Raw genomic sequence first — 70,469 nt, 5'->3', positions numbered from 1 at the left:
ATAATCAACAATCAAAGCCTCGTTTTCATTTTGTCTCAGCACAAAAAACAAGAGTGTTGCAGATTGTGTTGAAATAAAAACTGTGGTCATGTTGAAGGTCCAGTGTTGTGTTGCTGCGCTCCGACTTCCTCCCTCACTCAACACTCATGATCCAGTGATACACTTTCATTTCCTCACTTGAATGTAAACAAGTCATTTTTGGATATTTTATCATTCAACCACGTGACGCCCCCGAGGGCTTCATGCTCCGCCTCCTTCAGGCCTCCGACCTTTGGTCCTGGTTCGACCCCCATCAAAGCAGATCAGTCCCACAGAGCTTAAACAGAACTTCCTCTCAGACACAAGGAGAGACGTTTACACCACAAACTCCCCAGCGAGCGGGAGGTCGCTCCGTCGGTCGTCCAGATGTGACGTGAACTCGGTGTTTGATGTGTGGAGCTCTGGATCGACGCTCTGCATCATGTGGATCTGCTCACAGGGCTCCTCCTCTTGAGGACTCCTCGGGATCGTAATGTCGACGTCAGTTCGTTTCTGAGAAAAGATGAATAAACAATATTCAAACATGTCTTCAACACAGTAAAATTTTGATTTATAAAATATTAAAAGTCTTTTTAGATTGCCAAACAGATCCTACAAGACCTTACACCCTCCAACGTTAAGTAGATCTTTCGACTACTTATTATTATGAGTTGTTTAAATCAGCTTTTGGCAAACATCATTCCGGTGTATTGATCAGAGATGGAACTGACCAGAGCGTCGGGCAGCGGCTCCTTGGAGAAATATCTCCCACAGGCACCGGGACGTCGGTGAGACATGGACCAGAACACGGTAGACAGCACGGCGGCCATGATGAGGACGGTGACGGTTACTGTGGTCGGCTTCTTCCACCTCACATCTGGAGCTGCAACAGAGAAACACCGTCTCACTCAACCTGCTCACACAACCGCAACTCCGTCATCAGAATATTCACTGCCTGGATCAGTAAAACATTCAACTGTATCACTGGTGTCTGTTTCTCTGTTTCTTTGTGTTGAGTGTGAGAGTCTGGAAGGGTCCAGATGCTGTAACAGGAATAAGACAACACTTCTTTCCCCTTTCAAGACCAGAACAAGGATCGGGTCTGGGACCCGAACAGAACTTGAACTGGACCAGAACCAGAGTGGTGCGTTCCAGACAACCTGTAACTCGTGTTTTTCCGAACTGTTTCTATGGTTACCCGTTGGAATGTACAGTCAAACTCGTAACTTCCCACCTGTGAACTCGTACTAGATCGATCTACTCCCAGTTTCCAGGTGTAACTCGTAACTGGTGACTTGAAATCGTGATTTACAGGTTCAAAAGCCTGCCTGGAACGGACCATGATACTAGTGTCTGGACCAGAATCCACTGTAACCAAGACCAGAACCGGGACTTGGATCAGGTGAGTACTAGAACTGGTACCGGAACTGAAACCAAGACCAGAACCTGGACCAGGTCCTGTCCAGAGCCAGAAACAGGACTGGGACAAGGACTGGTAACATTATCGGAACCAGGACCAAACCCGGACAAGAACCCGAACTGGGCCCAGAACTGGAATCAGGACCGGGACCGGAGCCAAACTGGGCCCAGAATCAGAACGGATTGTAGGACCAGAACCAGAATCGGTGCCGGGACCAGGACTTGAATCGTGTTCATCGTGTTAAACCACAGTTTAGGCCATTCCTGTGTAATTACTGTTATGTAACAAACTCCGGTCCCCATGGAGGTCTGGGCCGGCAGCTCCAAGTCAGTGCGTCTGTGAGGGACCGGACCGGAGTCGGAGCTCTGTACCTGTGAAGGAGACACACTGGGTGTTGGTGCTGTCGCTCTGCAGCGCCGGTCGCAGGACGGTCTGAGCTCGGACGCAGTAAACTCCTTCTTCCTGCAGACTGAAGACACACGTTCTCTCCTCAGCTGGGATCATGTGGACAGCAGACTGAAGAGAGAGGGAGGGAGAGAGATGAGCGGTGAGGAGAGGAAAACAGGACAGACACAGGATTAAAGACAGAAATAATCGACGTAGAAACGGGAGCTGAAGAGGCGAGGTGACCTCTGACCTTCAGCTCGTGGCCTCTCCTCCACATCGTCACGTTGATGAAGGATGTGTGAGGAAGTCTGTCAAACGACACATGCAGGACGTCGCCCACCGCCGACACCGACATCTCCGGCACCGTCAGCAACGCTGTGCACGAGAGTCACATTCTGTCATTTTTACAAAATCTAAAGCACTTGGAGAGACAAAGTTACCGCCGATCACTGTCTAGTCTCACACTTTTGCAGGACACTTAATGCATCATGTTTAAGTTTCATCAGGAGCGTGAAACCAACACCAGATCAAGCTGTTCCTAAATACTGAAATTGTCTTTGGGCATCTCAACTTTTTAAATGTTAAAATCTCTGAAGGTGGAAGAGGGAAGTGAAGTGAACACAACAAAGATTGTAACTCTGATTTCTGACGTTTTAAGCTCTTTAGGAGAAACTGGTGGATCAGTTTTAGGCCTCAACGTCCATAAAGGTGCAGTACCAGATTTGTCCTGCAGGTGTCACCACTGTCCCACAGTTAATTCCTTCACAGCACTTTGACACTTCCCTGAGCCTCATTTATCCTGTCAGTGTTGTAGTTGTGATAATTTGGTGTGATACAAACACGTATGATTATATCTATTTCTAATTATGATGATCTTATCTCATTTTTTCTTACTAGTTTGGTTCAGGGAGGAAACTTCAGTCAGATAGAATAATGAGAATGAGGCAGCAGCTCATGTCATTTAATCACAGGGTGAATTAACTCTGGTGCTGCAGGTTTCATACCATTGACAAACCAAGAGATGGCGCCACTGACTCTGAGAATAACGATGTTGTGACTCTGACATGGCACAGACAGAAAAAACTGTCAAAATGTTATGTAATAATTTCCATAATGGGTCTTATCTTCCATTTCTAAAATTATATTTATATTTACATTTTTACTTATTTCACAATCTAATATTTGATGGATCCAGTCTTATCTGATCTTGCTTAGGATATTTGTTTTATCTGAAATTAATCAAACTATACTTTAATTTATCTAATATCTGATTTAACAAATTTAGCTTTGATTAATCTAATCTTGATTGATCTGTTTTTTTTTTCATGAGTTAGTGAAATCAGTTGCTGTGTTGAACCTTTAGCATCAGCCTCTTACTGTTTCTGCGGTTGAAGGATGAGTGCAGTTCGGTCCAGGCCGACAGCTCCGAGCCGCACCGCGCTCTGACGTGGACGTTGTAGTCCGCGTCGGAGCCGAGGTCAGAGGTCAGGTCGCAGTGCGTGTGACGGATCTGCTGGCACTCGTGGGCGTCCACCCACCTGCCGTTCAGGACCGTCAGCTCGAACTCTCTGAGGGAGACACAACATCAGTCTGGATGAGCCACAGTCGGTCTGTGATTGACAGCTGGCATCTCTCAGACTGCAGTATCGATGTCATCATCACAACAGCAGCACAGACACGCCTGCAGACTGATTACTGCAACAGGTGTGTTTATAATTACAGTAGGTCAGAATTAATCTGTGCACAATAATCAAGTGGAACCACTCCGCATGTTTCTCATATTTGACCCGGTTGGACCTGTCGACTTATTGTTGCTACTGCTGCCAAAATAATGAGTCGATCAATTGGTTTGTGCTGAATCAGGCTGTTTAATAGTTCACACAACTCTTTGTACTGTGAGTTATTCGTTGTAGTTTGTTTCATTTTCAAAACAAATGACAAAAGCAATGAGTTTAGCAATCGAAAGACAGGAAACTATGTTGTTGAATTCCTTTCTCTGTCTCTAGGTAAACATTTTAACTAAACTTTGTTGTTGGGGACTATTTTCAGTTTAATTAATCCAGATCCGGTGCCTATATCTTACTTACCCCTGGAACTGGACTGAGTAGAGGATCGTAGTGTTGCATGGCGCCAGCAGGGGGGGCCACATCAGCGTGTGTCTCATGTTGACCGACCTCATGGTGACTGTGCCGGGGGCCGGCAGCGTCCAGAGCCCTGCACACACAATGAGCTCAATGAGACGGTCTGGTCTGTAGGAAGGTTTGCTTTGAATCTGTACCATAGCATTCATTGATTTATCAACCTCAAAGCAACACTGTGTAGTATAAAGGTCCAGTGTGTAATAATTGTCATGGTTTATTGGCAAAATCTAAATATATATTCCTATAAGTGTATAATCACTATAAAATAAAATCCATTTGGGTTTCGTAGCCTTATAATTATGTCTTTGTTCTGTACATATATCAAGGGTCTTGCTTTAGAGAGTGTCGCCATGTTTGTACGGCAGCCTGAAGGGAAAATCCAGCCAGTCAGAGAGCACGATTTAAGAGTTTTACGCTCATACCAACCAAACAACCAATGAAGAAGAAGGGGGAGGAAACAGCAGACATATGGTAAAATGGTTTAGATCTTCACCTCATCGCTCCTGAAATACTCCCAGTCGTCACAGTCCTGGTAAACATGTTGTTTTAAGGCCACCGTCACTTTGCTGAGTGCGAGCGAACACTGCAAACTATAATTTGAACGCTGGATGTCACGGTTTTCCCCCCCATTTTACACACTGCACCTTTAAAATAATGTTTCCAATCTCATTTAAGTGGTAGAAAAACAGTGAATAGAATGAATCTGGGCTGCCTCCCCTCCAGAGCTCCAGCCACAAAACAAAACCTTCATCGCAAGGGCAATAACGGATATTCAACAAAGCAATATCTAAGAAAACAACACTTTTTCTGCTTGTCCTGACATTTGGAATTTGGCGCATCGACATTGGCATCCTCACTTCCGTCAGTCTGCCCCTGTGCAGCTGTGGCTGTGAATGTGGTATGGATGTAATGTTCTCTGTAAATAGCTTTACTATAAGTATCTAGAAACGTGCTATATCCAATATATTATTATAATCATTATTATTATTATGAAAATATTAGAGACATGTATCCCTATCATCTGCACCCGTTGCCTTCTTGTGATTTGAAGCTTAGTGTTTCATCATCATTTTTCATCAGGTCTAGAGGTATAGTTGTGATCGTGGTGTTTGACTCCAGGTCATGCCCTACACCAGTGAGGATACAGAGTAAACACTGTTGTGTTTGACCTCAATGCTTGTTGGATAACTACTAAATCACCAATAGTTTAGCCAAACACACAAGTGTTTGGTTAAATCCTTTCAGTCCTGTAGAGTGTTTACTGAGCACATGTCACCCCCAGCACCTTCTAAAAACCATGACCTGAACGAGAAAATGACCTCACCGTCCATCAGCATCATCATCGACAGGAGACTCACGGTCCATCTCAATCTCATGGCCAGTGCCTCATTTCAGGTCCACTATGTCCCAAACGCAGACTCGTCCACATTTAAAACACAAATCCCTCAGCAAAGAAAACCCGGTTCCTTCTTTTTCCTCCGTCCTTCAGTTCATCCAAGAGTAAAAAAAAAAACCTAAAGTCCATAGTGAAGTTGACAAAAAGAAGCAGATTAATCCTTCAGGTTAAGATCCATATTGTCCAGAGTCTGAGGTGCAGACACATGAAGAGCTGAAGCCGAGTGAGAGTAAAGCTGGTGTATCCGGATGCTGTGGATGGATGTGGGGTGGCGGAGCCGGTCCGACCTGTCCTCAGCTCCCCCGGGGCAACTTCTGTCAGCTCCACTTTGCAAGGATGAACTTATGACATGCTTGAAGAGGCAAAGAAGACGGTATGGGGCCCATAGAGCTGCTGGTACAGTATGTGCAGCTCTGCTGAGGGTTTCTGTGTCAACTGTTTTCAAATGGCAAACACCCTCTGCATTAATGAGACATAAAACCAGATGGAGGATGATGCTGCTCTCAACTCAGTAACAGTGCTGACTGGTCTCCTCAGAGTCTGGGGTTCATTATCAGAAAGTCGGAATCAGTGAAGAGAAAAAGACTTGGACCACTGAAAAATGTTGTTGGTCTTGTAGGAACAAGTTTGGGTTGTTTGTATAACTCTGGTCTGTGTTTACGTAAGCTGCTGTTTACAGTATAAAGGTAGATGTTTGTGTTAAAGCTCCATACAGTATAAAGGTAGATGTTTGTGTTAAAGCTCCATACAGTATAAAGGTAGATGGAGATACATTTGTGTCTTTATTCATTCAATCAAATTGATTTAAACAAAAAAGATATTTTCAATCAAAACAAATTTCACTTCAATCGAAAAAAAAAAAAAAAAAAAAACATTTCAATCAAAGAAAAAAGGGTTTGAATGCCAAAAAATATTTTATACCAAAAAAATTGCATTCAGGCACTTTTTTTCTTTGATTGAAAAGGTTTCTTTTTGATTGAGGTGAGTTATTATTTGACTGAAAATATTTTTTTTGGATTGAAGTCATCGTTTTTTTATTTGGGATATATTATGGGTAGGATATTTGTGTCTTTATTATTCAATCAAAAAAAAGTTGATTCAAACAAAACAGACATTTTCAATCAAATAATAACTCACCTTTCAATTAAAGAAAAAAATGGTTCAAATGCAATTTCTTGGTCTAAAATATATTATTTGCATTCAAACACTTTTTTTTATTGAAAAGTTTTTTTGGATTGAAGTGAAGCTCCATACAGTAGGTTATACAGTTTCTTTTCTACAAGACAATGATTGGATAATTTCTCTGTGCTTCTGTAGGACTGATTCTTTGTATGAAGTGTGAAGCGTCAGACTTTGGACTCCATGATAAAACATTAACTGTCACCAGCTGTAAAACTATAAAACAGACCCAATCAATCAACCAGTGAAACAACTGTCTGTTTTTTTTTTTCTGCTTCTGTCTCAGGACGACGCCAATCACCTGAGTGACACAGATATAGTATCTGTTTATTCACTGTCTAACATCCGCTGCGTCTATAAAAGGTTAGAAACACAAGAAGACACTAAGTTGTGTTCTCATCATGGCCGCTGTGTTTGTAGCAGCAGGTTCAGACTCCGTGTTACAGGAAGAGACGTATTTGTTGACCCATCAATGAAAGCTGCATTTCTTTATTTGGACAGAGAAATGTTTATTGTCCTGTAACTTCCTTCATCACATCGTCGTCAGCATCAGTTTGTTGTTCAGACAAACAGAACTGAGTCATGTGTTTTACTTTGGTTCAGCTCAGAGAAATCAATGAAGAGAAACTGACGCTGTGGGAAACGTCATGGCAATAAAACAGTTTATCTGAGTTTCATGGTAATAACTGCAGTCCAATCTCTGATGTACTTAATATTTTTTCTCTTTTTTCAATTATTCTTCCTCCTTTTTCCCTCACTTTATAGCTTCAGGTTGATTCTCTCCTGTATCTATTCTGAACATTGTTGTTTTTGTGTCCAGCCACAACAAAGAAAAGATTGGGGCTGAGACCTGTTCATCTGTTTCCACTGTCACCAAGACAGCAATGGTTTATGATGTTTACACAGCGTTAATATTTGCTAAAAAAAAAACTCCAAAACCCAGACCCCAATTTTTCCCCTAATTTTGTTTTAATCTAATCTTCCATAAACAACCCAGAGCTTCTTCTTTCTACTCTTGTTCTTCTTCCTCTGGACATTTCTTCCTTCCTCCTACAGCAACAAACAAGCCAATCAACTAGTTTTTATTTCCAACATGTTCTGTGTCAGCACACAAAGTTCTCGTTATCAAATCCTACCGCACAGCTGGAAAGCATCTGAGCAACAACCTCATAACAACATGATGTCACTGACTGTGCAACAGGTGGGAGGCTGCTCAGCCATTGGCCACTAACTCCTCTTGTCTTTTATTTATAACTGGACACAGTTGTTCAAATGGTCCAAAGAAAATCTAAGATCGTTCATTTAGAGTCAGTTTGTTTTTGTGGGTTTTGGCCGATTGAGCTTTTTCCTGCAACAAACTATTATGTTGTTATTGTTTCGGCCTTTCAAAATCCACCATCAGGCGACCTCTACCCTGTACCACTCCTCTAGACTCACTCCTGCCATCAACAAACTAGAAATCTCCATTAGCAACTAGGCCTCTATTGACATCTACTGATATTAAAGGGACAATGAGGAGTTTTGGAAAAGTGAAGCGTCTTCACACTACATTTATGAGCCTCCGCGCACCGTGAAATTCTTTGACCGGCACAAGACAGACTCATGATTTCATTCATCAAGAATTAAAGTCAGAGGTTCGAAGACGATCACATACCGTCGTAGTTCCGACCATAAACGACGATTCGGCGGCGTTATTCTCATGACTCCCCACGAAACCGAAAGTAAGGAAACACTGGTCGGCTCGACCAGCATTTCCACCACCACTAATAATAACAAAAAAACGGTAGAGACAAAACAATATATTTATCGAAAATGGGCCCATTAACAAGTGTGGGTAACGGAGATTCATCCACATTAATATGAGACTTTGTTATTGTCGCAGAATTTTTCGTTCTGCCGATGGAGAAACTCCTCGTTGTCCCTTTAAATTGGCAAAAACAACAAAACACCTTTATACCCACACCATAGCAGCACCGTAGAAACACCCCAGTGACTAATCTAAGCATTTTACAGAAATCCCAATTGAAATTCTACTACCATAATCATCTTTAACACCTTCAACCAGAAACACTCCCCCAACAACGGCAGCCAGACTCAGCGGACAGACAGATACTGCTCTTCTCGGTCAATACATCAGGTGCTTTTAGCCTTTTCCTGCTGTTTATGGGTTGAGGTGTATACGCAGCAGTGAACGCAGACCTGTGGATGGGTTTCAATGAGATCTGAGGTGTGGCTGAAGATTCATCGTCACCCTGATCAGAGCTGGTGGGTGGTGAGGGGGGAAAACCAGGGAGTGCCTCTGAGCAGTTTATGACCCCGGCAGAGAGTAAAGTCCTGTTGGAGCCATCGACGTCAGATTATCTAGAAATAACCGAAGGACAGAGACCAGAGCCTCCAGCAACTCCCTTGGATTGCCTCGTCGTTATCTCAGAGGACTGAAGACCAGGCCCTGTGACCATTTCATTCCTGTCCTTTTGGCATTTTGAAGGCTTCATTCGACAGTTTACACAATTTTTAGCAGTTGGATTTCCTCCGAGGGTCTTTGCTTTTTCATCGCGAGAGTTTTCTGGAAGAGTTGCCATCATGTCGACGGCTTTGGAAGCAACCGGATTCGTCATGTGCATACTCAGCTGGCTGATCACCGGAGCAGCGCTGGCCAACGACTACTGGAAGATCTCCACCGTGTCCGGCAGCGTCATCATCTCCCAGAGGCAGTTTGAAAACTTGTGGCACTCCTGTGCCGAAAACAGCGCCGGCATCGCAGAGTGTCGAGACTTTGAGTCGCTGCTCGCCCTCCCCGGTAAGACGAGATCAATGACCTGATGATGAGTTTTAAACATTTTTCTAGAGTTCTTTCAAAGCCGTTTTCTGTGGCAAGGTACAAACAAGTGTAAATGTTGAATATTTGGTCTGCAAAAAGATACTTCTGGTAAAAGTCAAGAAGAATATATAGGAATCCACACATTCAGTGTCAGACCTAGCTATACACAAGGTGGAAGTTGTCACACCCAAGAGAAAAAACAGGACATAGGCTATATGAGAACTGCATACAGATAGACATGGAATAAATGTAATGCTGCCCTTTTTACTTTATTAGATCGTATTTAAATTTTTGTTTTCAACATCATATAAGATTTATTGTAGAGAAATTAGGCCAACGGGCCATGTGGCGCCATCACTGAGTCACTTGTCCAAAGGTTGTTGCTGTTGGATGTTACAAGCAGTTTCCCGCCTTTACTACCGATGAAGATCAGTTAGGATCAGTTAGTCGAAGAGTTTGCTACATGGAAAATTTGACTATCCTCATTTTCTTTTTTAATTTGATATAGTGAAGTTGGTTCATCAGTAGGTCACTTTCTCTCCCATAATCTGTGATGTATGATTATCTGTTAGGCGCCATTTTGCGTTTCATCCTCCACTGACAGCAAAATGGAGGGAAACGCGCGTCAAGTTGAAACAGAAAGTAGCAGCTACTGTTGGTTCATCTTCACTCAGTTAAATGATGAATTAGTTTCTTGTCTCCTGTTTTCTGGTCAGACAGTAGAAGGTAGCCAGGTTAATCCTCTTTTTACACTATAATAACTCCATATTTTCAAACAAAAATGTCCACCACCAACATTGTAAAACTGGAGTCACAGGGTGAAAATACCAGCCTGTGATTGGTCAGACAGCTTGATTTAATTGAAAAGTCAAATTTTTCCTGATGACGTTGAGGTCTATAGTCACTATGGTCATGACACACTGGATGATTCGACTCCACTCAAGTTTGTCTCTGCTGAAACTCACTGAGACTCATAAAGAGGCGCGGCAGCTTTTTATGATCGTTAGAGGTCATTTTGTTAATAAATGACTGCATACTACATCTGGGGACTGTAAAGCACACACACACACACACACACACACACACATACATTTACTTCCTGTTCCTTCTCTTTTAACACTTTGGTTGAAGATGTTAAGTGTTAGTCTGTGGATTTTGTTTGACTGTCTTTCAGTCTTTATGCTACGTGCTTTAATGCCAAACTCTTCAATTCTACACGCTTTAAAAGTCTGAACCACTACTAACCACAATATACAGTTATGATGTGCATATCAAACTCTGATGTATCTTCTTCCTCTAAGACTTCTTCCAGAATCCTGTATCATCTGATTCACACAAATATTGACTAGAGCACCAAATGTGGATTAATTCGCCACTGAAAGTAGTCCCTACCAAATACATTTTATCCTACATCCTTTTTCTGTCTAAAAGCTAAATCAGATCAGATTTCCATTCTGTCACTTCAACATGGCAAAAAGCTCTCTGGTTGTTTACAGGTGAATGAAAGTGAGTTCTCAGGATGATTGTAGTGATAACTAATCCGTGTGAATATCTGTCTCTCTGTGCAGACTACGTGCAGGCGTGTCGCGCTCTGATGATCATCGCTCTGCTGCTTGGCCTCGGCTGCATGATCGTATCTCTGCTGGGACTGAAGTGCATCAAGATCGGTACGACCACCGACCAATCCAAGGCCAAGATCGCCATCACCGGAGGAATCCTGAGCATCCTTGCTGGTGAGTCGACCTTGTGCGCACCAAAGCGCAACGGCCTCCAGAATCATATCTGGTTAACACAGAACTACACTGCAAAAACTCAAAATCTTTCCAAGAATATTTGTCTTATTTCTTGTCAAAATGTCTCATTTCTAGCCAAAACTAATCTCTTTCCACTTAAAATAAGACTCATCACCTAAAAATTAACTTGTTTTTAGATAATTTTCACTTGAAATAAGTACAAAAATCTGCCAGTGAAAGCAAGTTGTTTGTGCTTGTAATAAGAAAGAAAAACTTGCTCCACTATCAGATTTTTCTTCTTATTTCAAGTGAAAATAGACTTGAAAGAAGTAAAAAGTGTCTAAAAACAAGCTAGTTTTTAATGTGATGAGTCTTATTTTCAGTATAATGAGATTTGTTTTGACTAGAAATGAGACAAATATTCTTGGTGAGATTTTTTGTTTTTGCAGTGTAGTTTAGTCGGTGGTTGAACAGTTTCAGACGCCTCCAGGTGACTTCTCTTTGCCCAGAACATCAATCAGTGTGTGAAGGTCGTCTGACATCCAGACCTTGGTCCAGTCAGGGACTTGGTTGTCGATACTTGACGATGTTTCATCTCTGATCCAGGAGGTTTTATTCAGTTCTTACCGACAGGTGAGGATACCCAGGTGTTTACCCTCTGTGGAATCGTTGTTAGGGACAACAATGTTGTAAAACAGTCTAACCTGAGGAGTTTGTCCTCCTGGGCTCAGCCATCTGTTTGCTCAGTGGTCATTTGTGTCACAGATATGTAAATCCATGCATTTCTCATTGCACTTGGCCCATTGTTCTCTCTGTGTGTTATATTCGTTGTCTGGAGTTAGACACATATGGGATGACGATGTTATTCGTAATGTCTTCACCACACAGTGTCGGTCTTCAAGTGCATCCTTCATGCAGTAGTCGAGTTGAGGGGGGATGAGGGAGGATGGCATCCCCCCTGAAATAAAAACGATCAAAATCATCCCCCCTGAAAAAATGCCATCCCCTCTCTCCATCCCTCCCATTTTGGCATTAAATGTTGGACATATAACTTGTAATTATAGGCTGTCAAATCAATTTTAACAGCGTACATTTAAAAAAAAAAATCTATTGATAGTTGATTTCATTAAAAAACATTTGCACAAATCAAGCCTATCCACTTTTCCATGTTGATAAAAGTATTAAAATGATAATTCAAGGGATATTTAGGCTATAATAGATAAAAATGTGCGATTAATTTGCGATTAATCGTGAGTTAACTATGACATTCATGAGATTAATCTGGATTAAATATTTTAATAGATTGACAGCCCTCATTATTTCATCATTAGAGAGTAGGCCTACGCATGTTGAATAAAAGAAATAATAAAATCTGAGGGCACAAATAAAAAAATTCAAATAAACTTGGCTTGATTTGATTTGAGAGGATTAAGAAGTCTTATTTTCAGTGTTTTGTTTTGATATCGAATTTACATGAATTGACCATCCCCCCTGAATTTTTTTTACAACTCGACTACTGCCTTCATGTGTTAGTGTTCTCCCTCTGTTTGGTCTGTTTCTCTTAACTCCTCACTTGTGATCCAGACTCAAACAGTTGGTGTTGGCCTGTCTACGGTCCAGTCAACGAGTTGGTGAATCTTAAATCCCTTGGTGTGAACCCGATGTCTCTGTCCTTTTGACTCAATGAGTCCTGTGATGGCTCAAACGTCCTGAGTTTTAACCACAGACTGTAAAAAGAATGGACGTAGCACCCGTGACGTCACCCATTGGTTTGGGGGAGTCTGTTTTGTGCCGCTACTACGGGGGTTTGAACTGCGCCCTGTTGGATTTTACTTTCCATATTTGGAGAGGTGCGGCGGTTAGCCGGCCGAGATCCCGCCCACTGGCCTCGAAGCAGCGGTCTCCGGACCTGTCACTCAACATTTCCGCGCCCTAATTGGCCAGAATTTTAAACCTAATAATAGTAAAACAGTAGAGTTTTTTTTTTAAATTCACCCCCCTCAGAGTGTGTGTGGGGGTAGAAACTATCGGTTGAGACCAAAAAAATAAAATGTACCAGGCTGTAAATATGTTTTTTTAAGCTGTAAAGTCGGCTATTTTAACATGGGGGTCTATGGAGAATGCTGCTTTCTGACACCAGCCCCCAGAGGAAGAAGAGGGGATTGCAGCTTTTTGAATACGGAAGTGAGCTTCACTTCTCAGACCGACAACTGCCCCCTTGGTTTTAACTTTATAAAACCCATCATCGGGTTGGAAATATCAATGCACATACCTGATCTGGGCTGAGGTTGGCTCTATTGTTCTGCCTAATACCTGGTTTCAAGTCTATAGTGTCTTGAATGTGGTGTTAGCAGCCAAGATGGCAGCTGTGCCCTGTGTTTGCCAGGTGAAAGGAGTGTCTCATGTTTCAGGAGGCTCATCACTGAAGGAAATCAATGCTCTAATTGTTGGATGGTCGAACCCAAACAAACCACAAGTCTCTTTAGCTGTCCAGTGATCAGATGCTAACGGCTAAGGTTCGAACTGTTTGAATGTCTGTTTGCCATGATATCTCAGGTCTTTTTCATATTTCTCCTTCAACGTTGACTGTAACCAGTGGCGAACCGTGGACCCAGACCCTGGGCCTTCAATAGGACCATGTAGCAATAAAAAATTAAACATAGCAATAGTAGCCAGAGCCTTTTCACATGGATGGTCGGCATATTACATGTTTCTTTGCCCTAACTGGCTTCACAACACACAAGGTGATTCTGGAAAAACAGTCATTCAAAGCTGGCTATCATGAATCACTTAGGCTATTTAAAAAAAAAGAAAAAAAAAGAAACTAGCAAATCACACATTCACTTATTTGTTTAGCTGGAATGAAAGTAAAATGTCAATCATGAGCTGTTCAACAACTAAAGATGTATTTTTGATAATGTTTTTTGTGTTTGTTTGAGCTTTAGACACAGTTGAATTTCACTGTGGATTTAATATTTCTGCCAAAAGTGGCTATAAAACAAACACCTCCTGAGGTGACATGGGAAAAAGGCACAGGCTCTTTGTAAATGTTCAGCCATTTTTCACTGACCTTAATGGCTATCAAACTACCGGTATATGCAAATTGTAGGTTTACAGTACAAATTCAGTTCTCTGCTGCTGCTGCTGCTGCTGTTGCTGCTGCGGCGCTGGGTCTGTGGGTCTGTGGGGCTTCAGGGCTTCAACAGCAGAACTGACCCAGCTTAAAGTCATGCGTTTAATCAGCACCATTTAAACTTCTAATAAATAAATAAATAAATGTGCGCTCCGGCCACAGACTGTAGGCTCCGCTCTTTCCTTACGGTAACTATTCTCTTGATCAGCGTGGTGAAAGCATAGACTGTAGGGTGAAAGACAATCTCGTTGTTGTTGTTGTCACCGTGGCAAAGTGCCGTGTGTGTACGGGGGAAGGGAGGGGCGGGGGGAACGGGGCGGGGGTGACAGGTCCAGCAGGAGGACAAACTATCCTGCGTTTAAATAACATGTCGAAAATATCTGCTTGACAACTCATGGAGCTGGAAGCAGCCCTAAATAAGTAACTACACTTTAACAACAAGCCCAAAAACCCGCAACCCACGACTACCAATATAAGCGACTTCACAGAAAAACAAAGTCACGTAAAACAAAGTCACGTATAATAAGCGGACTTGGCAACCCGCCCCCTCACTATTTTGGCGGCAATGTTGTTCTGCTGGGTATTCGCGAATACCCGGAAGCTGTCGTGATATGGTCCCGCCCACAACTCAGTGGAATATGATTGGCTAAGACACCTGTCAATCTCAAATTCATGCCCACAATGACTTGCATTACACGGGCCTTCAGTGACAGCCACTGAAGGCCCTGCAGGGGGAGTCGATGATTTACTGCCCAGATACCGTTGGAAGAAAAATTGTGATTGGTCCATTTCTCGTTCCATTATATTAACCCATTGTTTCCCAAGAAATATTAGTCCCAACTTTATAACAATTATCTAATATTACTTGTGTGTTGCTCACTGTATAAAATAAATAAATAAAATTAAAATTAAAAATAAAATAAATATATAGTAGTACAATAATTATTTCAATATTTTTTCTTAGGCCTTCACTGAATACCTTGAAGGCCCAGAGGGTTCCCCTCTGACTGTAACACATAGTAGGATTTTATTAGGTAGTAACTCAGGTCGAGCAGAAGGAAGTCACGCCTATAAAGATGTAAAGCTATGTTTGCTCTCTGTTCACAGGCCTTTGCTGCATGACAGCTTGTTCCTGGTACGCCTTCAGAGTCGTTGAGGACTTCAACAACCCGTTCGTCGGCGGCATCAAGTGAGTTGACCTGCACAGACGAGTTCACGACTGACAGAGCTCAGTTAAAGATAAAATGGAAGCGATGAACCAGTCTGAGGCATCTAGATGTGGAGGACAGTTTATCAGGACTCAGGAGAAGAGCTTTTTGTATTTAAGTTACCTTTATCTAAAGAACAGTGTGACAATAAAATGAGTTCCTCAGTGCAAAAACAAACAGAATTGTAATTTTGAAATGAGCTCAGACCTTCTTGACATTTCTATCCAACTGTTGTTGATCGGATGAGGATTTCTATCAGTTCTGGATTAGGGAACATGAATCTGTTGTTTCTACATTTACATCTCTACAACAGGAAGTAGTGAAGCTATTCAGAAGCTATTAGAGATATAGAAACCATTTCAGTGTAGTTTTTTTCTTCTCTTCTCCGCATGAGATCAACAACAGAAAGAACATCCTGTCGTTCGAGCGTTTTTTATGACACTTCTGTTTTTGTTTTGTTTGTTTTGTTTGACTCTGATGTTTTAGCTTTAACGTGACTGTGAGTTTCTGTCATGTGATTACGCAGCTGTACATGTTACTGAACAATTAATAAGAGACATTTGATCTGCAGCTATAAATGCTTGACATGTAATTATCAAAAGTTCTTGAGACTGATTGGTTTGTTAGAATCACCTGCAGTAAATCATCAATATATTAACAAGTTTTAAGCTGTTGATGATGTTGATGATGTTGTTGTTGTTGCTGCAGGTTCGAGCTGGGCACCGGCCTCTTCATGGGATGGGGTGCAGCCTCTCTGGCCATTCTGGGTGGAGCGCTGCTCTGCACGGCTTGTAAAAGGGCGTCACCTGGTGGCAAGAGATCGTAAGTGCACACAAGAGAGTCAATGATGTGGTGCAACCCAGTGTCAAGTGGCGTAACTGGTATTTTTTTAATAAAAATCTGACTTTATACAGGAAAATAAATCTGGAATAAATGTAATTAACTCTTGCAACGCTATGCAACACTATGTTTTTTGATAAAAATGTTCATAATTTGTCACACAATTTAGAAAAAAAGCTGTGTTTTTAGGATAAGTCCTGCCCAGTATTACCAAATTTAAATATAGAAACACGGCTAAAAATCTATTTCAATTAAATTTTTTCAGAAGTAAGTATATTTTTTAGAAGTACACTTTGGATAAAATATCATTCCTTTGTGGTTACACCATTGGACGTTTTCAGGGGCATTCAGTCTTACTTTTGTTTTAATTTTTTTTTTAATGGTTCAAATGACATAAAAACCAACATGAATACAAAATGTACATTTTAACAAATCCGATGCATGCTTTTAAAATAATGTTTAAAAATATTTCTGAATTGCTCAACCCTTATTTGCCGCTGACCCAAGACACTTAACACAGGTGTAGTTTGTCCTGACACATGGGTTGTGTTCACTGTTGTTCATACTTCACAGTTTCTACATTCTCTGAGGTTCATTGATAAAACCTATTTTGATTGGATCCATCAGATTAGTGCCAGTTATTTGTATTTTAACGGCCACAACAAAACACCAACGTTTATTTGCTGATGAATATTGAATATTGAATGGAAACTCCTTCACCCCGTATCTGTGGCTGAATAAGAACAAAGTTATACAGAATATAAAACACAAATATGACACTGATGATGATCACTCTTCTTGTTTTTCAGAGGTTACTATGGAAACCCTAACGGTCCACAGAAGGTCTACACGGCTACAGCAAAATCAGATAAAGACTCCAGGGCTTACGTCTAAACACACACACACACGCACACACACACACACACACACATACATACACGCCATATAGCCTTCTACCTGTGCTCTTACAGACTTACATTCATTTTCTACATTGTGATGATTGACACACACACAGACACACACACACACTGATACAGCTTGCAGAGTCCGACAGGATTTTGACGTCTTAGAAAATGCTCTTGTTTGTTTAGAAACGTTTTTGAATCTGAACCTGAATCTGAATCTTGACATAAATCTTTGCAATTGATTCTTAATGATTATGTGATATGTTTTTTGTGTCTGTGTAAATGTTACACACTGCGCTCTAACGTTTAATACTTATATCTTCTACACATGTACATGTATTACTGAATAAATGACTACATTTGTAATTTCAAAAAAAAAGAAGGTCTATGTGTGTGTGTTTTATTTTTTTGAGGCTCTTGGGTGAAAGGACAGTTATTAAAGTTGTTATTAAATGGATAGTTCAACATTTTTGGCAAATTGGCCCATTGCCATAATCCCTATAGTCATAGCAGTAGGTTCCTTACCTTTCATTGTCGGTGCAAGCTATTTTTAGAACGGCGTAGTAGAGCCGCGAGCTGCTCAGAGCTACACTACGGAGGCTAATGGGATTTCTTGGTTTCCCTCATCAAACTCATCAAATACACAATCCAACAACTCCACAACGCTCTGGTGAACAAGTTGTGACCTGCACATTCACCACGCTATGAGATAATAACACAACGTTACCACACAGAGTTGTTTTAGAGGGAAATTCATGCAAAACCGCTGATGCACGTTGCCTTCAGGGACAGTTTTTCATCAACAGTCTCTGTATTTCCCTCTAAAACAACTCTGTGTGGTAACGTTGTGTTATTATCTCATAGCGTGGTGAATGTGCAGGTCACAACTTGTCCACCAGAGCGTTGTGGAGTTGTTGGATTGTGTATTTGATGAGTTTGATGAGGGAAACCAAGAAATCCTATGAGCCTCCATAGCGTAGCTCTGAGCAGCTCACGGCTCTGCTCCGCCGTTCTAAAAACAGCTTGCACCGACAATTAAAGGTAACGAACCTACTGCTATGACTATAGGATTATGGCAAAATGTTGAACTATCCCTTTAAGTGTTTGTGATGGCTGGTTTGTGCTCATTTTTCATTTCTTTCAAGATGTTTGTTTTTTTATTTCTCTGTAGCAGCTTCAGTCAAATATCACCTTAAACCTACCTGTTTCTCTGCTGTACGGCCACGATGAGGTAACTCTGACCCAAGGCACGTGCTTATTGTGTGTGTGTGTGTGTGTGTGTGTGTGTGTGTGTGTGTGTGTGTGTGTGTGTGTGTGTGTGTGTGTGTGTGTGTGTGTGTGTGTGTGTGTGTGTTGTAATCTCCTGTGTAATAATGATGATTAATGCAGTAATCCACCTCTGTCTGTTTACCCGCTGACAGGCAGAACAGTGGATTACAGCTCTACGGCCTCGCTCTGCCTATCTATAGACACACACACACACACACACACACACACACACACACACACACACACTGTGGACTGGATCAAACCTGCTGCTCAACCTTGAGGTTTCTGTCCAACCCAAACTCTGGATGTCAAAAGTCTGAACGCTCCTTCCTTCCCACACATACTACATCCTCAGGTCAACAGATTATGGGATGTAATAGCATCACATACACATCTTATTCAAGTTTATCTATATGTATACGTGTGTTTATTATGATTAATTACTCTATTTCTTTTTCTGGCTCTGCATAACATCTATGAACATAAATACATGTTCTATTTATTGGTAAAGTAATATATTCACTGACAGAAAGTTCATGCTTTCTGTTGTATAGATAGATAGATAGATAGATAGATAGATAGATAGATAGATAGATAGATAGATAGATAGATAGATAGATAGATAGATAGATAGATAGATAGATAGATAGATAGATAGATAGATAGATAGATAGATAGATATTTTATTTATCACGTGCAAAGCTAAAGCTAAAACCAAGGTTAAAGGAGACACTACAGGTGAATAGGGTAAAAACTTTAAACTAACAGATATCACCATGAAACTTCCCAAGTTTATCACTCACATTAAGACAAGTATTTTTTCTATTACAAGTTTCGTCAAATTTTATGTTTAAATATGTAAATGAGGCAATATCTAATGAAATATGCAACCATTCACATACATTTCCAGAACAGAAATCTGAACAATGGATAAAGCTACTTTCAAAATTCTTGTTTTATTTTGTAGACACATTAGAGTCAGAAGTTTTTACAAAGGAGGATTTTGGATATCTCTTTTTATCACTCTGTAAATGAGAAAATACTGTCACCACCAGCCCTAAAAAAAAAAATCTAATGTCTCAGTGTTTTTAGTAATAGAATGTTGTATAAATGAGGCTGTGAATGACATACAGTATCAACAATCCCCTCTGTAAAAACCTTCAGAATATAGAAAGGGGTCAAACTGGAAGTGTCTGTAAGTGCTGCTGAAGTGGACATTTCAGGCCCAGAGTCTGAGGAAAAACTCATTTTGAGAAAACAGCCTTTAAAGATTTGCACTGTAAAATTCTATAGATTGTTAATGTAAATCAAGCTTTTACGTTTGGTTGCGGATACGGAGGAAATTACAATTTATGGAGCCTACATAAATATTCAGAGAGAGAGAGCTTTACAATGAACAGGCACAGCACAGTAGCCTATGTCACAGTAGCTGTTACTGTAACTTTGGGTGGATTTAGGAGAAATCTACAGACGAAAAGAGACAAAATGAAGTAAAATAACCACATTAATGTGGGTTTTCTACCATTTCTTTTGACTTTTCTGAAAGAATACATGTTAAGGAAGAAAAAGAGCCCAAAATCTCAAAATTGATCAGTGCATGAAAAAACAACTGCCTGTTAGTGTCTCGCCTTGAAAAACAGTGTAGTGAAATGCAGAATAACCATGCTCACGACTGAACCAATGAAACACAAGAATAAATAAATATAATGTCACACATTTTAAAAATAAAACAATTGTTGATTCTGTTCCTGTATGCAAACACTCAAAGCAGACAAACCAATAATTCACCATTTTCTAAAGCTGCTATATGAAACTTCGGTAACACTTTACTTGAATAGGTATTCATAAGATTGACATAACACTGTCATAACCATGACATGACAGCTGTCATAAACATCAATGAATACTTATGACAGCTGTGGTTAAGTGTCATTCGGTAAGTTATGTCACTTTTGATGCAAAGTTGACATTATTTGAGATGTCCTTGTTATGAGAACTTGACATAATTTTTAAAGTTTGGCCATTAGGTCTGCTATGACAGTTTAAATTGTCTTTATGTCAAGTTGTCAGAACAAAAACTTCTCAAATAATGTCAACTTTGCATCAAAAGTGACATAACTTACCGAATGACACTGAACGACAGCTGTCATAAGTATTCATTGATGTTTATGACAGCTGTTATTCCATGGTTATGACAGTGTTATGTCAATCTTATGAATACCTATTCAAGTAAAGTGTTACCGAAACTTCATGTTCACATGGATCGGACACAGTCAAGTATTTGTTGTTGTTGTTAGTGTTCTTTTAATAGAAAGTGGAAAAAGTGCGACCATGACACCTCTCTCTGTCTCTCTCTCCCGCTGTCTCTCTAATCTGGTCCTGATGTGCTGACTGAGGGGAACCAGCTTCAATCCTCTCAGTCTGCGTCTGCCTGTCTCTGTGGATGTTGTGGTTCGTGTGGAGGGTGGGGGGTGGGGGGTGGGGGGCAGGACGGTTCGTCTCCTGTGCACCGAGGGTTGGTCAAAGTTCACAGCCGGGTCACCTGATTGGCCGAGGACGGCGTGACGGACAGCAGGTGTGGACATATAGAGCTTCTCTGGCCGGCGTCTGTCTCCTCCTCCTCCTCTTCCTCTCATTCAACATCACACCGTCCATTTCTGCAACACAGGTGAGTGACTCATCGTCCTTCTAACTCTGGACAAACTAAAACATCTCTTCTGTCATATTTATCTGCACTTTTATTTCATATATTTTATATTTTAAGTCATTTTTGTCTGTTTTTGGGTGAGAAATATAGAATGAGCATAGCCTATCTGTTTTCAAACTGTGCTCGAGGACCCACAAGATGAAAAACTAAAGTTTCAGTTGAGATAGACTATTCATACAGTGGCATTGATTAGTTCCATATAAATGATATACCTAAGATTTGTCTGTGCACCAGTAGGAGGCAAGAAGGAAAAACAAAAGGAAGTATACATCCCAGTTGACTGGAATTATGACTGGAACTGTTTTTTTTATTTTTTTTTTATCTTCCTCTACTTTTATATTTAACAACATTTTAGACTTGTATTTGTACCTAAACACTGAATGAAAAGACGTGAGGAGAGTTTGTGTGAAACTCCTCTCAGGTGATTTTAACAGGATTAAAAGCTCAGCAGAGTTAAGTCTGTTTGAATCTCTCAGTCATCTAAACTCAATTATCTCTACCATGAACTCATTCATTCATATTTTCACACTCTCCCCTTTTTCTTGAAATATGTTGGTTTATTTATTTTATGTTAATTTAATTCTGTGGTACATTACAAGCATTTAAACTAGCATTTAAAAAGTTATTTAACTGTGTGGTGGCACATATTATTTTGGATTCCTCCGTGCAGTTCGTGCTTCCGCCACTAGATGTCGCCAAACCCCTTGAAAAGAGTTCACAGGTGTTTCGCTGTTTTGCGCTGAGGTTTCTGCTTCCGCCACAGCTCGGAGGACTAACGACATCAAGGAAATGGGTTTCAAAAGTGAAAATACAACAATTTATTGATACTTAACTTACAGTGTCCGTTCAGGCTTCTGGTGATAATCCTCAGTACAGGCGCCGACTGTTTCGACACGGACTAGTAGTTCCGGCGGAAACCGCTGGCAGTTGGCGGTGTGTTGAGGTCTTTGAGGCGGCTGTGCTTCTGAGGAAATGTCGGTGTTACGGGTTGGTGGTGAAACTTTGGCAGGTCCAGAGTCACAGGTGTCGATCTGAAGAGTTGAAGTATTGATATGATATTGATCTGAAGCGATGGCGTATTGATCTAACACGATTCATTTAGGTTTCAGTTTGAAAACTAGCAGGCTATATCGACATGAACACATCTTAAAGCAGAAGTGAGTGATATATTTGTGTTAATATAAGTCTTAAATAGTTATATCTTCCGACAGCAATCACTTACATAGAGTGTTTGGACCGAAACACGGGTCTGTCAGTCCCTCTGCTCTGCTCTGAGCCGAGGAGAAAACATTTATCGTATCCTACAGTTTTTATCCAATGAGGAGAGAGAACGGCATGCAGGGCTGTGTGTGCAGCCAAGGAACGCCGTGAATGTGGTGACGTAGGGACGAGGACTGTTATGGTGCGTTCAAGGAAACTCGTATTTTTCCGACCGTGAAGTTGTACCAGTTCGATCTGGTACGAGTTCACCGGTCGGAAGTTACGAGTGGCCGTTATAGTGACTTTCACCGGTAAAACAGGTCGGAAAAACACGAGTGGGTTGCCTGGAACGCTACAAAGTCGTAAGTTGTGACTTGAAGCTGTAATTTACGATTTCAAAAGCCGGCCTGGAACGCAGCATTAGCGAAAACGACCGGATCACTCACTTCTGCTTTAACGTTGTAGTAAACAAATCCGGAACGGTTGTTTTTGATTGATGACTTGCTCGTCATTTAAAATACCAGAACATTTTGACAGTTTTGCCTTACAATTAAGCTACTTTCAAAGGCTGTCAAAAGTGGTTGCTGCTTTATGGAGGTCACTCCATAGCTTCTTATGGAGTTAATTCATCAGACACATTTTGGTTTAAAGTGGCTGCAACTGGCAAGTAGAGCAAGTTCTTTGTTCATAACGATTAATATAATATTAACCCAATGGTCAGTTTAGGGAATTAATGTTTGTTTAATGACATTAGAGTCTCACAAAGAGGTTGAAGACCTAAATAAAGAAGAAGAAAAAAGATATTTCAACTAAATTAGTTACAGCCAATGGACAAGTTTAACAAATCATCAGATAAATTTGTGTTTGGGACAAGGTCCATTGACCAGTTTTAGACAAACATACGGTCAGAGCTTAAACTCAACGTTTGAAGATGTTGGTGTGTCTGGTTCTTCTCGTCAGGCGCTGCTGAGCCGCTGCCCTCCATCTGCACCAACATGAGTCCAAAAAGTGTTGTTTTCAAGAAGATCTGCAAGGACAAGTCGGTGAGTGAAGCACCTCAGATCAAATAATACCACCCACCACCACACCTTCAGTTACTGGTTCAATCCCACTGCTCTGGTTTAATGGATGCAACTCACCTTTAAGGGTGGAGTTAGACAAACAGACTGTGGACATCCTCTTGGTTTAACAGTCAGACATGAAGATGGTCTCAGGTTAACCTCTGGAAGACCAAGCACTTTAAACATGATTGCTGTATATCTTGGATGTTGTTGGGGAACAAGTAGGGGTAGAGCTGCTTTATCTCTATCATTGAAGCCCTTTGTAGAGATGCAGCGGTGTGCAGCCAGGATTTGATTTATTTACAGATAACCCAGGTTTGTGAAACATCATTGATGTGAAATATTATGAAGTATTAAGAATTTACAGCAGGTATCAGACTCCATCCTGCCAGTCGTTACCCTCCAGCTCCTTCCTGAAACAGGTTACTCTACTCACGCTGGTGGAGCATTAACGGCCCGGTGAAGTGGATCAGTTTTAAATGTTTGTCTTTGAGTAAAATTTTCCGCCCGGTTGCATTTCAATTGTGTAAAGTAGTTCAGCTGCTTGTCTGACTGATCCTCATGAGGTCAGCACAAAGTCACAACAACGTGAGCCGAGCTGATCCACGTGCGTGACCGACAGCTTCATGTCAGATTACAGCCGAGTGTTTCACGTCTAATCTCAGATATTTGAGCTGCTGCCGTTTTCTTCTTCAACTCATAGCACTTTGCTTCTCTGTCGAACAAGACAACCTGCAAATTTAATTTTCAAGCATGAAATTAGATTTAATCAAGTGTGTAAATGACCTGCATGCTGCTAATGTCATTGGATTTTCAAAGTGCCTGTCCTGCTGCTACAGGTCGGAGTCTACATGGGGAAAAGAGACTTTGTGGACCGCGTCGACTCCGTGGATCCAGTGGGTGAGTTTGTTTTCCAACACCCCATTTCTCTCAGTGCAGATCTGAAGGTAACGCACAACAAACCTGCAACCAGGAACAACTTATTCTTTAGGAGTTAGTGGTGACCTGTGTGCCTACTTCCCCCCTAAGTCCAACTTTAGTAAAGTATCACATTGCATGAAGTGGACTTGAATTATACCACAGTTTATTTATGTGTTGACCTTCCTTTTCTCTGACTCAAAAATGTAAAATAAAGGAAAGTAACCGTTGCTGATAGAGCTTAACTTGACGCGTGCATGGGTGCAATTAAACCACCGTCCACATGAAAGTCCACTGTTCATCAAAATGGATTTATTCCTTGTTCTTACCAGAGACAATTCGAACCGTAGCCCTGCATGTCACGGTCAAAGATAAATGATGAAAACAAAATCCACCAAGATACACAAAAAATAAAAGCCAAAACCGGCTCCTACAGTTTAGTTGTGACTCATTTTGATCATTGTGGTTGAAAAATACAAACTTCCATAAAGTTTTATTGTTAAATCCTGAAGAACTTTTCTTTTTCTACCACTAGATGGCGTCATCCTCATTGATCCTGAGGCTCTGCAGGGGAGGAAAGGTCAGTGTCCACACACACACACACACACACACACACACACACACACACACACACACACACACACACACACACACACACACACACTACTCCTTCACCTCACTTAGCTGTTGATACATGATGGTTGTTTTCAGTCTAAGTTGTATTTCCTCTGGACTTAATCTTAATTATTATATTTGACATATTTGTTATGTCTTTGATGTCCATTACATCAACTGTTACATCCACTAATTATGTTTGTGCATGTCTTTTTTAATTATTTTTATACGACTGCACACTGATGTTGTATTGAGTGACTGAGTGACTATTAAGTTCAGTTTGATTTTGATTAAACCTTATAAAGGCTCCAGTGGTTTATGAGGCTGGATAAACCTCCTCCTGAAAATTGAAGTTGTGTGTTTCTGCAAAGTTGTGAAGAAACACACTGAGTTTGAACTTAACTGTTAATTTTAAAATCATTATTCATCCCAGTGTTGCCTTATTTTGAAAAACATTCTGCTGATACATCTTCTAAAGAAGGACACACGTTCACACATGTCATCCTAGCTTTTGCTCGTTGTGTTGTGCCTCACGTTTTTTTTTTCATTTGTTTACAGCCATTGAGTAGACTGTTACATGTGATGCAGTGTTTGTGTGCAATTGTACAATTACTGACGCAGTTAAAGGGATAGTTCAACATTTTGGCAAATTGGCCCATTGCCATAATCCCTATAGTCATAGCAGTAGGTTCATTACCTTTATTTGTCGGTGCAAGCTATTTTTAGAACGGCGGAGCAGAGCCGTGAGCTGCTCAGATAGCTACGCTATGGAGGCTAAAGGAATTTCTTGGTTTCCCTCATCAAACTCATCAAATACAAAATCCCAAAACTCCAAAACGCTTTCGTGGACAAGTTGTGACCTGCACATTCACCACGCTATGAGATAATAATGGAACGTTACGAAACGGAGCCGTTTTCTAGGTAAATACAGTGTAAATACAGAGACTGCTTGCTGAAAAACTGTCCCTGAAGGCAACGCGCATCAGCGGTTTTGCATGAATTTCCCTCTAAAACGGCTCCGTCTCGTAACGTTCCATTATTATCTCATAGCGTGGTGAATGTGCAGGTCACAACTTGTCCACGACAGCGTTTTGGAGTTGTTGGATTGTGTATTTGATGAGTTTGATGAGGAAAAACCAAGAAATTCCCTTAGCCTCCATAGCGTAGCCCTGAGCAGCTCACGGCTCTGCTCCTCCGTTCTAAAAACAGCTTGCACCGACAATTAAAGGTAACAAACCTACTGCTATGACTATAGGGATTATGGCAATGGGCCAATTTGCCAAGATGTTGAACTATCCCTTTAAGATCAGACTTTGTGGATTTCTTTAAAAAGAAAAAAGACCTTGGACGCTCACGGTGTCTTTGCTCTGTCCTCCAGTGTTCGTGACTCTGTCCTGCACCTTTCGCTACGGCAGAGACGACATGGACGTGATGGGAATCGCTTTCCGCCGCGAGCTGTACCTGTCGACCCGCCAGGTCTACCCGCCGCTGCAGGACCGCGAGAAAGGAATCCACACCAAGACGCAGGCGCGACTGCTGCGCAAGCTGGGAAATAACGCCTACCCGTTCTTCTTTGAGGTGAGGAAGTTGGTGTGAAAGCTGCCGAACCAAAACGTGGAAGAGTTGAAGGTTGTTGGTGGCTGACTGATGTGTCTTTGTTCTCAGTTTCCTGACAACCTGCCTTGCTCGGTGGCTCTCCAGCCGGCGGCACATGATGTCGGCAAGGTGAGACTCAAAAACTATCAGCTGCTGTTGATGACGTGATCTCATTACAGGATTGAGACACTTATTCTCCTTGTTTGCAGCAATGTGCGGTGGAGTTTGAGATCAAAGCGTTCAGCGCTGAGAGTCAGGACGCTAAAGTCAAGAAACGGTGAGTCTCAGTCTAAGAATATGGAAGAAACAATTACATTTGTTAAAGGGGAATTGCTGTTTTTTTGCAATCTGGACGTTATTTCTAGCATAAAATACGATCATTTACTCACCCAGATAACTTTGGTGTCATTACGACGAAATTAGCTCCGCGTATATCCGTATAATGGAGTCTACAGGGCAGCGCAATGCAGCCTCTAAATAACACATTATCTGCAGAGAAACTCCTTCATTTCACCAATATTTAGTTCTGATAGGCTAGTGCTAATCCCCTCTGAGTCCGGGGTTAGCTGTTATCAACATCCGGGGTCTGTAGGTTGACCTACTGACCTCTGACCTGGACGATGTCATCTCTGAGCGCTGCCCAGGTCATTCTGATAATAATCATTCCACTAAACCATTTTTATCAGCTCATTTTGTTCTGACTAGTCATGCAGAAACGATCCATAGTACTAGCAGTAGCAACTTTCAGGTAAACAAGACGCACCGCGCGGTGTTAGTAGGTCAACCTACAGACCCCGGATGTTGATAACATGCCACCACGGGCTCGGAGGGGAATAGCACTAGCCTATCATAACAAAATATTGGAGAATGCAGCCGAATGCAGCCTCTATATAACACATTATCTGCAGAGAAACTCGTTCATTTCACCAATATTTTGTTATGATATGCTAGTGCTATTCCCCTCTGAGCCCGTGGTGGCATGTTATCAACATCCGGGGTCTGTAGGTTGACCTAATAACGCCACACGGTGCGTCTTGTTTACCTGAAAGTTGCTACTGCTAATACTATGAATCGTTTCTGCGTGTTTCCGACTAGTCAGAACAAAATGAGCTGATAAAAATGGACCTGAATGCCGAAGCAGAATGATTATTATCAGAATGAGCCGGGCAGCGCTCAGAGATGACATCATCCAGGTCAGAGGTCAGTAGGTCAACCTACAGACCCCGGATGTTGATAACAGCTAACCCCGGACTCAGAGGGGAATAGCACTAGCCTATCAGAACTAAATATTGGTGAAATGAAGGAGTTTCTCTGCAGATAATGTGTTATTTAGAGGCTGCATTCTGCTGCCCTGTAGACTCCATTATACGGATATACGCGCCTCTCGGTTGGAGATAATTTCGTCGTAACGACTTGTAATGACACCAAAGTTATCTGGGTGAAGAAATTATTGTATTTTATGCTAGAAATAAGGTCCAGATTGTAAAAAAAAAAAAAAGAAATTCCCCTTTAAAAGTAATAAAAACAGATTTCTAGGTCAATTTATTTGTAGCACTGGGGTAAAAAAAGTTTGAATTATGAGACATGTTTGTCCCTGTGTTCTGTCCGACAGGAGCACAGTGAAGCTGATGCTCAGGAAGGTCCAGTTCGCTCCAGAGGAGACGGAGGGAGTGGCGCCCTCTGTTGAAACCACCAGGGACTTTGTCATGTCTGACAAACCGCTGCACGTCAAGGCCAGTCTGGATAAAGAGGTCGGTCTCTTCATTTTTTTATTTTATTTTATTTATTTTTTTAAGGAGGACAATGCACATTAATGGACATAATAAAATGTAAAAGTGCCAGTGTTAGCCAACAGCTAGTTTCTGACTGTAGTCCTACTGGCAAGGTGTTAAAAGCCATTAAATAAACACAAGGACATAACAACAGAATTCATAAAACAGGAAGAACACACATGTATCCAACAGAAACCAACTGACAAAAAAACTACAAAGAGAGACAATTAACATGACGCTATTATAAAAAAAGAAAAAAAAGAAAAAAAGACTATTTATGGATGGATACAATGGATGAAGATGCAACAATGCAAGACCAGGACAGGGTTTCTTGATGGAGTTGTGCTAAGATGGGTTGAGAACACAACAAAACCAAAATATAGTACAGTGTGATAAAGTGATAAAGTGCTACAGTGCTACAGTGCGCAATAAAAAACTGTCAGGGATGGATAGATGAAATGGGGGTGCAGCGATGCAAGAACCAGGGCAGGGTTTCTTGTTGATCAAAGCTCCTCGGGGGTGTGGACTGAAACATATGATGTTGACGGAACGTTTGTCTGATCCTGTCTTTTAGCTTTACTACCACGGTGAGGTCATCAAGGTGCACGTCAGCGTCACCAACAACTCCAACAAAAACATCAAGAACATCATCGTCTGTGGTAAACGCTGCTCTGTGACACAAGAACTGTTCACCTTGTCGATTAAGAAGAACTATCCTGGTGTTATTCTGATGGTTTGGGGTTTTTTTTTTTTCCAAGAATTAAAGCATTAAATTCTATGGCTATAATTTTTTTTAGGATGTCCTAAGGCTCATCTATCATCATGAAATTAATGACTCACAGACTTTGTGTTTGAGACATTTCACAAAAATTACCTCCAGATAGGGTTGCAAAGGGGTGGAAAATTTCCAGTAAATTTCCGGAAAATTTCCAGAAACTTTCTATGGGAAGTTAAGCTGGGGAATTTTGGAAATATTCTAAATTGGAAACTTTCCATGGGAATTATGGGAATTTATGGGAATTATGGAAATGTATGGGAATTATTGGGAATGTATGGGAATTAACTGGAAATTGGGGGTAATTAATTTAAACAAACTGTATCATATCCAAACATAAATGTAAATATTTTGTTTTGTCACAAGCAGACATCCATACAAAATAATACAATTAAAAAACATGACATTTCAACAGATTTATTTGTGAGTAGAACTTTATCAATTCTTTAATTCTTGTATGAACAATCAATTATTTTACTGAACCACAAAAACATGAATGTTGAGTAAAATAGTACTCACCCTCACCAATAAATGTCAGATTTATTCCCATTTATTCCCATTTATTCCCATATATTCCCGTTAATTCCCATATATTCCCGCTAATTCCCATGGAAAGTTTCCAACTTTGAAAGTTCCCGGAATTTTGCATCCCTACCTCCAGATCTCTAAAGCAGTCCCCAGTGAGTCCATCAGCACAACTACCAGCATTACACCATCAGGGATTAATTGTGCTCTCAATCTCCACATAGTAATCATCATTTATACTTTGTTGCAATGCTGTGTAAATAATTTGCAGTGATGCCAAAACACACAGATGGATGGCAAATGAAAAGATGAATGAAATAGAGAAATATCTGGAGATATTAATAAGAAGAGTATAGAATATTAAAAGAGAACATTTCCTTGTGCATTATTTAATTCAGCACCTCAGTCTAAACATGGTCCACGTGTCTCCTCTTGTCTTCCCTCAGTGGACCAGGTCTCCACGGTGGTCCTGTACTCCAACGACTGCTACGCCAAATCCGTGGCCATCGAGGAGTTTGGGTAATGGTCAGCACACACACACACACACACACACACACACACAATACAACACAACACAACGTTACAGAGAGAAGTGTCGTCGTTGTTGTACAGTGAAGTCAGTTGTTGCTCTGCACTGCAAAAACTCAAAATCTACCCAAGAATATTTGTCTTATTTCTTCTAAAAATGTCTAATTTCTAGTCAAAACTAAACTCTTTTCACTTAAAATAAGACTCATCACCTAAAAATGAACTTGGTTTGAGATCATTCTCATTTGTTTCAAACTAATTTTCACTTGAAATAAGTAGAAAAATCTGCCATTGAAAGCAGGTTTTTTGTGCTTGTAATAAGGAAGAAAAACTTGATCCACTTATGATTTTTCTACTTATTTCAACTGAAAATATGCTTGAAAGTCTTATTTTAAGTATAATGAGATTTGTTTTGACTAGAAATTACATTTTGACCAGAAATAAGACAAATATTCTTGGTAAGATGTTGAGTTTTTGCAGTGTGAGGAGGCTTCACATTGACCTCGTTTGATCCAGACTTTCAGACTTTACCATTTGATCAAAACCAGATTTACAAGTGTGAAACCCCTTCAGACCATGGAATCCAAACTTGGTCCGGACAAAACTAAACCATTGTTTGGACTTTTGCAGTGTGAGAGCCTTTTTTCCCAATGGTTTGGACTTCAGTGTTTCCCAAAGTTTTAATTTATTCTAGTTTCAGTTCAAAACACAAAATCCTGTGGTAACACTTTACAATAAGGGTCCCTTAATTAACGTTAGTTAGTACATTATTAAGCGTTAATATATAAACTAATGTGTTAATTAATGATGAGCAATGCATACATAATGATAACTAATTTCAATATTCAACCTTTAATTTATTAACTAACTAGTAGTAAACATTCATTAACTGCTTACTAATAAGCTACCTTAATTAATGTGTTTCCTAACCCTAAGTAATACATAATAATGATTGTTAATATATCTGTAAACAGTTAATTAATGCTTAATAATGTACTAGCTAACGTTAATTAAGGGACCCTTATTGTAAAGTGTTGCCAATCCTGTTCATTGTTATAAACCCGGAGGGTAGACCGATGAAGATTAAGTTTGTCTTCGTGCTCTTCATCGTTTCCTTCCAGTTCAGATCCAGTATCTCTGTCTGCAACTTGTGTGACTGTGTCTCTCGGTGTCTCAGGGACTCGGTGCCTGCAGGAGGGACGCTGGAGAAGGTCTACAAGGTGCTGCCAGTGCTGGCCAACAACAGGGAGAGGAGGGGCATCGCTCTGGACGGGAAACTGAAGCACGAGGACACCAACCTGGCTTCATCGAGCATGTGAGAAAACACTCAGAGACAGTCAGTACGTTTACATGACACTTGAAAAAAAACAAATTATTACCTTAATCCAACTATAACTGGACAGCTGAAGTTCATATTAACTCATCAGATCTCCTCATCTGACTAAGACACCCAGATAATGTGATTGGAAGTTGATTTTCTTCTGCATGTGTAAACACCTTAATCGGACTGAAACTGGACAATGCATGTGTGCATGCTCCACAATAGTGTAGCAGAGATGGTGTGAATTTTTGGAAATATTGTAGAGAAATTTCTGGAAAAAGTTATACAATTTCTCCAAAAACGTTTGAACATTTCTAGAAAAAAGTGGTAAAAATTCTCAAAAAAAAAAAAAGTTTAAAAAAAATTCCAGAAAAAAGTGGTAAAATTTCTCAAAAACAATTCTAGAAAAAAGTGGTAAAATTTCTCAAAAAATGTGTTTTCAAATTCTAAAAAAAACAAAAAAAGTTGTTAAAATTTCAAGAAAAGTGATACAATTTCTCAAAAAAAAAATTTGGAAAAAAGTGGTAACATTTCTCAAAAACAATTCTAGAAAAAAATGGTAAAATGTCTCAAAAAAAAGTTTTTTAAAAATTCTAAAAAAAAATAAATAAATAAAAAAAAAATAAAGTGGTAAAAACTTACCAAAAAATGTAATTCTTGAAAAAATATTGTACAGAAATTTCAGGAAAAAGTGGTAAAAATTCTCCAAAAACAAATTCTTTGAAAAAGTTTTTTTTTAATTCTTAAAAAAAAAAAAAAAAAAAAAAGTGGTAAAGATTTCTCCAAAAAAAAGTTTTTAAAAAATCTAGGAAAAAGTGGTAAAATCTCAAGAAAAAGTTGGGGACCCCCTTCAACCCTCTCAAGGACCCCACTTTGAGAACCACCTCTCTAAGTTATTTATTTAACAACGCTGCTGTCGCCACCGTCAGTTATTAGATTTTCTCTGTTGCATGTGAACTGGGACAAGGACAGAAGTCCAACGAGGCGCTCACATCGAGCTGAGAGCAGAGCTCCACTTAGCTGTGCATGTAAACGCACTGAATGAAACACACACAGAAAGTGTTCGATTCCTCCTGATTCACCAGGTCATTTAAATCTCCTCCTCCCTCTGTCTCAGCATCAAGGAGGGCGTCCTGAAGGAGGTGATGGGAATCATGGTGTCATACAAAGTGATGGTGAAGCTCATCGTTGGAGGGTCAGTGAGTCTGTGTGTGTGTGTGTGTGTGTGTGTGTGTGTGTGTGTGTGTGTGTGTGTGTGTGTGTGTGTGTGTGTGTGTGTGTGTGTGTGTGTGTGTGTGTGTGTGTGTGTGATTCAGTGAAGCAGCTGCTGATGATTCATCCACACAAAGACGAGTAGAGCTGCAACTAACCATTATTTTCATTGTCGATTATTTAAACAATTAATCAATTAGTTGTTTGGTCGATAAAATGTTAAAAAATGTTGAAAAACATCAATCAGTGTTTCTCAAACCACCAGATGACGTCATCATCTCAAATGTCTTGTTTTGTCCACAAACCAAAGAGAGACTCAGTTTATTGTCATAAAGGAACAAAAAAAACAGAAATATTCACATTTAAGAAGCCGGAATAAGAGAATTTGGACTTTTCTTTTTAAAAAACGACTCAAACTGATTATTAAATTATCTGAATAGTCGACGATTGATTTAATAATCGATTATTGTTCGATAAATCAATGAATTGTTGCAGCTCTAAAGACAAATTCATCCTGAAGCAGCTTCTTATTTTTCTTTCTCACGTTTGGTAAAAGATGCCGTTTGATCTACGTCCTGTTGGGATGTAAACAGTAGAGAAAAGTTGTCATAGCAACAATGACATTGGTGTCAAATCAACGTATCAATGCAGGTTTTTGTTTGGTCGTCAGAGTCTCTTATTCTCTGTAATTTGATTTGTCTTCTACCTGTTCTGACTTTCACCCTTTGTCTCTGCGGCGCTCACAGGATGATGGGGTCAAGGTGAGTTCATTCTGTATTTACTTGTTTTCATTCATACTAGCTGCTCAGTTCAGTTCAAGTGTGTTGAGTTCTGTTTTCTAGGAAATAAATGAGAATTATAGTTGAGTGCAGAAAACACCAGTATGTGGATGTTCACGCCAAACTTGTCTTTCATTGGAGCTGTGTTTTAATCTTTTAACAACCATATTTTATATATATACTGTACAGACTATTAGGGCCACATTGAGAAAAAAACTTTTTCACAGACTTCGTGAATAAAGTCATAATATTAAGATAATAAAGTTGTAAATTTACGAGAATAATGTCATAATATTCTAACCTGTTGTTTTAGAGGAGGAGAGTTGTTAAAATGAAGCTGTGGAGCATTTCGTGGAATTGTCCTACTTCAGTATAGGTTTCACAAATAAGGAGATATTTAATCTTTTGGCACATCAGCACCACATTGTCATTAAGTATTAAAATTTACAACTTTATTCTTGTAAATTTACGACTTTATTCTTGTAAATTTATGACTTTATTCTTGTAAATTTACGACTTAATTCTTGTAAATTTATGACTTTATTCTTGTAAATTTACGACTTTATTCTTGTAAATTTACGACTTTATTCTTGTAAATTTATGACTTAATTCTTGAAGTCCGTGATTTTTTTTTTCTCAATGTGGGCCAAATACTCGTCATATCAGTCTGAAACTGTAAAATATTCTTGTATAGACCATAATTATCCAATAATCATCATTAACTTGTGTTTATTCTTCCATTAAATGTCATTTTTTTGTGTTGCAGTGAGGTTGGCCTGGAGGTTCCCTTCAAACTGATGCATCCTAAACCTGATGCAGGTGAGGCCACGTGTGTCTGAGCAGCTGTTCCACATCTGGAGCAGAGCAGCTGCACGGTGTAGTGGTGGTCGGTTCAGACAGACAAACTGACCTTAACCTCTGTGTGTTTGTGTCTTTTCCTGCTGCCAACAGTGAAGGAGAGGTAATGTATTAAAAAAAAATCAGATCTGAGTCCCCGAGGACAGACCGTCCTGTCTGTGTAACTGTCCTCTGTCTGTGCTGCTTGTTCAGTCCATTCAGGGACAGAGATCATGTTCCCGTCTCTTTTATCACCTCGTCAGCTCTTTTTAGGCCGTTTTCCCTCTGTTGTCCTCCCTCTGTGTCCCTGTGTCCTCCTCCTCCTCCTCCTCCTCCTCCTCTGTGGTGTCAGGTTCCCTCTGTGTGGATGTCCTTTCCCTGTATCTCCAGGCAGCTTTTTCCCTGTAGTTTTTCCCTCTGTGGTTAGATGAAGGTCAGACAGCTCAATAAGGGAAGGTTTACAGTACGTTGACCCTCACACACCTTTTCTGTTGCTGGTCACACTGAACTTGACTTTTTGCTTTTGACTTTTAAAATCCTAGATAAATCAGAGAAATTAGACTCTGTTTTATCAGGTCAGTGGATCAGTCTGAAATGAATCACTGTGGCACAATAAAAACTTTAGATGCAGGCAGCCTCTGAAGGAAGAATTGGGACATCAGTGATTTGATTTGACAGTTTTTAATGTCCCTGAGGGGCAGTTTGGTTTGCAACATAAGTATAATTAAGCAATACATCATAACAGGCCGTATACGCTCATTATACCACAGCTAAGGGCCGTTCTTCAGCCCGACGTGAAGCGGTGGAGTGATATGCTGTGATAAGGCTTCAGAATCGCAGCTGTGGTATACGCCCATTATATCACAGTTAACAACCAATCAGACTGCCGGATTTCACCTTTCCGTTTCATAAATTTTATAAGTTGCAACAGCTTATTTAAAAATCCAATAGCAGATAGAACAAATGAATTTAGATATTTGATGGGAGAGGCTGAAACTCTGGCCTTTTCTCCCTGTGTGGCTCCAACTTGTGGGAAAAATGAACAGGACTTTAACATTCAGAGGTTCTTTGAATAGAACAATAAAGAATCTGTAACCTGGTTAAAGGGACAGTTCAACATTTAGTCAGATCCTCCTATCACCATAATCCCTATAGTCATAGCAGTAGGTTCATTACCTTTCACTGTCGGTGCAAGCTGTTTTCAGATTGGCTGAGCAGAGACGCGAGCTGCTCAGTTAATGCAACGGAGGCGCTCAGTATTTCCTTGTCCCTCATCAAACTAAATACACAATCCAACAACTCGAAAACGATCTGGTGGACAAGTTGTAAAATAATCATGTATAATGATGTAACATTATAACACATGAAGCAAATACTCTGAACTACTTGTGCTTTTGAAATCCCTCCGCCCAGCAGCCGTGTCTGGAATGTAGTTCCGGCTGTATTTGCCTCTAAAACAACTCTGTCTTGTAACGTTGTGTTATTATCTCATAGCCTGGTGAATGTGCAGGTCACAACTTGTCCACCAGAGCGTTGTGGAGTTGTTGGATTGTGTATTTGATGAGTTTGATGAGGGGAAAGCTGTGCAGAGCTTGCGTCTCTGCTCCGCCGATCTAAAAACAGCTTGCACCAATAATTAAAGGTAATTTAACACCTACTCTTAAGACTATAGGGATTATGGTGACAGGTGAATTTTCCAAAATGTTTAACTATCCCTTTAAGAATGAAATCAGATCGAACATTTACTTTTGGAGGACGTGTCAGAAAAAATAATGAAAAATTCCTATGAATGAATCAGAGCACTGACCTCACCACACGTCAGCGTTTTACCATTTGATGCCGTGTTACCGTCAACGGTCACTGCTCGGCTTCACCTCGGCCTGTGAGTAGATGTGTGTTTGTGTGTGTGTGTGTGTGTGTCTAGTTTCTGTCTGTGAACTCCGTTGCTCTGCCGTTGTCTGCAGTGAGGCGGAGGAGGAGATGGTTTTCCAGGAGTTCAAGCGCTCCTACCTGAAGGGCATGGCCGGCGACGACGAGGACGAGGAGGGGAACGTGTCGGGCGGTGACGACATGGCGCCCAAAGAGAAGTAGAGGACGGGGAGAGTCGAGTAGGTTCGATGAAGTCTTGACGCAAAGGCTGCTGGGAGTTTGAGTCGCCGCAGAGTTCGTGGTAGAACAAGTTGAGATTTGAATGGAAGACCATACCTGTCCTTCTGCATGTTTCAGCTGCTCTCAAACAACTTCACCTTCATATCAATGCTGCACATGTTTCCACATCCACCTCCTCCTCCTCCTCCTTTAGCTCTGGTTTGGTCTTGTAACATGCACAACCACAGATATGGTCTGAAGTATCATATAATTGTAATTTGTAAAGATAAAGATTTTTTTTGTAGTGCTTTTTGTACTTGTAGTAAAAGTACACAGCATCTCTGACTCATGTCCAGATCTGAAGGAAGCTGAAACATTATCAGTCCATTCATCACCTGTTTGTCTTCTACAACCAGAGGAGAGGAGATGAAGGAGCTGAATCATGAATGTGAAAATGTTAGAATGGGACAATTGATGAGAAATCATTTAAACTTTCCTCCCAGAAACAAAACCTCTCGTGAGTAATGTGAGAATTGGTTCGGTCACGTGATCATGGGAGTCTGTGGAGGAACCAGACTGATGGGACTCGGCTCAGATTTACTGTAGAAACGTTTGTTTTTAGACGGCTGCATGTTATTTGGCTTTTAATGGAGACGAGACGCTCTGTGAGACTGTGCAGTGTGAACACCTGTGACAATAAAAGCTGTTTGATCCACTCGTGCTTGAGACTGTGTCTTGGTGTAGGGCTGTAGAGTGATGCACAGAGGGTTTATGGGGCATTTTTACAAAAAACTATATAAACTTATATGTTTAAAGAGGAACTCTGTAGGTTTTTTACCTGAACTCTGCTACATTTTTCTCACCAGCTTCGTTGGAAACAAATGCACATGGAGGAGAGGAGGGTTAGAGACACCAGACCTGGAGAGTTCAGATTTAAATTATATTAATACAGTATTTTATCAGATAACTGGAACAGCAAAAAAACAGAACTTTTGTCTGGGACTGTGACCTGTGATCTACATTGAGTTAAAAATGGCGATGGATCGTGTTGCCCATGTGACTGAATAGTTTGCAACTCTATGACACAGGGGAATAAGATGCATTAGACACACTGGTACACACACAGTAAGAGACATTTATTGTTGGTCTGGTTCTGCACATGAGATTTGATGATAAGGAAATATAGAGTTTCATCAAAGTTTCCATTATGGTCTTTATTTCTGTCAATCTGAGGATCTTTGGAGCCTTAAACTGTGTCAGGGACCCAGAACACATGAATAGTCTCTGGAAACAGGAGAAAGCTGACTTTTTTTTTCTTTTTTTTAAATTTCAGACCAAACCGACAATGCACAGATCACAGTAAACTGAGGCACTTAAGAACTGAAAACACTTCCCTGCTCTACCTTTCCTTCATCCTCCATCACCCTCTGCATTGTCTGTACCACAGGTCAAGAATCCCCTGAAGGTTTCCTCTAGTATTCAGAATCACAACTCTCTCTCTCTTTTAGTTTAGAACAATAAGTTTTAGGTCATGGGATTCATCAGTTTTTATTGATCTTGTTATGTTTTAATAATAAAATGATAAAAATGCACAAATAAATTGGATTCATCAAAAAACATAAATAAAAATAATTCATCTGAACTCTTAAAATCTGTTTTTTTTATTATAAAGAGGTGAAATTCTTTCCGTTTCCATTATCTCTGGAAATATGAAATATGTGCTCTTTCAAGAAAATATGGTGTTTTTGTCGTTACTCAAATTTTAAATTGGACCTTCGAGACATTGAACCCTTTGTTCTCTGCCCAGGCCTACCTGTACACCTCGTGTCCTCCACAGCATTACGTCCTACCTCACCTGCTCCCTCTCCATTTAAACCTCTTCAACTTGAACCTTTGTCTCAACAATCCTTGTTTACTCGATTCACATTCTTACATCAGGCCAACTTACAGTGTTAATCTTTCACAAGTCTTCCACCTCGGGTTGCCACCTGAGGTTGCACTTCCATCATCACATAGAAGACCGTGGACATAACTCATCTGCTAGAAAAGGCCTCAAAGCCGTGCAATGATGCTAAGAAGATAAAATCTTTCAGTCTGCACCTATCGAAGTCAAACACTTGATTCCAAATTAAAGTTTACAATCATATATCATGTATCCTCAGCATCTTGCAACTGTAAGGCTGGTTCTAGCAGAGCTAATTTAAACATTAGTCAAACTGACACCCCATCCAGGATGTGACAGAAGCTAAATATTTATATGTTAGATCATTCATCCACACAGCAAATAGCAGAAAGTTTACATGCCAGATGTTGGTCAAACTCTACTTCAGACACTGTTGCTTTTCTCTGAAATAAAATGACTAAAATAAAATGTCAGAAGACTCATGTAGAAGCAGCCGCTTTGGGTTAGGGTTGCAATTTAATAGTTTTTTATGCATCATCCAACATTAGAGAAGGCAAAATGATAAACGCTCTAAAACTAGCCCGCAGCAAGCTGAGCTCAAGGATAAAAATAAATTTACTCTGAGGAAGTGCTTTTAAAACATTACCCACTACAGCATATCTGAACCTGTGCAGCGTTTGCAGACAATGTAGCAATCTAAACTTTATCGTACCATCAGGATGGTGAATTTATCTCCGCATTTAAAGGGGGGGTATTTTCCCACACAGTTTCTGTATCTTTAATATGTTTCATCATTTACAGTACTCTGGCCTGTGGTTTCTACAAGTTGTTTGGTTTCCTGAAATCAGAGTCAAATGGAAGTGTATTGTTTCCTGAGCTTTTTAAGAAAAGCATGTTTGTATCTTAAAACTAAAATTAAGCAGGTATGTTGTTTACCCTGTTCACAGTGTAGGTTTTGCCTGTTTGTACGGTTCACTAATTTGCACAAAACATGAAAGTTTTTTTTTAATAGTAATTAAAAAGTCATCCATAACAGCAAAAGTTGAACCAATGGTTGTTGATATATCAGTCTGAAACAAAGGAGGGAGTCCATCAACAAAATAACACAGATCATAATGGTCTAGAATGACTTTTTTTCAGTTGTTGTTGCTATTTCAGACCATTCAGATTTTCTCAAATACCCCTCCTTTAAAAGTTACAGTCATAAATACACAAAATGTTTGATTGGAGGCAAGTGCTTCATCTATATCTTTTCGATTGACTAACTGATGGAAGCCGACTACGGCATAGGAGTAGGGTTGCCTGGAGGGCCATCCCAGCCGAAGTCTCCTCTCTGATACATCCTCATATGCATATGATGTCGGCCCAGGGGAAATTCACAGGAGTCGGGGTACAGCAGGTACCCAGAGAACGTACTGCTTCTCTCATTGTTGATGAAAATGCCATTGTTGTCAACATTCTTCACCTGCAGCCATACCTGGTCTCCCATAGTGAGGTGGAGGACAATAGACTGGCTGGCAATGGATTTGTCCTGTCCTTCTGTTGTTCTGACTACAGGATAAAGGTTGAGGTAAATGCCAATTTTAAGGGGCTTGTAGGCAACTGACAGGAAGTAGGAAAAGACATAGGTGCCATTGACGGGGGCTGTGTAGATTCCATTTGGATTGAAGTGCCCTTGCATGTTGGTAAGGACAAGTCTGAAAGGAATGGGCATGTCTTTTTCGGGAAATGACTCATTCATTTGTGCGCTGAACGCTGACTGGATAGCTGGGGAGCAGGGACCAGGTGGACCAATGGGACCAATCATGCCCTCAGTGCCTTTTGGCCCATTGGAGCCCTGCACTCCTTGGACACCAGTGTCACCTTTTACACCTTTAGCCCCCTTCTGTCCTGGTCTTCCCTCAGCGCCATCCATCCCGTCGGTGCACTCACATACCCCCTGCTCACCTTGATCACCCTTATCACCGTTCATCCCGGGGACACCAGATCTACCCATGTCACCTTTGTTGCCCTTTGAACCATTGGACCCCGGATCTCCCATTAGCCCAGGCAAGCCGCGAGCTCCAGCTGGTCCGGCGAGGCCTTGTACACCTGGTGGACCCTGGACGCTGTCACAGGAGGCAGGGCATGTGCCGGTTTCTCCCTGTGGACCTTGTGTACCTTGGGGCCCTAACATTCCCCTGTCCCCTTTCTCCCCTGCAAACACAGAAACACAAGAGTGAAGTATGAAACCCCAGAGCGTCTTAAAGGGACAACGAGGAGTTTTGGAAAAGCGAAGCGTTTTCACACTACATTTATGAGCCTCCGCGCGCACCGTGAAATTCTTTGACAGGCGCTACACAGACTCATGTTTTCATTCATCAAGAATTAAGGTCAGAGGTTCGAAGACGATCACATAGTTCCGACCATAAACGGCGATTCGGCAGCGTTATTCTCATGACTCGTCACAAAACCGAAAGTGAAGAAACACTGGTCGGCTCGACCAGCATTTCCGCCACAACTTATAATAACAAAATAACGATAGAGACAAAACAATATGTTTATCGAAAATGGGCCCATTAACAAGTGTGGGTAGCGTAGATTCATCCACATTAACGTGATACTTTTTTATAACCAAATAGAAACTCCTCGTTGTCCCTTTAACTCCTTCCATTTTGTTGGCCCTGATGCACAGATGGGGCCACGTCTTTCATTAAAGTTAAACCGACTGTCGATTACTGATGATTACATGAACTTACCAAATGGTTTAAGTGTAGTCCAGTGTTGCTTCATTTCTTTGGCATCTATTTTTCAGCTCAGAACCTTCAGATCAGTTTCATTACCATCAGTATCTGCTGTTACACACACTGATGCTGTATAAGAGCTAAAAGCTTCAATGAGTGTGTGGAGTATAGCTGAGGTTTTTTTCTATCAACGTATTGTTTTGGATGTGTGACTAAACTGTTTGATGGGTGAAGCCTCATTTCTCACCTGTACCATATGATGGCTTTTGGTGATGCTTCAAATTATTGAGCGCCATTTGATTATTTATGTAAGATTTTGGAGAGTTTCAGTGCATTGTCTTAGTTTAAGCTGATTGACATTTCTCACAGTTGTATATAAAAGTTTGGTGACTCTAAGTCTTACTTCTTCTAATTATTGGATGGGGAGAGAAAGCATCTTAGTCCCCAGTCAAGTAGTTGGCCATGATAAAGATTTTTCCCTGACTTTAACCACATACCAACGCCTAAACTATAACTATATTGGATGATTGCCATCCATATAAGGCTTTGTTTGTACATATTGATCTTTATGTAGTGATGTCAGCAAACCTTTCATGCCTCGCTCGCCCTTCATCCCAGGGTCGCCCATGGGGCCGACCATCCCTTCCATTCCCATGTCTCCCTTCTGACCTAGAACAGACAGACAGACAGACAAATATAATAAGACACTGCACATTAATGTTTCTTTGAGTGAAAGGTCAAAACTAACATGTCAAATACATTGATCAGTTTTGATGATGCCTTTGGGGGTGTATCCATTGGCAGCAGAACGGGACAAACTGGTGTTGGAAGTTTGGTTTTCAGCAAAACAAAAGATAAACAGGGAACAGTACATAGCAGCATTTGCATTGTCTTGACATGCAGACATCTCTACTCCTTTGTGGATCAGTTACACTGAGATGAATGGGCTGATTGCAAACACACAGATTGCAACAACTTTCATTGTCAGAGTTCAACACTGATTATTGTTTTATCCAGTGTCGGACAAGATGCATAAAATCAGTCAGCTCAGGTTCTGTACTAAGATAAGCTAAACATATCCTGCACCACTCTGTTGTTACTTTAGAATTGCAAGGTGTTCTTGGTGTTTAGCCACAGGATCGGCAGTGGAGCATCTTCTGCATGGACAGAGATGCGGTTAGCCTATTGATCTGTAGCAGGTGAACAGGTCAATTGATAGCTTTCACTGACGTCACGTCCCAGGGCCCTGGCGGTCAAAAAGCAACATTCCAAAGTGGCCCCGCAATGGACTTTCTATGGACAAACAACCGAGTAATGACTTAAATCATCTGCCAGCGGCCGAGAAAGAAAGATATAAAAACAACTTTGAAGTTTTGGGCACTTGTGACCCATATTCAACACCAGCTGCTGTATACGAGCTGTTTAAAATGACCAGTTCCCTGCCGAAGCTCCAGTTGGGCGATGTATTACCTGGTGGAGAGTCATCATCCTCCACCGCTTGCAACCAATACCTCCGGTGTTATGGCTCAACTGGTTTCTGATTAAAAGCCCCATTTTGTAGTTTTTTTTTTTTATCTTAAAATAATGTTTCTGAACTCATTGAAGTGGTAGAAATGTACCTGTAACTTTCCTGTACGGGAACACCGTCGGTACCGCAGCTCCGCTGAGCTCCACAGTCTGAGCTCCAGCCCACTGAGCCCAGGCTCCCTGCTCCTCTCACCCACAAACCAGAGCCCTTAGCTGGGCTGCACGGTGACCAGCTGCCCCCCTCCTTCCCCCCGGAGCTTTGCTACGCACCGCTACCGACGGCAACGATGACGGCGGTCCGATAGCAGCAGGACCGGCGGCGGCGGCGGCGATGGTAACCCGGCGGGACCGCCGCCACCGGACACGGCAACAGCACCGCCCGCGGCGGCAGCGACACGGTAACGAGGGTCGGGACCGACCGCGGCGCGGCGAGGACGATGACCGGTGTTGTTTAGCGTATTTTCAGAGTGTTTTCCATTAGTTCGTAACTTTAACATGACAGGCTTTGTCATAGTGTGCAGTGTTGTGCAGACTAGTGAGAGTAGTGTGGCGCTGACTGACTGTAGATTGCCTGAACAGGTTCACTCACAGAAGCATATTGGCTGCAGTAACATGTGAACTGCGGCTTTATTTGTGAATTTGTGACAAATCTGCGGACGGAAGTGCAGCACAGCTGTTGTTCGGTTCGGTAACCAGTTAAATCAGACACCAGTTGGGCCATAACACCGGTATTTTTGAAGCAGCAGGGAGCAGTGTGTGTTTTTCTGCCTTGTCCTAATCCGCGGACAGCGGGGAAGTGGATTGTTTTGACCGCCAGGGGGGCGTTCCATACGGGCCGTGACGTCACATGAAAGCTATCAATAGGCCTCATTCACAAACCATTCTTAAAAACAAATTTGTTCTTCAGTCCCACTTATGCAGTTTTTACAAAGATTGTGGCATTCACAAATGTTTTCTTATCCCAGATTTGTTCTTAGCTAAGAACATGAGGTCCAATGTTAGATCTGAGGTTTTATCTTCATCAGTGCAGTGACGAGTAACTCACCCTTAATCCCTTGAGGGCCCATGGATCCTGGTCGACCTTTGAACCCCATCATTCCTCTTCTCCCAGGACTCCCAGGTGCACCTGATCAAAACCCAGAGTTTGGTCAGTTCATTTTGCATTTTAGCATTTCAGCTGGTGATTTAAAGTGGTCTACATGCCTATAGGACCCCGGTCTCCCTTTTCTCCTTTGGGTCCCATGGTGCCTTTACAGCGGGAACAGATGCAGAAAAATGGAATCTGGTCCATTGGTGGTGGGACGGCTGCGTTCAACAGCATGTCACAGATTGCTGTGTCAGGCATGGGGAGCACCATCGAATTCGGATCTGGACCCATCCGGGGCTGGTGGGGGCCACCTGTCATGTTGCCAATGGGTGGCCATGGTTGATCAGGGGGCATTGGCAGGGGGCCACTGCGAGAGACAGGCGACCAGTGAGATGATTCCTCTGATGACTCAGAAGGGCCTTTCTCATCTGATCCAGGCCAGTGGTAGGTGTTGGGGTCTGAGGCGGAGCCATACTCCTCACTGGACTCCATCTTAGCAGGGTTTCGTCGCAGCATGGCTGAGCACATGCAGGTCAGGACAAGGAGTCCCAACAGCCTTGACAACATCTGGAGGAAGAGTCGGATGATTTAAATAGCCCAGGGCAAGGGGGTAAGATCATTACAATGGGAATGTCCATCAAGTAATTTTTAAACTAAGATACGTGAAGCTATTCCCAACAGAAATATGTTTTATATAATCACAAATCATTAATCGGAATGCAATCTCTTCTTTTTCTTGTGCATGTAAATAAAGATTGACCCTTCTCGAGTAACTATATTCCCCAAAGGGAAATTCAGCCTTAGCTCCCTGATTGTCACAAATCAATTCAACCTACATGAGTGTAGGTGATGAAGTTGCTGGACTGCTTCTACAGACTAACTGACATGGGAAGGTCAGGAGTAATAGAGATCAAGAGCCAGAGCAAATGCATCATCTATGAATGTTAAGATCTTCTCCTTCATATGATCCAGACTAAGATTAAAAAAATTAAAATTTAAAAATTTAAAAAAAACAGCATAAGAACAATACTGTTTTTCGGGAGGTTTGTATTGACAATATGTCTTAACATCTCAATAGAAAAAAGTTTTTAAACATTTTGTTGACTTTGTTTTTTATATCCTGAATTAAAAAAACAAATCTACTTTATATTCCATCTGCTGCAAAACAAGATCCTCAGAAGCGTTATAGAAAAAAACTCACCGCTCCGTCCGAGTTGCACAGCATCATCTGGAGTGGGATTTGTGTGAAGATGAGGAGGCTTTGATCCATTTATAAGCCTCGCCCCCAAAAAAAAAAACTTCCTTTAGAGTTCGTCTCACCTGCCGGGCCAGTAGACAAAAGCTGAGGACCAGGGGAAGGGAGGGGAAGTGCGTCTTTATTGTCCTGCTGAAGAAGAACTGGGCCTTACGCATCCGACGTGACCTTCTTCACCATGAAACAGCAAAAATATATTCAGAGCAGAAAGAAGAGACACAGCTCTATTTATCTTGCCATCATTCTCCACCCTCCTTTTCCTGTCACCCTTCTCCGTTAAGACCTGTGGAGGTTTCTGCCTGATGCAGAGCTTCGTTTATGTCAATCTGGTTTTTCAGAGTACGGGATTTTGCATCAGTGCAGAGTAGATTCTCACTCCCGCAGACATGTTTTCTCTTTATAATGAAGTCAACAGCACTGTTTCTTTTTAACACATCTTGTTTAAGTAGTTAATTGATGTCATGTTTATTATAATCTTCCACCTCTGCTGCAGCAAGCCAACACTTAGCTGGGGGTAAATCCAGTGATCATTTAGGCAAAAAAAATTGCCCCTAAAAGAAAGATTATCTTGTTCCCCTTTTTGTAGTTTGCAAAATGCAAACAATTCAACAACAAAATCTTGACTCTTACAGCGAAATACAGACTATATGCTTACTGTAGCATGTGCCGCTTTGATTCATTCAGCAGTCATAAATTCAATATACTGTATAATCACAATTCAAGACATGTCCACCTCCAGTTCTAGTGTTTGAGGAGACCTCCCTTGTTCTGTCTCATTGACATCAGCCTCCACAACAGGTGTGTGTGTGTGTGTGTGTGTGTTGGAAACAGATTGAAAGAACAGGAAACAAAAATGATTTCTTTGTGTGTGTCACTCTGTAAACAAGCAGCTCAGTTGGTAGAAGAATCAGCCCAACAATACAGTAATCTAATCCTTCACAATGAGCAGCCTACTTTTATTTTCTAGTGTTCATTCTCTAACAGCACCTCCTGGGATTATCTGGATACAAAACTAACTATAAACATGTGAGCAAAACTGCACACACACACTACAAGACTTCTCAGATGAAATTTAAAACTGGACTCTTAAAGAAATCGTCCTCCTGATCCCTGCAAACACAACATTTACAATTCCACTCTTGTAGTCTCCTCTCCTCTCTGCTTTTGCCAATTATTTTGGTGTGCATGTGCAATTGGAAGGCATTGAGAGTTTATTCAATCCCAATTCATGGATGTCAGCACGTCTGACTGTAGAAAAAAGTTCCAACAAGTTATTTCCTGTAAGACCACTCGTTGGTGTTCAAGTTGGCAAATCAATTAAATCATCCATTCAAGTCCAATGTGAGGGATTTTAGATTTCAGCCAAACAAGACATTTGAAGACGTCACTTGACTCTGAGATGATTATTTGCCAAAGCCCTAAGGTGGAGCTCATCTAATCACCATAAACTACAATTATTCTAAAATTAAATGACAATAGTTTAACTGTTGAGTTAATGGCTCATAGGCAAGAATAGATTGAGAGTTGTTATTTTAGTCTTCGTGGTTTTCTGAATTGTTTTATGAGGGAGGTACATTGTCTGCATCAGGATATTATACTTGGCTCCCACCCGCCCTGCAAACATAGATTTTCATCTATAGATAGTTTATGGAAGTCAAGGAGACGAACAGGAACCTGGTCTTAACACAAAGCAGCAGGCAGCAGGCCAGGTGTCAGACCAGCTTAGCATCATAAGAGAGTGTTGTTTGGGAAGACCACGCCTTCCCTCACCACCCTCCAAATCGCTCTTAGTCACCCCATCGCAGAGTCGCCTGTGGAACTAGAGACTGGTCCTTTATGTCTGCAGGCCAGAAAAATCAAAACAGCCGAGGACACAAAAGTAAATTGAGCCAAGGGAACAAGGTTGAGCCACAAAAGAAGACAAGCAGATGAATGGCTAACCTTAATAAGTGTCCTGGTTTCCACAGCCGGTGGCGCTCAGCGACACCCTGGAGGCCCGCCTTGGTTTCACACCTGTACCTGCTCCATCACTGTGAGTTCACAGCAGGAGAACAACAAGACCTGCATTACTGGTCGAAGGGTTGTCCCATTCACTGAGGGGCAGCCTCAGGTGAACCACATCCACACAAAAAACCGTCATCTCTGTTACCGGAGGCGTAGAAGTTACATTTTAGAAGATCATGTGGCAAAGATAAATACAAAGCACCTTATGAAGAACCCTGTAATAACACTGGGCTCTTCGCTTGACATGACTGGTGGTGGTCTAGTGTTTTTGATACTCGAGATCGGTCTTGGTTTCAATCTCACCCCCCTCAAAGTCTTGGTCTTGGCTCAGTCAGGTTAGGTTAGGTCTTGAATACAACACTAACTGAATCTCAGCAGATCCATCAACTGCCCATTTCCTGTTCCACCCCATCCCAAACATTGGCCTGAAAGTCGCCATTTGAAGACGATATACTGGGACAAACAGGGACTCAAAACATAGCTGTTTTATATTAATGCTCAAAGTGAATCAAGAAGACCCCTTGGTTTCATTGATTAAAGTCCTGACCCCTGACCCTGCTTCCCCAGCACAAACCCAAACCCACATCCATCAGACCAGGCTGCATCTTCATCGGTCCAGTGTTGATGAACCCATGTTGGACACGTTGGTCACTCTGAAGCTCACCACAGTTTTGAGGATTGGTTATCTAAGTGGCCGTAGCCTTTCTGTCAGGTGTAACCAATCTGACTATTCTCCTCTGATCCCTCTTGTCAGAATGAGGCGTCAGAAGTCAAAGAAAGTCAAGATGCTTGAGTAGTTCAGAATTATACATGCTACTGGTCTTATATAATGGATCTGTCGCCCAAAGCCCATTTAACTGGATTTGTTGACCTTAATGGTAACTCTTTTTTACAAATAAACAAACAATCAACGTAAAGATGGAGAATATATGTTTGACTTCACTGCATTATTTTTGCCAGATCACTCCTCTGGGGCTGTTCACGAGGTTTGTACTTTGGGGGTTTTTTCCCATTATTTTTTAAGGAGTTTTTCTTTTTCTGACTTGTACAGTAGGCTCCGAGGACACAAAGTGTTTGGTACTGAACAGAGACACATTCACTGGGCTGTATATATAAAACTAATTGCAGTTGAATAAAATCTAAGTTACAACAGTTTTCTGCTGTGAGTACGGAGACACGGTGCACCATTGGTCTTCATGTCTGTTGTGAATATTGTGGAAATCCGGGAAATGTCATAAGAACTGCAGCTTTTGTGAAGAGGAGGTCTGATCTTTTGCCGAAGTGAGTGGGTGGAGGTTGTGTTTGTGTGTTGACAGTGTCCAGCTGCAGACTGTGGACTCTCAGTAAACACTGGTAGTTAGTTATTAACTGTAGAAACGGAGCAAACTCTCATCTCCGTCCACCGCTCCGATTCTTCTCACGTAAGTATGAAAACACTCCTCTGTCTCAGAGGTCCGCTCACTTTTTCGAGTTTTGGTGTCATGGTGCTGATACAGCTGTAGGACATCGTTGTCGCCCCCGCTCCGGCGTCTGTCACCCCTGTCTTTCAGCTAACCAGGGTCAAAGGTCATAGAGGTTCAAACAGGGTCTGTCTCCTGCTGTGCGTCAGTTGGAGGGGCCTCTGCAGATTCAGCCAAAGCGGATCAATACTGTTGAAATGTCTGACTGAGGCTGCAGAGGAATTAATTGAAGCATTTATAGCAGAAAGAGGAAAAATGTGCATGTGATGTCGTTTTGATTTGTTTTTTCTGTCTCAGCTCCTCCAGGATTCAGCTTCATCTTGAGCCACATTGACTCGGTAAGCCGCATGAGCCCTCGGCACCATCACTCAGGTGTGAATCATGTTTGTTTATGTCTATGTTACCGGAGACACCTGGTGAATATAAATGCTGAGGAGATAGAAAGATGTCTCGTGTCTGTCTCGTCTCATTGGCTGCAGGGATGACTGACACCATGTCCCGCCTCGTGCTCTGTGTTTCCGTCCTTGTCGCTCTGTGGTCGGCTTCAGCGCTCAGCGTCTCAGGTGAGTGTGTTTGAACTGGTATATACCCACAATTTGGTTTTCAAAGTCTTGAAAAGCTGGTTCCAGTTTCCTTCTGACAAGGTTGCAGGTTTGTTTTCTATCCAGACTCGTAAAGCAAGATGTAAACGTCCAATCCAATTGTTCCATTTATTTTTACTTCAATTTCCCAACCAACTGCAGCAGCTACTGTTCTCAGCAGGGTTCATTCAGACAGCAAACTTTAATTGGCAAAGATTTATTTAAGTTTAATGGCAGGTTCATCCAAAAAATAGGAGGTGGTGATTTTCAGATATTTTTCTGCTTCAGCACATTGAATTCAAGTTTAGAAATGTCCTTTTTTCAAGAGTTTTCAGCACATTTTAACAAGATTCTTCTCCCCTACATTTTGCTGACATAAACACAGAACTTTTAGACACATAATGGACCCATTAAACCAAACCTATCTGCATGTTGAGAAAAATAAAGATGAGCTTTCTGATGGTAAACATTGATCCAGTGTCTTCTTCAGTGTTCTCCGACCCGCCAAAGGCTCACATGCTGCTTCGGTCCCGTCGGGCGAACACCTTCCTGGAGGAGCTGAAACCGGCCAATATGGAGCGAGAATGTGTGGAGGAAAGGTGTGACTTTGAAGAGGCCAGAGAGATTTTTGAAACCAGGGAAGCCACAGTAAGATGTTTGGTGTTTCTGAGTGTATATTCTTCACCTACAACACCGTCTCATTAACACATTTCATACTCACCATTTTCCAGACACTCTTTATCCGAGTGTTACTGCGTCTTGTTGTATGTTCAGTTCAGCTTTAAGGTTGAAAAACTGCTGGATGCATCTGTCATGTTCACACAGAGGGAAGAGGGATTGTTCTGTTATCTTCAGTGTTTTTTGTTTTTTTTCAAGAATTGATTGGACTAATTGAGGAGACTCTCTTTTGATTGGCTGACTGTTTTCTAAATGATCCAATAAAAAATAGAGCAGATTTCAGAATAAAACACTCAGAAAAACCAAATCTTGCAAAGTGATGGATGGATGGATGGATGGATGGATGGATGGATGGATGGATGGATGGATGGATGGATGGATGGATGGATGGTGAGGGGGCGGGGCTTTGGTTTTAAGGGTCTGGTTTTAAGGCTCATTTTCTGAATACAGACTGTGCATTTCTCTTTCACCTTCCTGGAAAAGGAATCAGTGTAAACACAACACTGATGATTCAGAAAATGATCCCGTGTTGTGATGTAATTTTACTTTTTATCTAGTGAACAAACAGACTCCAGCAGTTTTCTCCTTCATTACACAATCACAACACAACAGCCACTTTTTACATATTTTCTAAACTCACTCATGTTCAGGCAGCGTTTACCTGCTACGTGTCTCTCTCTCTCTTGTTCTGAAGATGAATTCACAGTGTTTCACCAGTGCCGACGTTAAGTTTCAAGCTTGTTATAAACTGTCCCAGTCAGACTCCAGTACCAGCACCAGAACCAGTACCAGAACTAGTACCAGAACCAGGACCAGAACCAGTATCAGTACCAGTAGCAGTACCAGAACCAGAACCAGAATCAGTACCAGAACCAGAACCAGAACCAGAATCAGTACCAGAACCAGAACCAGAACCAGTACCAGTACCAGTAGCAGAACCAGTACCAGAATCAGTACCAGAACCAGAACCAGAACCAGAATCAGTACCAGTACCAGTACCAGAACCAGTACCAGTACCAGAACCAGAACTGCCCAATTCCAATTCTAATTTTCATCCCTAGCCCTAGCCCTAGCACTTAACCCTTGCCCCTTGAAACGGAGCTACAATTCGTAGCTGAAAGTCTTTTCTCCCGGGATGACGACGGAGGTTGGCCGGCTGACGAGCTCTCCGGATGGGGTGGTGTCTCCGTGACGAGCCGTTGATCTGCTCCACAGGTGGAGCTTCACTTCTCCAAAAAACATCGGAGCAAACGTCTAAACAGCCTCATTTGGATAAACCGGCCGCACATTGGGGATCTAAACAGCTACTTTCTCGCATGAAAAAATATTAAAACTTAACAAAATGACGTAATAACAACACTACAGCGAGAAATAAAACAGCTGCCGGTTGCCGCAAGATGCATTCTGGGAAACTTGTTATACCCCTCGGTTTGAAGTGTGCCTCTGAAAAATCTCCGTTTCAAGGGCCAGATAGCCCTACCACTTCCCCCTAACCCTCGTCTGAACCAGAATCAGGACACCACCACTTCACGTGAACGCGCAAAACGAAGGGTTAGGGCCAAGGGCTAGGGCTAAGGGGGGACTGGAATTCACCCTCTGTTCAGCAGCTTCATTGCTGATTGTTGCTCTGTGTGTTTGCAGCTGGAGTTCTGGACCGTGTACACAGGTAAGAAGAGCTGCTTCCTCTTCAGTATGAGACACTCAAATATCGACTGTAAAATAATCAACATCAAGTTTCTGTTTCCAATAATCTGGTTTAACATAAAAAGATGGGATCAGTCCACAACAGGAAACATGAGACAAACACAAGTCCAACTGCTTAGTGAAACCAGATAGAAGCAAATAACTTCTGTAAAATGCGCTGAGGATTTAATGCTGGTAGAACCGTTAGTGATGGAGATGTTCAGTTAGTTTGGTTTGGTGCATATGTGACACAATGTGAGTGATGCTGATCTGTCTGGATAACTTGTCTCTTTGCAGCACCTGCAGAGCATTATGGGAAATGTATCTCATGTTGCTCTGTGTGTGTGTTTCAGACGGGAACCAGTGCAACTCCAACATGTGTGATCATGGAACCTGTGTGGACCTTTACCAGGCCTACGCCTGCCGCTGCAACGCTGGATATGAGGGCAGATACTGTAACCATGGTGTGTGTGTGTGAGTGTATGTGTGTGTGTGTGTGTGTTTGTGTGTGTGTGTGTGTGTGTGTGTGTGTGTGTGTGTGTGTTTGTGTGTCCTGTCCATCTGCTTCTGAGATGGAAACGTGACCTTGTGTCTGTGGTTCAGTTCAAACAGCCACCAACTGCTCCGTGGACAACGGAGGCTGTGACCACGACTGCAGGGAGAGCGAGGACAGCCAGACGAGGAGCTGCAGCTGTGTGGACGGATACAAGCTGCACGACGACTCCAAGAAGTGTCTCCCCAAAGGTCAGGAAGGGAGGAAGAACTGGTCTTCTGATGAATCCATAACCAGATGTTCGAGTCTGTCCGTCTGTCCACCATCTCAAAATGTCTTAGTCACACCTTGATTGAACCAATTCAAATTCGACACAATAACGCGCTGATTAGACTTTGGTGGAGAAAGGTCAACAGTGGCCTTAAAGAGTGTTTTGGCAAGGCAGATAAACCACAAGTTCAACAAATCTATTTTGAAGCTGTTCTGGACGTCGTAAAGGTGTTAAAGCTTCAGTTGATAACAATTATTCATATTAGTCACATTTGCTGGAACTATCACTATATTCTGATAGTCTGACATTAAATGGGTAATTTAGGACAAAATCCAACTCCTCTGGCTCCACCTACAGCCTGTAATCCTATTTGCCAAAATCCACCGCAACCGACGATTCTCCACCAGTCAGGTAGAGGGAGCAGGAGGAGCAGCCAATCGCAGCTCGTACACGTCGTAGTAAGTCGACAAAAGTTAAAGTAAACTCCGCAACTTGGTCAGAAATTTCAAGACGATACACTGTCAGCTCTTGAAATTTCCGACCAAGTCGCGGAGTTTACTTTCACTTTCCTCAACTTACCAACTGTATCTTTAAACCTGTGCGCATCTAAAGAGGTTAATCCGACGTCAGCTCTGATTGGTTCAGCTGATGATAGACTGTTTGAGTCCAGACCATGACTTTAGTTGCAGGTCACTCCCCTCTGCTGTCAGCTTATCAATAAACACATTAAATATTCATTTATACCAATCGAGTATAGTTAAATGCACCCAATTTCTCCATTACCCCTGCAGGTCGCTCGTCCTGTGGTCAGCTGCTGATCGGCCGGTCGTCGTACACCAAACCGAGGGATGGTCTGCTGCCGTGGATGGTGGGAGGGGAGGTGGGGAAGAAGGGAGAGAGCCCCTGGCAGGTAAAAAAGGAATCTGTCTATTCCCTCATGGGCCTCTGCTCCGTCATCAGGAGGTTTCTGTCCAGACTTTAAAGGGATAGTTCACCCAAAATTGAAATTTCACTCATTATCTACTCACCCTCATGTGGACTAAGGGCTGGGAGAAGTTCAGAGTCCTCCGTGGCTTCTCTGAGTTACAGGGGGTCTCGGCGTAGCAGTGCATGTCCATATAACGGTTGCAAATGGATACCAACTGTCTTCGTAACAAAAAGACACACCAAAAAACATCCAAATACCTCCATGCTGCTCGTATGTAATGTCCGTCTTGTATTAAAGCCCCGAAATGCGAAATTGTCCCGCAAAAAATTAAATAAGTCTATATTTCAAACTTGTTTGTAGCGGAAGCTTCTCTTCCCGGTTCGTCAAATTTGGACGAACTGGGAAGAGGACAGACCCTGGTTCATCCAAATTTGACGGACCAGGAAGAGGAGCTTCCGCTACAAACAAGTTTGAAATATAGACTTATTTAATTTTTTCGGGACAATTTCTCATGTCGGGGCTTCAATACAAGACGGACATTACATACGAGCAGCATGGAGGTATTTGGATGTTTTTTGGTGTGTCTTTTTGTTACGAAGACAGTTGGTATCCATTTGCAACCGTTATATGGACATGCACTGCCACGCCAAGACCCCCTGTAACTCAGAGAAGCCACGGAGGACTCTGAAACTTCTCCCAGCCCTTAGTCCACATGAGAGTGAGTAGATAATGAGTGAAATTTCAATTTTGGGTGAACTATCCCTTTAAAGGACATTTCCAGGCAAATTCAACTCGGGGCTGTATTTTCCTAACATTTTAGGTCTAAAAGAAGGAATCTGAAGATGTTCAGTTTAATGTCTCCTGTTTTGCGGTAGTTGTGTCTGTCCCCGCATCGCCACGGCAGCGATAAATGGGAGCGGATTGAAGTTCTGCTGCTTAGGCTGTTTACATCCCTCAAAGCCACAGACAGCGTCAGATGGCGACTCAAACATGCACCCAGAAGTTTGTTTACTTCAAGCAAGCCGACATGTTTGTAAAACTAGATCAAATTCGCGCGAGACCCAAGTTGACGCACTCGGTGTGTTCAGGTGCATTCGGAAGCTCCCGTTTGTGTCATAAACACAGGAATATCAACTCTTGACTTGCTTGAAGTAAACAAACTTCTCTTTGCATGTTTGAGTCGCCATCTGATGCTGTCTGTGGAAAAAAATTGTGGCTTTGAGGGATGTAAACAGCCTAAGCAGCAGTTCTTCTATCCGCTCCCATTCATCGTTTACGTGGCGATGCGGGGACAGACACAACTACTGCAAAACAGGAGCAATTAAACTGAAAATCTTCAGATTCCTTCTTTTAGACCTAAAATGTTAGGAAAAAACAGCCCCGAGTTGAATTTGCGCGGAATTGTCCTTTAACTTCAGGAGCTTCTAAAGGGACAACGAGGAGTTTTGGAAAAGCGAAGCGTTTTCACACTACATTTATGAGCCTCCGTGCACCGTGAAATTCTTTGACCGGCGCAAGACGGACTCATGTTTTCATTCATCAAGAATTAAAGTCAGAGGTTGGAAGACGATCACATACCGTCGTAGTCCCGACCATAAACGGCGATTCGGCGGCGTTATTCTCATGACTCGCCGGGCAGCGTCCGCGAAACAGAAAGTAAGGAAACGCTGGTCGGCTGGACCAGCATTTCCGCCACCACTAATAATAACAAAATAACGATAGAGACAAAACGATATATTTATTATTAATATGAGACTTTTTTATTGTCGCGGAATTTTTCATTCTGCCGATGGAGAAACCCCATCGTTGTCCCTTTAAAAAAGGAGGTTGGACAGAGTGTGTTTGTGTGCAGGTGCTGCTGCTGAATGCCAGAGGAAATTTTCACTGCGGGGGCGTCCTCATCGATGAGAGCTGGGTCCTGACCGCCGCTCACTGCCTCGACAACAGCCTGAGGTTCAGCGTGCGGCTCGGTGAGTTCCTGATTCACTGAAAGTCTTCTTAGACCAGTCAACCATTCCTCAGAGGGTTAGTTAGCTGTGTGGCTGCAGGTTTTTGTTCCAACCAATCAGGAGCACACAGTTTGACCAATCAACTGTCTGAAGACTGAGATCAGTTGATGACAGGCGACAGTCTGGGTAATCATCCTGCTCACGGCGTTGTGCGTGTTCTTGGGATCTGGCAGCATACCTGTATGTCAGGGAGTCATGTGAGCATACACGTATAACATTAAACAAATGTTAAAGATTAACTCTCCAAGTCTGGTCGCTTCTCCTCTGTGTTGGAATCTGTCTATTCGGCAACGAAGCCGGCGAAAAATCAAACCATGGAGCGGTGGATAACGTTATATATAACATATACAATGTTACGACGTATATATGTGTGAAGTCTTTTCTGTCATAAACAAAAGATTGCGGGTTACAGAGCGCGTTTGTTTGAGACGAGAGCTGTGACATCATGTAGTCATGTAGTTAACTATCACAATTAGTCTCGAGCTTTTAATTAAGGTGAAAAATGTAGCATAGCCACAGGAAAATACTGCTTAGTTCCTCTTTAAGTCAAGTCTGTGCAAAAACCTGCAGCCACGTGGCCCTTTGTGGAGTAGTTTGCCCCTGCCTGTTTAGTTTCCTCCATATGAGATACTCTGGTCAGTGGAGGATTTTCCTCTTCACATCACCAGATTTTCCTCCCTGTTGCAAAAACCTTTTGTTTTCAGAGTCTCATACATACATGTGCAAGTAATTTTGCATGTCAGTATTTTTTTTTCAAACAAAAAAAGCATCACCATGGTTACATCAGTGTTAAAACAAGGCAATACCAGCACTGATGACCTTTTTTTCAAACTGCCCCACAGTTCTTGTAAAAGGTTCATTCAGAGTTCTCCTACATCAGAGGTAATTACTAACTACATCATCATTGTGAGATCATACCAAGGGTCAGGGAGGGCCATGTTAAAAGAATAGTCCACCCAAAATTCAAATTTCACTCATTATCTCCTCCTCCCCCTCATGTGGACTAAGGGCTGGGAGAAGTTTCAGAGTCCTCCGTGGCTTCTCTGAGTTACAGGGGGTCTCGGCGCAGCAGTGCATGTCCATATAACGGTTGCAAATGGATACCAACTGTCTTCGTAACAAAAAGACACACCAAAAAACATCCAAATACCTCCATGCTGCTCGTATGTAATGTCCCTCTTGTATTGAAGCCCCAAAATGCGAAATTGTTCCGAAAAAAATTAACTAAGTCTATATTTCAAGCTTGTTTTGTAGCGGAAGCTCCTCTTCCCGGTTCGTCCAAATCTCACGAGATTTGCACCGGCGTCAGCGTGATTACTGACGCCGACTTATTACATTTTTTTCGGAACAATTTCGCATTTTGGGGCTTCAATACAAGACGGACATTACATACCAGCAGCATGGAGGTATTTGGATGTTTTTTGGTGTGTCTTTTTGTTACGAAGACAGTTGGTATCCATTTGCAACCGTTATATGGACATGCACTGCTACGCCGAGACCCCCTGTAACTCAGAGAAGCCACAGAGCCCTTAATCAACATGAGGGTGAGTAGATAATGAGTGAAATTTCAATTTTGAGTGAACTATTCCTTTAAACTGACTGACTGTGAGTAATTTCAGGTAAAACCACTAGGGGGGCGACATCAAGCAGTCACTGACACACACACACACACTGGTCTGTGTCTTCAGGTGACTACGAGCGTCTGAAATTTGAAGGCACTGAGAAGATCCTGAACGTCGTCCAGTACTTCAAGCACCCGGCCTACAACAGCCGGACGGTGGACAACGACATCGCCCTGCTGCGCCTGGAAGCCCCCACCGGCTTCACGGAGTTCATCCTCCCCGTTTGCCTACCGGGGCGCCAGATGGCCGAGCGCGTACTCCACCTCAACGGCACCATGACAGTGGTGACCGGCTGGGGCAAGAACGACCTGGACAGCACCACGTTCAGCTCGGCGCTCAACCTCATCAAGATCCCTCTGGTCGACCACAAGATCTGCTCGCAGCAGATGTCCAACAACATCTCCGACAACGTCCTCTGCGCCGGCTTCCTGGGGCAGAGGAAGGACGCCTGCGAGGGCGACAGCGGGGGTCCGATGGTCACTCTGTACCGGGACACCTGGTTCCTGGTCGGCCTGGTGTCCTGGGGCGAGGGCTGCGGCAGGCAGGACAAGCTGGGCATCTACACCAAGGTGTCCAACTACAACGACTGGATCCACAAAGTGCAAGAAGACTGGGACAGAAGTCATCATATACAAGCAACACCCACCATCTGAAATGCAGCAGAAATGTACCACACTGTTCAATAAACCCATTCTGTCTTAACAGGCTTCAGTCAACTTCTTTAACTAGGCAAGACAAGGCAAAGCAATTTTATTTGTATAGCCCGTTTTTACCACCAGTTTGTCTCAAAGGGCTTTACATGGCATCATAACAACATCCTCTGCCCTTAGACCCTCACATCGACTGAGGAAAAACTCCATGGAAAACACTTTTAACAGGGAAAAATTGGAGAAACCTCAGGGTGAGCAACAGAGGAGGTGCACTAGGAGTGAGTCAGACGTTTTTAGCCCTGTAAAGCCTGAACCATGAAATAATTGTCAGTAATAAAATGTCAATTTTTTGGGACATTTTTTGGACCCTTTATTGAACCTTCTGACAAAAAAAATCATTCAAAAAAAAAAAATCAGATTTGCATAGAAAATGACCTTACATACCTGCTGTATCTATTTTGAGACACACATTTTAAACACGGTTCTACTATAAAATAAGTTATTAAATATTAAGTACCGGTAGTTTTACTTTGCATCAATGCAGTAACTAAGTTTCAGTAACAATTTTTAAGTTTTTCTTACTCTTCAAATACACAATCCAACAACTCCAAAACGCTCTGGTGGACAAGTTGTGACCTGCACATTCACCACACTATGAGATAATAACACAACGTTACCACACAGAGTTGTTTTAGAGGGAAATGCAGAGACTGATGATGAAAAACTGTCCCTGAAGGCAACGTGCATCAGCGGTTTTGCATGAATTTCCCTCTAAAACAACTCTGTCTGGTAACGTTGTGTTATTATCTCATAGCGTGGTGAATGTGCAGGTCACAACTTGTGCACCAGAGCGTTGTGGAGTTGTTGGGTTGTGTATTTGATGAGTTTGATGAGGGAAACCAAGAAATCCCATTAGCCTCCGTAGCATAGCTAAAAATAGCTTGCACTGACAATTAAAGGTAACGAACCTACTGCTATGACTACAGGGATTATGGCAATGGGCCAATTTGCCAAAATGTTGAACTATCCCTTTAGGGAATTTGCAGCCAGTCTAAAATGTGATTAAAAACCATCAAACCCCTTATGAGGACCTACAGAAGACTGTGGACTGTAGAATCCCTCTCCTTGGTTTCTTACATCCAAGAATAAAACAGTCCCTGCTGTATATTATTATTATTTTCTAATTAGACATGAGTTACGTCCACAGTTGCTCTGAGGACCTTCACCACAAAGGTCAGTTCAAGTGATTCATCTACCCCTGAACGCATTATCAGTTGTGATATTTTGACTCCACTGGCCTCCGTTTCGGTGTAATCGATGTGTTTTTTAATAGTAAAGTCACTCAAAAGAAACTGACTGACCATCAACACGACTTTATTGAATTCATCCACAGATAAAACTCACAGACGTCTTTACATCACAGACTCATTACAAACACATGTTTTTGATGTCTGTCTCCAGTTTTTTTTTTTTGCTTTTTACTCACGGCGCCACGAAACGAGGACGACACACCTGAGATTTACACACACACGCACACCTCACATGGAGTGTGTTCTTATTGTCACAGTATGAAGAGAAAACGGCATTAACACTTAAAACTACTGGAGTTCAGCATCTAAACGTTTTTTTTTTCCTGATGTCAGAAGCATGAATACAGTAACTTACTAACTTGTGTTGCTGCTCACACTACAATTTCACAGTTTGCTAAATATGCACCTAGGAGTATCTTAAATGTTTTAACCTGAGCTCATTTATAACTCCAGTACAGTTAAGACATTTGATGGCTTATTATTACATATATAGGTCGTGTGCTTAATTTAAGTTTTCCTGTAAAACTAGATCCTGTACAAGCAATTTAAAAACATCAACTACTTCAGTACCTGTTGAATGCATACTAAGGCTGGAAGTAGCATCGCTGAATCACCTGTTTGATATACTGCATCATCATCTAGAGGTAGAAGGTGGAACTGCAGCCACAGAAACATGAACTCAGGCCTGCGGCTTCACACACAAAAACATTATGAGCAACACAGTTTCATCTTGTTTGAGCCCTGTGCTGTTGTTGTTTTTGTCCAGATGAATGAAATGATCCACTTGTGCTGAATAAATACAGAACAGATTTACTGACCAGACTGGCCTAAAACGGCCCACTGAGGTCTGTGGGGAAAAAGATCAAAACAACAAAAAGAACAAAAAGATCTTTTTACGTTTAATTATTTCACCTTTTGCTGCAGAATAAACTGTTCACAAGCTGCACTGCTGCAACTTTATGGAAACTGACTTTCATATTTTATTTATTAAACTATTTGTTTTTTTTTGTTTTTTTGTTAAAGGCTCAAATATAACTATTAAGACTCTTTTTTCAGTATCAGTCAATCCTGATCAGTCAGAGAACAGTGGAAAGGGTCTATTTAATCTGCATCAGCTAAAAGTAAATGGCTTTTTTAACCAATAACCATTATTCAACCAATCACAGAGCAGCACTGGATCCTCACATTTAAGAAGCTGGAACCAGAGAAAACCACAAAAAAAGTGATTAATTAATAAACCAACAAATCTTTGTTATTATCATTATTATGATTAATATGGAGACTGGGTTGATGCTCATTCTATAGAACAGGACATTATTGTGTAGTTTACATCCATAAGAGATACATCTTTGTACTTTTAATATTTGTTAAACTATACGCCTACTTTAATTATTGGACACTTGTTTATTTAAGCGTCATTTATTTTTTACCTAACCGTTTCCAACACGTTTGAACCTTTCTTTACTTTATTGTATTTGAATACACTTGCAGTTTGCGGTGCTTCACCAGGTAGGCGACTAAAGAATCTATCGTACGATTTTAGATTATTGAAAGAAGTTAAATAAATGATACTTTTCTTGTTCATGTTAATCCCAAAACCAGAATCTAGAGTTTTATAAAGCCTGACTTTAACAGGCTGTTTCAATGTCAGGACAGTGTCACCACAGGGACCATCAGGGTCCGAGGATCAGGACTCTCCTCGTCTCTTCTTCAGCTCCTGTTCGTATCTCTGCAGCTGAGACATGAAGCCGGGGTTCGGGTCGATCACATGACGAGCCGTCTTCACTCTCTGGGAGAAACAGCAAACAAACAAACAAACATAATGAGGCAAGTGTTGAGTTCTTAAACTGACACCAGCAAGGACATTTACAGAGTTCAGGTTCCCTTGAAATAAAAACAAGCAAAAACATGATGGAGGTGATGTCTGACACTGATTATTTGTTTCGTGCACTATGACAGTTCAAAATCGTCTGCTGTCTCCCCAAGGTCTCCCATGTTTTTTTTTTGTTCACATTGCAAAGACAAAAACAGCAAAGTCAGAGGAACAACTTGCCAACACAGGAAATCCTAGGAGCACATGAATGCAGCATCGTGCAGCCGGTGTAACGGATGTGCACTCACTCACCCATAAAGGACGTGCTAACCCAATTGCCAAGTGGTTATTAACCTCTTGGCGAAACGGACGGTTAGCATCGTCGCCTGCCATGCACGAGACCAGGGTTCAAACCCCACCCGGGGCCGTCCATACCGAGAGAAACACAACAAAGAGGGCCAGATATGACATTGGCTACACAGGTATAAGTGACCTGCGGGTTAAACAGACTGTAATAGAATAGGATAGGATAGAATTTATTTGTCACTGTTAGAAACTGTTAGAAACAGTTTAGCAGCCGGTGTTTCGTAGGCTACCCGTGCAGGGAAGTTACATAGTGCAGTTTCAGCCGACGCGACCCGGCTCAGGCTGCGGCGGCAGCACCATTGATCCTATTAACCATTTTTCTATCATTGCAATGAGTCTGGAAACATTATTTTAAGGCCGAAAAACTCCGCAATGTTACTGTAAAGGGACAACGAGGAGTTTTGGAAAAGCGAAGTGTTTTCACTACATTTATGAGCCTCCGCGCGCAACGTAAAATTCTTTGACCGGCGCAAGACAGACTCATGTTTTCATTCATCAATAATTAAAGTCAGAGGTTCTAAGACGATCACATACCGTCGTAGTTCCCACCATAAGCGGCGATTCGGCTGCGTTATTCTCATGACTCGTTGCGAAACCGAAAGTAAGGAAACGCTGGTCGGCTCGACCAGCATTTCCACCACCACTAATAATAACAAAATAACGATAGAGACAAAATGATATATTTATCGAAAATGGGCCCATTAACAAGTGTGGGTAGCGTAGATTCATCCACATTAACGTGAGACGTTTTTATAACCAAATAGAAACTCCTTGTTGTCCCTTTAAATATGAAAGGAGGCTGACCATCACAGGACAGGTCTGTTCTGATGATACAAGTCATTGGTCCTGAAACACGTGTTTCATTCTATAACACACATTCTACATCTCGGAGGCGAGAGGACCACTGCCATGGAGGACACCGCTGACCTCGGACCCTGTGGAGATGAGGACGAAGCATCACTGGGAGTTGTTGAGCACGAAACTCCTGTCTCACCTGTACGGCTTCGGTCAGCGTCAGTTTGCGGTGCTTCATCAGGTAGGCGATGCAGATGGTGGCCGAGCGGCTGCGCCCATTCTTGCAGTAGACGACGCTGCGTCCTCCGCGGTTGGCCTCCTTCTGGATGGCGTCGCCGCAGCGGTCGAAGTGGCTGTACAGGTCCTCGTTGGGGTCGTCGTAGACCGGGATCTGCAGCTTCTTAGTGACGCCGGCGGACTCGGAGGGGAACGGCTGCTGCTTGGACACGTTGATGCAAAGCGTCACCGCCTCCTGCTGGATGAGCTCGTCGCTGCAGGCTGAACGGGCGTTGCTGATGAAGAGGGCGCTGGTGACTTTACACAGCTGCAGCATTCTGGTGGAAGAAGAACTGAGCCTCACAGGCTTCCTTTAGTCAGGCACCGAGGCTCACAGGTAACTGCTACCTGGTCAGACAGGGAAACAGGAGCAGGACGACACAAGGATGAACTGAATATACTTTGGTGGCCAAAGGTCAAAGCTCAACGGGACATAGTGACCAGTCAACTCAACCAAAATCGAATCAAAATAAACTTTAATGTCCCCGAAGGGAAAATTGTCATGGACATAACTGTGGTTAAAGGGGAATTTTTTACAATCTGGACCTTATTTCTAGCATAAAATACGATCATTTACTCACCCAGATAACTTTGGTATCACTACAAGTCATTCCGATGAAATTAGCTCCAGCCGAGAGGCGCGTATATCCGTATAATGTGAGTCTACAGGGCAGCAGAGCTAGTGCTATTCCCCTCTGAGTCCGGGGTTAGCTGTTATCAACATCCGGGGTCTGTAGGTTGACCTACTGTCAGAGATGACATCATCCAGGTCAGAGGTCAGTAAGTCAACCTACAGACCCCGGATGTTGATAACAGCTAACCCCGGACTCAGAGGGGAATAGCACTAGCGTATCATAACTAAATATTGGTGAAATGAAGGAGTTTCTCTGCAGATAATGTGTTATTTAGAGGCTGCATTCTGCTGCCCTGTAGACTCACATTATACGCGGCTCTCGGCTGGAGCTTATTTCATCGACTCGTACTGTAATGACACGACTCGTAATGACACCAAAGTTATCTGGGTGAATAAATGATCGTATTTTATGCTAGAAATAAGGTCCAGATTGTAAAAAATGGCAATTCCCCTTTAATGTATGAGTAGCTGGCTACCACCAGCCAGTTACAAAACACTGTAGATTGCATGTGAAAGCAACGTAACAACATCTACAGATCAAGATTACACAATACTGTTCCGTCTACAACTAATCTAACACAAAAATGGAGCGGACAGCGACTGGGAACTTGGAAAATCTGCCTTCCGACTTTTATTGGAATGTATCAAAGATAAACTGATTAGATTTTAATGGTCAAGGCCATTGTGACCCAACAAAACACGTCTTAACCATTACTCATGTGTAATTATTCTGATTTTATGACTCCAGATGAACAAACCCGTCTGAACGACCGAGGCTGACGACAACTCAGTGGTTCTGATTTCCAACTAATTTGCCTCGAGCCCCATCGTGAACCTTTGTTTCCACCCAGTCAGCTCGTTGAGACAAAACTAATCAGACTGGGTGCAGTTAAAGAAAGATGGAGATTCTTTACAGGAAGTGAGATGAGGATCCTGATCTCCGGTCTGTCGGTATCACCTCGACTTTCTCCCTCAGATTCATCATTGCATGACCATTACACTGAATCAGTTAATCAGTTTGTTATTAACCAGTTTTCAACAGAAACAAACTAAACCATCCAGTTGTTTTAAGGAGCAACACAGCTCTGGAACTGCAGTTAAGTGTCAGGATCTATTTATTTTAATCAGAATCAAAACACCTTCATATCATCTTTTTAACCTTTATCCACTTCAGATTCATTTGTTTCTAACTCACCGAGTCCACTACAGTGTAAGACACATATGCTTTCCATTATAGGCTAAATGTATTTTAAAAAATACAATAGCGTACACAAAGATTCAAACGTGTTTGAAAGGGTTAGATTAAAAAATAATAGCCTAATAATAATAATCATAAAGCTGGCGACAGGCTCATCTCCTCTGAAACAGAAAATTAGAGTGAACCCACAGAGGAGGCAGTCAGTGAACGCCTCACTCACACTTAACATCAAGGACACACTGACTCACATCCAGCCGAACTTCAGGCTCCTGCTGCCTTCAGGTGAACTCGGTCTCCATGGAGTTTTTTTTTTTTTTTTTTTCCTCAGAGGAGAGTGTTTCCTGTCCGCTCCTCAAAGACGGAGGAAATTAGAGGCGGTTCGCACTGATCCAGTCTGTTCAGGTCTGATCATGACCCCCAACACTCACACCGCTGCTATATTTAGAGCTCGGGCTCTGACAGCTGCTCTGCTCTGGGTCCTAATGCTGCTCCTGTCCATGTCTGATGGATCAAACTCAGAAAGAAAGAGGAGGATCCCTGTCAAACAGTGCAGCATGGCTTCTGATAATGACGATTATTCCCATTATCTTCTATTTATCAAGTAAAGAAAAGCGTTGACTTCCTCTGATATTTTGCTGAATTCGTTCACCCATCAGTGCATAAATGAGTGCTACCACTAAACACTGCAGGGCATTACCATAACTGCTGGTGACATTTCTCTTCTCGTTACATTTTTATTATGAATCTGAGTCTGCAAAATAACCACACATTTAAATCATCAAATAACTGTGGTGCAATTAAAAAAGTTTAATAATCTGTCTCTGTAGTGTGTTTTACTACATGAGAACTGTAGCCTACAGTAGTTAGGCCTACACTCTTTTCTTTTCTAGAAATATTTCTTCCACATTGATGATCGAATAATCATCACAGTAAAAAACTATTATGTGTATTGTGTGTTGTCGGTCGAAGTGGTAGTGCTGCATACAGTGATCAATACAGCATCTAAAGGAATGACCTCATGTATTTATTCCAACAATGAGGCTAACAGTAATAAAATTAAAGAGTGAATTATTGCTAATACTTTAAATTACATTTTACTGAAGTAAAGTAAGGTGTATCATCTAATGACATTTTCCCCCATAAAAAAATAGTCACAGTTTTTTTATTTCAATGTAAAAATTGTTTTATTGAACTAATTTTGTCCGTGCAACTTTGTGTCTTTGCAGCTGAATTTCTTTGAAACAAATGTAGGCCACAGTAATATCCCAAATTATTATTTTTTATTATTAATCTTTATTGCAGACACAACAAGCGGTCCATATCAAATATTAACAAAATCTTTAATTCAACGCGTACAACTGTATACCTTCCTTCTTTTTTTCTTTTTTTTTTGAATATAATAATCTTTATTATGGACTCGAAAAAGTGGTCCACTCTCATACACATACACGTAACATACTTTGTCTTGATCCTAAAAAATATAAAATATGAGAGTAAAAAGTCATAAATGAGACAGAAAGGCAAATTCGTTTTATTGAAATTTATTCAATGGCATTTCCCAAACAAAGCGCGCTGCACTTGGTTGTTGTTGGAGAAATGGGGGACACACTTGCGCACTTACACAAAGCCCATGGCCAAGCGTAGTGTATGGGACAGGCCCAGCTCTTGCACATAGAGCTGTAAACCAAGGGGACACGACTGGAAAATATTGGAACAAATAGCTTACTTTTTGGTGTCCACTATGTCTGACTGTATTTATTTGTTTACGAAAGTAACTTTTTTCCGGTTAGTTTTTCGAAACTTGAAGCGTAATGGAAAAACAATTCACGTTCCCCACCGGAACTTCAGAGTGTGACACCCAGCGGAAGTAAACAACGACAGCTCGCTCGCCAGCAACGCTCTGTGTGTCTGTGTGGAGTCAGTTTGAAGACGGTCGGTGTGGTCGTATCTCAGAGAAATATTTCAGTGTGGATGAAGCAACGATGTCTTCAGTTGAGTCTCTGAGAGAGTTTGTCACCGAGCGACTAACTGCTGCTGCTGAAGAAATATTCGGAGTCTTTAAACAAACTGTCGTCGAGTATGAGGAGGAGATCGATCGTCAGCGCAGACTGCTGGATACCGTCCTAAAACCAGAGATAAAGCTCCACAGGACAGGTCTGTAAAACCAGGAGAGACTCGGTGTAAACTAACACAGTGATGTGACTCATGTAGGATCTTCATCCTCTGTTCACATTTAAAGGCCACAGTCAGTGTTGTTAGTTCACTAACCTTTTTTATTTAACGTTTGGATACGTTTATTATGAGTGAGTTTACTTAGGACAAAATAAAACCAAACCTAGATCAGAGTTTGTCCATAATAGTCTAATTCTCGTTTCTCTTTGTCCCTCCAGAGCTCCCACAGCATCATGTCTGTCAGGAGGAGTTTGTTCTCTCCAATCTGGACCAGGAGGAGCCAGAGCCTCCACAGATTAAAGAGGAAGAGGAGGAGGTCTGCAGCAGTCAGGAGGGAGAGCAGCTGCTACTGAAGCAGGAGACTGACACCTTTATGTTGACTCCAACTCATGAGGGAAGTGACCACAGAGAACCAGAACCAACCAGTGACCCGCAGCTCCTCCCTCACAGCTCTAACAGTGACACTCAGACAGGTAAAAAAAAAAAAAAAAAAAACTCTTTACAGTGTTGGACTTGTCTAAGATTTGAAGTGTGAGTATCTACTGACCTTCTATCTTTGTCGTCATAGAGACACCAGTTGGTGTCAGAGTACAGGAAATGACATACATAAACAAAGATCAGAGAGAGAGCTGTGTGTTGCTGTTTAGTGACAAACAGGGAGAAAATGGAGGGAAGTCCCAAACCAACAACAACTGTTTGAAACATCATATCATTATCCTTTTTTATATCACTTTGAGCTTGTACAGCCTTCTGCACTCACTCACTCACTACAGGTGAAGTAAATAACATCTTTGAGGGTCGAGGACATCAGATTGATAAAAACACTCCTCCTCCTCCACAGGAAGTGATGTCAGTCAGTTCTTGGTTTCAACTGACTGGACACTTTAGAGATAAACAGGACATACTGTAGAGAGAGAGTTCAATAAACAGCAACAACAAATTATTTATTTTTCCTAAAACCCTTTGTGACATTGTTACACAAAATCGGTGCAATATCTCTTACACTACTGTTTTGATGATAGTATTTTAATCATCAAACACACAGGTTGTATGAGACATGGAAAAAAGAATTTTAAAGACTTGAAAACACAGAAGGACAGTGACACCTTGTGGTTTGTTAAACTAATAACAGCTCATGATCTGAGCTGCCAAACCTTTTTTCTTTCTTATCATCACAGTAGTCATCTCTGTCTCATGTCTCTTTGTTGTTCCAGAGCTCCCACAGCAACATGTCTGTCAGGAGGAGTTTGTTCTCTCCAGTCTGGACCAGGAGGAGCCAGAGCCTCCACAGATTAAAGAGGAAGAGGAGGAGGTCTGCAGCAGTCAGGAGGGAGAGCAGCTGCTACTGAAGCAGGAGACTGACACCTTTATGTTGACTCCTACTCATGAGGGAAGTGACCACAGAGAACCAGACCCAACCAGTGACCAGCAGCTCCTCTCTCACAGCTCTGCTCTAGCTGAGAGCCAACATCAGGAAGGAAGTGGACATGTAGACCCAGAACCACCTGGAAATGTAGAGACACAACCACAGAAGAGACGTCACACAAACACAAGTGACAGTGACAATGTACACAACTCTCCTACAACAAAGAGTCACTGTGACACTATGAAAGGTAATAAGACTCTAAAACGTGACACTTCTGGAAAAGACTTTAAGTGTGAGTCTAATCTGCAAAAACACCAGAGTGACCACACAGGGGAAAGGACATTTTATTGTAGCACCTGTGGGAAGGAATTTAGTGACCAGTCAAATCTGAGAAGACATATAATAAGTCACACAGGTGAGAGGCCTTATTTGTGTGTAAAATGTGGGAAAGATTTTATGCATCGAATAAACTTAGACGTCCATATGAAAACACACACAGGTGAGAGGCCGTACACCTGCGACTATTGTGGGAAACCTTTTACCAGAAAGATGGATTTGGTTAGGCATACGTACATCCACACAGGTGAGAGGCCTTTTTCTTGTGAAATGTGTACCAAAGGTTTTAACCGTAAATCACACCTGGTGGTCCATATGAGAACTCACACAGGTGAGAGGCCTTATTCTTGTGAAACATGTGGGATAAGATTCAGATACTCTTACCAGTTCACAGCTCATATGAAAACACACACAGGTGAGAAGACGTAAACCTGAAAGGAAAAAAATTATAATATCAAATCAGTCTTGAGTAGGATACGAGAATCCACACAGATGAGAAGCAGGTCCGTCATCAGCCACAAACCCATATTAAGGAAATATATTTGACAGTTACAAGTAACAGCAAAAGGGTTTTTTTTAAAGTGAGAAGACTGTGAGCATCGTCATGACATTGTCTTCTTCCTGATCAGAGAACAACTGGGTTGTCCACGCTTAGTGACAAACAGTTAAGAAATGTTTTGATTTTGTAGGTTAATCATTAAACCACTTGTGTCATTCTTGAATTTTAATGTTGCTTTTACTCTGTAGTCAATGTTGTAGTTCATAAATCTGTTCAGTCACATTTGGCTGCCCTGTTGTGTTCTTTTGAGGTTAAGTTATGAGATTAATGACTATAATCAACAAAATATTGAAACATTTAGCAATTAAATACCGGATCGACCGGATCAACGGTGTGTCGCGGCAGATTTGAATTTAGGGCGGAGATTTCAAAATCACACACTTCGTTTGACAGGAGAGTTTTTGCGTGCGTTGTTGTGATATTTTCAGAGAGAGTGCATATAGTACAAAAGACAGCCACAGTCACTCACATTGAATCACAAAGAAGGGAAACAGATCAAATCAAAACCCCTTTCCACTCTCGCCAGCATTTTGTACAATTGTCATAACAATCCCTAGTAGTAGTGTAACGGAAGTGCACTCACTCATCCATAAAGGACGTGCTAACCAGACTGTCAATCGCTCATTGAGCTATTGGCAAAACAGTTAGCATTGTTGTCTGCCGTGTGGGAGACCGGTTCGAATCTAGTTCGTAACCCCAGAAGATTCTGTGAATATCACCCCGTGCAATCCTGAGTTACAGGGTACAGTCAAGGATTATATTGATGTGACCAATGTTTGTATAATTATACTTGTTTTGGATCCTTGATAATTAGCACATTTATTTATCCTCCTAAAATCATTGAGACTGAAATTGGTATTATGTCGGCTATAACTTCATTTATCGGTTAAAATAAATTAACATGTCACATTACAAAATATTAAGTTTTTTTATTATTATCTTGCAACAGCAGCAGCAGCAGAAACAACAATAAAAGTATACCATAACTCATCTCATGATTGTTTATTGAAAGACAAGTTGTAGCCTATGACAGAATGACAGACATAACTACCGTACTTCTCAATGCGACGTATCCGCGCAGTTCTGCTGTGGATAGAGTAACACGCCGGTGGGCGTTCCCGTCGGGGCAGTCGTTTCGGAGGAGGTAATCCTAAATCTGCAGGACTGCTTCAACTGCACAGACTGGGATTTATTCAAAGACACATGCAGCAATCAAGATGAATTTACAGAGACAGTCACAGCCTACATAACTTTTTGTGAGGCCGTGGTCATCCACCGCAAACATATTTCACAGTCCAATCCAATCCAACTTTATTTGTTGAGCACTTTAAAGCACAGCTCAGATTTACATTATTAGAAACTAGACTCAAAGTAAAACAATGATTTTTCCAAACCACTTCAAGTCATCTGTGATCCCCATTGAGTGTGAAATATGTCCCACAGGTTCAGTCAGTCTATGACTTGTTATCTGTATGGATCATTATGTTTCTTAGTGTCACAGTGACTTTGTTGTAGGAGAAAGAAAGAAGGTCAGTAGATACTTACACTTAAAATCTTAGACAAGTCCAACACTGTAAAGACTTTTTACCTGTCTGAGTGTCACTGTTAGAGCTCTGGTAAGGAAGTTCTGACAGTGAACATTGAGCTTCAACACAAGTGTGGTTTCACTTAACAGGGAAATTATGTTATTTTGTCTGATTAGACCTTGTTTTCTTGAACACATATGGAAAATGATCAGGGACACTATGATATCTTCTGCCAACAACCTTACCAACCTGCCAACAAGAAACTTTCTCAAATCAGGCCCAGTCACGATCATCAACAAAGGTTCAACCAGGATGAAAATTGTAAAAATGACTATGTTGCAACATACATGAAAAAGGAGATACTGAAGAGGTCCACACTGTATACGGTTTATGTTACTACCTGAGAGACAGGAACAAAACAGGAGAGATTCACTGTTGTCTAATGATTGGAGATCCCCATCGTACCCCCACAAAGCTGACAACGACACCAAGAGTTCAGGCAACTGTGCTTTAATCAGTGACATATTCAGAGATGCATGTGAAAGAATCCCTCTGGACAGACTCACATGTAGTCGTAGGCTACATAACAAGACTTGTCTACTTGTCACCAACTAGATCCAGAAGATCTGCCACAGTACAAACCCCACCGACAACCCAACCAGTGTGAAAACTCTCTCACTACCATTTGTCTTCTGTAATCTGTAGAATTACTTCAATAACATTTAATTGCTAACAGTGTTTGACTATTTTGTTGATTATGGTCATTAATGTCATATCTTAACCTCAAAAGAACACAACAGGGCAACCAAAAATAACTTAAGAGAATTATTACTGTAACTACAACACTGACTACAGAGTAA

The 70,469-nt window shown here is 41.7% G+C and overlaps 6 protein-coding genes and 1 long non-coding RNA gene across 11 annotated transcripts; 4 read left to right on the top strand and 3 right to left on the bottom strand.

The window, feature by feature from the left end:
- Window positions 1-199: 199 nt before the first annotated feature.
- On the bottom strand, window positions 200-5,306 carry crfb16 (cytokine receptor family member B16; the record flags this gene model as incomplete). Its single annotated transcript, XM_083990699.1, has 7 exons — window positions 200-531; window positions 750-901; window positions 1,810-1,954; window positions 2,076-2,200; window positions 3,203-3,393; window positions 3,913-4,039; window positions 5,291-5,306. The coding sequence occupies 7 exons, from the start codon at window positions 5,304-5,306 to the stop codon at window positions 355-357; spliced, it is 933 nt and encodes a 310-aa protein (XP_083846825.1). The 3' UTR covers window positions 200-354.
- A 3,635-nt stretch (window positions 5,307-8,941) lies between these two features.
- On the top strand, window positions 8,942-17,479 carry cldn15la (claudin 15-like a). The gene is made up of 5 exons (XM_083990863.1): window positions 8,942-9,341; window positions 10,931-11,095; window positions 15,336-15,417; window positions 16,145-16,258; window positions 17,086-17,479. The coding sequence occupies exons 1-5, from the start codon at window positions 9,125-9,127 to the stop codon at window positions 17,168-17,170; spliced, it is 663 nt and encodes a 220-aa protein (XP_083846989.1). The 5' UTR covers window positions 8,942-9,124; the 3' UTR covers window positions 17,171-17,479.
- A 4,576-nt stretch (window positions 17,480-22,055) lies between these two features.
- saga (S-antigen; retina and pineal gland (arrestin) a) lies at window positions 22,056-36,941 on the top strand. Its single transcript, XM_083991556.1, has 14 exons — window positions 22,056-22,180; window positions 23,318-23,400; window positions 24,258-24,318; window positions 24,872-24,916; window positions 26,330-26,529; window positions 26,617-26,676; window positions 26,757-26,824; window positions 28,160-28,298; window positions 28,894-28,978; window positions 30,066-30,138; window positions 31,325-31,462; window positions 32,586-32,675; window positions 34,226-34,288; window positions 36,261-36,941. The coding sequence occupies exons 2-14, from the start codon at window positions 23,353-23,355 to the stop codon at window positions 36,385-36,387; spliced, it is 1,197 nt and encodes a 398-aa protein (XP_083847682.1). The 5' UTR covers window positions 22,056-22,180; window positions 23,318-23,352; the 3' UTR covers window positions 36,388-36,941.
- Window positions 36,942-39,566: 2,625 nt separating this feature from the next.
- LOC311000063 (uncharacterized protein) lies at window positions 39,567-45,037 on the bottom strand (the record flags this gene model as incomplete). The annotated part of the gene is made up of 5 exons (XM_083990698.1): window positions 39,567-40,483; window positions 41,599-41,679; window positions 43,583-43,663; window positions 43,741-44,191; window positions 44,945-45,037. 5 exons carry the CDS (start codon window positions 45,035-45,037, stop codon window positions 39,567-39,569), a joined length of 1,623 nt encoding a protein of 540 aa, XP_083846824.1.
- A 3,152-nt stretch (window positions 45,038-48,189) lies between these two features.
- Window positions 48,190-57,310, top strand: proca (protein C (inactivator of coagulation factors Va and VIIIa), a). 5 transcript variants are annotated; one of them, XM_083992023.1, is made up of 10 exons: window positions 48,190-48,304; window positions 48,641-48,681; window positions 48,823-48,906; window positions 49,415-49,572; window positions 51,244-51,268; window positions 51,639-51,749; window positions 51,889-52,029; window positions 52,841-52,959; window positions 54,830-54,947; window positions 56,675-57,310. In XM_083992023.1, the coding sequence occupies exons 3-10, from the start codon at window positions 48,825-48,827 to the stop codon at window positions 57,259-57,261; spliced, it is 1,341 nt and encodes a 446-aa protein (XP_083848149.1). In that variant the 5' UTR covers window positions 48,190-48,304; window positions 48,641-48,681; window positions 48,823-48,824; the 3' UTR covers window positions 57,262-57,310. The 5 variants fall into 5 exon arrangements, with proteins under 5 accessions (XP_083848149.1, XP_083848148.1, XP_083848145.1 ...); XM_083992022.1 differs by having other exon boundaries at window positions 49,403-49,572; XM_083992019.1 differs by having other exon boundaries at window positions 48,194-48,304; window positions 48,641-48,715; window positions 49,403-49,572.
- Window positions 52,058-52,786, top strand: LOC311001076. Its single transcript, XR_014596129.1, has 2 exons — window positions 52,058-52,186; window positions 52,224-52,786. It is a non-coding gene; the product is annotated as an uncharacterized lncRNA (long non-coding RNA).
- Window positions 57,311-58,636: 1,326 nt separating the features above from the next.
- dusp28 (dual specificity phosphatase 28) lies at window positions 58,637-64,012 on the bottom strand. Its single transcript, XM_083990798.1, has 3 exons — window positions 63,899-64,012; window positions 61,742-62,166; window positions 58,637-60,357 (listed from the first exon to the last, which is right to left on the bottom strand). Exons 2-3 carry the CDS (start codon window positions 62,093-62,095, stop codon window positions 60,256-60,258), a joined length of 456 nt encoding a protein of 151 aa, XP_083846924.1. The 5' UTR covers window positions 62,096-62,166; window positions 63,899-64,012; the 3' UTR covers window positions 58,637-60,255.
- Between the last annotated feature and the right edge of the window lie 6,457 nt (window positions 64,013-70,469).

This window comes from Trachurus trachurus (assembly GCF_905171665.1).
Source record: "Trachurus trachurus genome assembly, chromosome: 17".
NCBI lineage: Eukaryota > Metazoa > Chordata > Actinopteri > Carangiformes > Carangidae > Trachurus > Trachurus trachurus.
Note: the sequence above shows the minus strand (reverse complement) of the source record. Positions and strands in the feature narration are given on the sequence as shown.

Bases quoted from the DNA above. Each gene is read 5' to 3' on its own strand.
- cldn15la (XM_083990863.1), top strand. From the start codon at position 9,125: ATGTCGACGGCTTTGGAAGCAACCGGATTCGTCATGTGCATACTCAGC. The intron at 9,342-10,930 runs GTAAGACGAGAT...CTCTCTGTGCAG, and splicing joins GTCGCTGCTCGCCCTCCCCG to ACTACGTGCAGGCGTGTCGC. The intron at 11,096-15,335 runs GTGAGTCGACCT...CTCTGTTCACAG, and splicing joins AATCCTGAGCATCCTTGCTG to GCCTTTGCTGCATGACAGCT.
- saga (XM_083991556.1), top strand. From the start codon at position 23,353: ATGAGTCCAAAAAGTGTTGTTTTCAAGAAGATCTGCAAGGACAAGTCG. The intron at 26,677-26,756 runs GTGAGACTCAAA...CCTTGTTTGCAG, and splicing joins CGGCACATGATGTCGGCAAG to CAATGTGCGGTGGAGTTTGA. The intron at 32,676-34,225 runs GTGTGTGTGTGT...TTTGTGTTGCAG, and splicing joins GTTGGAGGGTCAGTGAGTCT to TGAGGTTGGCCTGGAGGTTC.
- proca (XM_083992019.1), top strand. From the start codon at position 48,691: ATGAGCCCTCGGCACCATCACTCAG. The intron at 49,573-51,243 runs GTAAGATGTTTG...GTGTGTTTGCAG, and splicing joins TTGAAACCAGGGAAGCCACA to CTGGAGTTCTGGACCGTGTA. The intron at 54,948-56,674 runs GTGAGTTCCTGA...CTGTGTCTTCAG, and splicing joins GAGGTTCAGCGTGCGGCTCG to GTGACTACGAGCGTCTGAAA.
- dusp28 (XM_083990798.1), bottom strand. From the start codon at position 62,095: ATGCTGCAGCTGTGTAAAGTCACCAGCGCCCTCTTCATCAGCAACGCC. The intron at 60,358-61,741 runs GTGAGACAGGAG...TGTTTCTCCCAG, and splicing joins CGCTGACCGAAGCCGTACAG to AGAGTGAAGACGGCTCGTCA.